The 60,948-nt window shown below is 42.1% G+C and overlaps 1 protein-coding gene across 1 annotated transcript; it reads left to right on the forward strand.

The window, feature by feature from the left end:
* The first annotated feature begins 23,335 nt into the window (after positions 1-23,335).
* On the forward strand, positions 23,336-59,948 carry LOC147627087 (mannosyl-oligosaccharide 1,2-alpha-mannosidase MNS1-like). Its single transcript, XM_086815652.1, has 14 exons — positions 23,336-24,247; positions 37,402-37,449; positions 37,667-37,885; positions 38,032-38,144; positions 38,735-38,800; positions 55,102-55,273; positions 55,369-55,458; positions 55,777-55,901; positions 56,286-56,351; positions 56,448-56,559; positions 56,711-56,809; positions 57,226-57,306; positions 57,431-57,601; positions 59,156-59,948. The coding sequence occupies exons 1-14, from the start codon at positions 24,095-24,097 to the stop codon at positions 59,483-59,485; spliced, it is 1,845 nt and encodes a 614-aa protein (XP_086671778.1). The 5' UTR covers positions 23,336-24,094; the 3' UTR covers positions 59,486-59,948.
* Positions 59,949-60,948: the final 1,000 nt, after the last annotated feature.

Here is a 60,948-nt window from a genome sequence, read left to right on the forward strand (position 1 = left end):
TTCAAGCTCAATTTGGTTTCTTGACACTTTTCCAAGCAGAGTGTTACATGTTGAAGATGCTTTAAACACTTCCCAAACACACTGAAATATCCACAAATACCCTCATGAATATTGTAAGATTTTCATAAAAATTTTCTTGAACCGTTCTGTGGAAAGTGACCAGAGCATTCTTTAATCTAAATGTCATAATATTGGAGGCAAACACCCCCCATTTTGTGATAAAAGCTATTTTTTCATTATCTTAAGGAGCTACTTTGCACATTCTTAGGATGTTGCTGAAGTCATCCAAATATGAATACATTTCATGGCCACCAACTACATCAAGGAGGGAACCTCTGAATGGTAGTGGAAAAAAATATGTAGTTGTGCTGCATTCAATTTTTTGTAATCTATGCATGATAATTCAACCAATTTTAGTGGTAATTTTTTGTATAAGAATATAATAACAAGGTTTGGATGTTGGATAGAGTTGGTACGTGACCACTAGTGACCAAGGAGGACATTTTCTCAATGATGTGATAGTTCATCTCATGGCCAACAAACACTTGGTCATACACAAAAAATCAATAGTATATTATATCCGTAGGGCAATGGGCATGTGAAATCCACCAAACAGGTGAGTTTCTCTAGTATGTGCTGCATAGATTCATTTAGGGAAAGCCACTCCTGCACTACCACTCTCATGCTTGGCACAAGGAACTCCATGGGCACAACTACTAACTCATCTACCATTTGAATGGTGTCTCTCCAATTCATCCTTTTATGTTATTTTGTATGTTCAAAGTGTAGATTGCATCTTTTAATCCCAATAATCTATCCAACTTTCATTGACAATCTTCTTTAATTATTTCAGCAACAACACTTGATTGGTGGATTTCACATGCCCATCATTGCCCTACGGATATACTATTGATTTTTTTGTGTATAACCAAGTGTTTGTTGGCCATGAGATGAATTAGCACATCATTGAGGAAAAGTCCTCCTTGCTCACTAGTGGTCATGTACCAGCTGTATCGAACATCCAAACCTTGTCATTATATTCTTATACAAAAAATTTACCACTAAAATTGGTTGAATTATCCTTGAGGGCCTTTGGCACTACCCACTTAGTGTAGTAGTGTGTTGTACCAAAATGTAGCAATTTCCAATCCCACTGATGAGCTACATAGTTGAGCTTGCTAATGAAATATAACATCCACTTCATGAATGCTTTTGAGTGGCAAAATTGGATTCTGTAGCCTTCTACCTACTGTAATCTTCTCAGTTGTCTCCCAGTATCCAAGCCTCTAACATACATCACACTACTTGGCAAAATCCCAAGCATCCTTCACAATAATTGGCCTGCTTCCTTAATTTTTTACATGTGCTCTCACCTCCAAAGTGGCCACCACAGGCTTGGTTACATTATCTTTTTTTCCCGTGATGTCACCTCCAAAGTGACCCCGCCACTTATCCCTTGATGAGATTCTATTAGAATACCTTGTAGCTCATGACTAGGCACACATCTCTAAAGTATTTGATCTACTCCCATTTTATACAAATAATTAGCCTACTAATGCAAAAGTTCCTTTTTTTAGTTCTAGTTATTGAGTTCTTATCACCCTTTCAAGAAAAATTCCCTTTGGTTGAAAGTTTAGCATATCATAATACCAATTATCATTGCTGGAAATAGTTATGTATCCATTGGTGGGTGATCCAACACTCTAGATTCTCCACTAACCAATAATATCTAGATACAAAGTCTACCACTACATGCTCACTTCTTGGGGTGTGCACTAATGTGAAATCAAACCCTTGCACACTCTTAATAACATCCACCTATCGAAACTTGCCCATCAAATTGTACATCAATGCTTGATGATCCACATGGAACACAAACTTATTTCCCACTGAGTAGTGTTTGAATTTGTTGACTGAGTATATCAATCCGAGGGCTTCCCTTAGTTGCACTTTGCCATCGAGAGCATTCTACTTACATAATAGATCAGATGATACTAGCCTTCCTTAGATTTTTGCCTCAACGCATTGTTTATCACCACATTCGATGCATCCACAAATACATGAAATGGATTGTTCTAATCCGAGTTAATCAGTATAGGTGCAACACTTAGCATTTTCTTAAGCCAACCAAATGTCATCATGTCACATTCTTTTGACCATTCATACATTGCATTCTTCTTTGTCAACACATCAAATATGCTACATGAGCAAAATATCTTAGAAATCTTGTGTGCCATTTTACTTTGCCTAATAATCTTTTCGATTCCTTCAAATTCTTTGGTGGTAGGATGGTGTGGATTATCTTCACATTTTGTGGATCTATGGCACCAGTCTTTATTTTTGCACAATGTGGCCCAACATTGTTCTTAAAGATGCTACAAAGGTGCACTTTTGCCAGATTTAGTTTGAGCCTAGTCTCTTTGCATCTCTACACATGCATAGCCACAAATAGTGGAGGTGTATCTCTCTTTGCCGGATTTAGTTTGAGCCTAGTCTCTCTGCATCTCTACATCGGCATTGCCTCAAATAGTGGAGGTGTATCTCTCTTTTACCACACACACTAAAATCGTTCACAAATACTTTCATGAAATCATCATATATTAAAGATTTCTTGGCTAAAATGTTAGATGTGCATACTTATGATCAAATGTCATTCCATTGGAGGTAAATATCCCCCATTTTGTGATGAATGCAATCTTCTCCTTATCTTTTAGTGCCATATGGTCTTCATTATAACCACTAAAACCTTTGAGGAATGAATACATTTCATGACCCCAAAACTCATATAGCAGTAAATCTATAAAGGGTATAGGAAACAAATCCGATATTGTTACAACATTCATTTTCCAACAATGATCTACACAAACTCTGATCTTCATATCCTTTTTTTAGCACTATCACTACTAGCAATATTCATGTGGATGTCTCTATCAAATAGATAAATCTGACTTTAAGCAATTTGTCAATTTCCTCCTTCACTTACTTGTTAAAGTTGGGGTTCATTATGTACCTATAGATTGGCACTACATCTTCCTTGAGGTTGATTTGATCCTGGTAGAAATCAAGGTCAATGCATTCCATGTTAATATAACTCCATGTAAAGACATCCATGTACTCATTCAGTAATGGTACATGTCAATATAACTCCATGTAAAGACATCCATGTACTCATTCAGTAATGGTATTAGATCTTCCCAAATTTTTTCCTCTAGTAGTTGTGCACTCATCCTAACATTTTGTTGATTATCATGCAGACCTAAATTTACCTCCACAAGCTTGTCTTCTTGCACTTTGATAGGCATGCTGCTCAACTTCTCTTAAAACTTCTCATTTTCCAACCACTTTTTCAACTTATCTATTAAAGGTTATTCTATTTTTTCTAGTTCCTCCATGTGGCCTAGCCTTCTTTTCAAACTTTTTCTATTCTTTTTTACTATTTTGAGGATTTTCCTAATTGTCCTCTATAGACTTCCTATGTCGTACAGTGTATTGAGCTACTATTTTTCCCACATCCACCATGAACAATGTAACCATATGAGGGTTTTCCCTTAGAATTATTTCTTCATTCCCTCAGTAAGTACTTTAAACCACAAGTGTAACTCGGAGTACCCTCATCCACTATATAGCCGTGTCATTCTCCACCAAATGAGCTGATCGAAAGAGACTTGCCACAATAGTAGCCCTTTTATACAACCTATGTGAGCTATAATACCAACTTTTGCATCAAATATGAAGGCATTCCTAGTCAACCAAATATGCCACAAACCTGTTCACTTGAAAAAATTAAACAAAACTGATTGTTTTAGGTTATCCAGCCCATTCAGAATCTTGCCAAAAATCCAGACTTTAACCTTTACGGGCCTATCTATTAACGGAATCCATACGCAAGAAAGGAAATATCACACCTCCTTTGCCACCGAACATGAAATGAAAAGATGTGGGCATGTAGTACAAAACACATAATTATCAGAAGCAATCCACCGCTTTTGCATGGCGGCCATGTGGCCATTTGTAAAGTAATTTTTAGTAATATATCTTGTATTACGAAAAAAAAAAGAATTCTTTCTTCATCCATCATCACCTACTCCATACATCAGGTTTAGTCCTTATGCATCACTTGTCTACTTGATGGGTGTGTCCCTTTGGGCTAAAATCCTTGTCTTCTTTTTACCCATTCTAATGGAGATTGTGTCCCTTTTCTAGTCTGGTTTGATCTTGTTGTGCCTAAAAGCATCATCATACAGGAGCACTGTATTGGCTCCATCTTTAACACCACAAGTGAGATGGGAAATTTGCATCCTGCCACCATCATCTTTGCATTCTTGATTATGCCAAGGGGTTTTATGATTCCTAATCCACCATTCTTATGTTGAATGGAATTGCTTGCCAACTCATTTGACATGGCTCTCTGGTTGTCTATTGAATGGAATGACTTGCCAACTCATTTAACCTAGATCTCTGGTTGTTTGCTCTAAGAAATAGTTACTCCTCCACCCACTAGGACTCCAAGAAAATCACCCAGCTCTCTGGTTGTCTATTCTAAGATAATAGTTACTCCTCATCCTCCACCCACTAGGGCTCGAGGAAAATCATGTCCTTATTAGAGCATAATTATCATTTATGGAACCATGTTGTCTACCTCTAGGACTTTTTTTGCTTCTATTTTTTGATACTCTGTTATCTATTTGCTCTACAAATCCCTCTTCTTTAGACTGACCTAGTAGCTTATAGAATCATGTTGTCTACCTCTAGGACTTTTTTTGCTTCTATTTTTTGATACTCTACTATTTGTCTGCTCTACAAATTCCTCTTCTTTAGACTGACCTAGTAACTTGGCTAAGAGCTACTTCTGGTATTTGGGAACTAAACTTATTAGTTGGCTCAATGTCATGTTCTTCAATTCATTCCATAGGTTACACTTTGCTTCAGTGCCTTGCTGGTGTCTTCACTACCCTTTATTTGTAATGGCAGTATGTTGTTTTGAATTTTATATAGTGGCTTACTTGGCACTATGCTGTTCTAATTTTTCTACACCATGGCTACATCTTTGTACAACAACTTTTGAGCTTTCGAGGGTGTCTTCTTCCCTTCTTAGTGGTGATGGTACTACTAGGACTTCAGAGGCGTCATGTACATTTAACTATCCGCATTACAACTTCGGTTGACTTGGACAAATATCTTTGACTTCTTTGGACGCTCCTTTATCTCTGCCTAGTAGCCTTTATCTAGGTCTATGTATAACTTCTCTTATCAGCCTTTTTCTCTCATACCTTGGGCTTCTTACACCATCCTTGTGGCCTCAACCCTTACTCTTTCTTGGTCTTCCCATGAGACCACTTTACTTTCTACTGAATTTTTTGGAACTAATAGTTTTGCCTTTTGTGACCTTGCCATTGCCATTACCTCTGGATTTTCTTCTTCTAACTAGATACTAGTTGTGTACCACATTTACATTTTATTGGTTAGTCTCTATAGATTCTCCCAAATGACCCTATAATTTTGCTACCCATAGAAGATCTGGTAGTTTTTTTGATGCCCTACACCTTTTGCAATAATATCTTTGAGGGGTTATACATTCCTCTTCCTCGGCTGTAGTACTACCTTTGTGACATATTCACTACAAGGGCTCTGTGCTCCATCCATTGTATATGTAGTTCTAGGTTAAGTGATTCCATGTGAACAAACAAATATGACATGTTGACTTAGAGGTGCACTCTTCCTTAAGGTGCGTTACTTGCCTGTATCTTTTGCAGTAGACTTCCTCTTCGAATTCAAACCCATTTGGACTTTTGGTGCTCTTCTTAATAGACTTAGTCACAAAGCTACATGAAAGGTCTCTCATCTCTCAAAGTAGCATCTTACTCTCTACACTCAGTGCATCCTTCTTACAATTCTTCTTCGCAAGGAATTTTGAGCCTGACTATTCTTCTAAGTTGTATGCATTTGATTCTTATATCTTACTGTTAACTTAATCCTTAGCTACTACGTTCTTCTTCTTTATGGACTTTGTTTTCTTGTATAGGTTCTTCTTGGCTCTCTTGGCTGCTTCTACTAGCTTATTAAATCCCAGGTCTTCCAAATTTACACTAGCAATGTATTGTCTTAACTTCAAATTTAGACCTTTTATGAACCACTAACCTAGTAGTACTTAGAGGGTCTATTGGCTTCATCTAGCCTCTTCCTTAGGGACTATAATTTTGTTGCATAAGCTTATCAACATCTATATCTTCTTGCTTTAGCTCCCTCATAATGTTTGCAAGATGGCCTGAGGTCTTAACCTTTTCGAACCTCTTCATAAATACGTCCCTCAGTTCCTCATATGTGTCAAAGTGTTTGTCATCAAACTATGTGAACATTCCATCAACACGTCACCAAAGGTGGTGTTGTTGGTCTCTCTTTATTTCTTCCATGTTGGACCATAGAGTGTAGAAAATTTCCATGCTTGCTTAAAATTTTTAGCATGGATGTCTTGATCCTCAGTCTTCTTACCTTTGTATGTTGGGAATTGTTTATGTCTAGATACTTTATCTTCTTACCTCCATATATTGGAAAATATTTATGGCTAAACTTGTTTGCCATTTTGATGCCTTGTTCAAGTTCCTCTTCTTGGAGTAGTTCTTGAAATCCCAAATACTCATGTTATAGCTCCTCTTCTCACTCTTGAGCTTCTTTTCATGATTCTACATTGGTTCTTACACTAATTGATGCTCGAGCTCCTCTAGTGCTTCTTCTCTATCTGCCAAGATTCTTCTAAAATCAATGACTTCAGCACTAACACTTCTTATTGCTATTGATTCTTCTCTATCTGTCAAGGTTCTTCTAAAACCTATGGCTTCAGCACTAACACTTCTTGCTATTGATTCTACTTTAACACCCTAGATGCTGATGGTAGTGGTTGTCTAGCAGGATCACCAAAAGTGTCAAGGGTTAAAACCCACGATAATAAGAAGATGGGCATCCACTCATTAAGAAGGATCCAAAAATGTGTGGATGCCCAATATGCAAGATTGCCAATTGGATGATGCGCTAAATACCATCTTCACGTTACATACATTGTATGCCTAAATAATAATGCAATAAGCCCAAATATATCATCTGAAATGACATGTAATCTAGCCTTGAAGGCTAAAATATTTTCCTCGTTAGGGCATGTGATCAACATGTCATCAAAGCATAAAACAATTGACCAATAAATAATTCCTACTCCTATTTTCATAGAGGCTACTCTATGAAAGGAGGATACTCTTTACATAGAGGGTACTCTCAGTTGGGCTATTACAAAAACCATTTGTAGCCAAGTATGCATTTATCTTCTCATACCATGCTCTACTAAATGTGCTTGCTTAGACTCCTATCCCTCTACCAAATGTGCATTCTTAGACTCCTATCCCTTCTTTTAAAAAAACCACAAGACTAAGATACATAAATCTCCTCATACAAATCACCATTCAAGAAGGTTATCTTGATATCCAACTAATGTTCATTCCATCCATGATGCACTGCCACCAATGTAAAAATACACTAAATGCTAGACATGGGGGCAATGGTCTCATCATATTCTATGTCCTTCTCTTGAACATAACCCTTTACAACAAGCCTTTCCTTATAGTGATCAACACTATCATTAGCTTTATGCTTAAGATTATAAACCAACTTCATACTAATGGCCTTCATACCATAAGGAAAATTTATGCTTAAGATTATAAACCAACTTCATACTAATGGCCTTTTTACCGTAAGGAAAATCTACCAAATACTAAACGTCATTTTTTAGGATTGAGTCGTACTCGTCCTACATGGCCGTAATCATTTTAATGTGCTTCCTCAAAGGAAATGGAATCCTCTTTATTGTATACACTGGCAAATGAGATGATAATTCATAAAAGAGTAAGATGAATGATGAGAACCTATATGTGACTTGTGCCAGGCAAAGGAGGCTAGTTGGTCACATTAGGTGCTAAGGCTTTGGATTATGTGTCCCATATCTCTTGGTTTAGGTGAATGACTTCTACATCCCTATCTTGCAATTTGTCTACTAGGTCTATTACCTTGTTGTTATAACACTCATTAAAGATGTAGTGTCTGTATTTGTAGATATGGTCATGAAGCCTCTTATTATTGAGACTAATCATAAATTGATCAATGAGTGATAGGTCACATCTAGCCTTTCGTGGTGGGGACAACATCTCATATAGAGATACTTAGTTCTAGGTAATGTAGTTTTGCATGGTATCTCCTTTCTCTTACTGGAGGATGGTATCTCCTTCCTCTTACTGGAGGATGTAGATTTGTGCCATAGGGCTCCATCTGGCTCCACTAGGTGAGAATCCCACAATAACAAAGGTGTGTCTCAAGATCTTATAACTAGCCTTTTCAAGTGGTTTTAATGCCCATCGAAACTTGCTTTACCTTCAAGGCAAACTCCAGTGAATAGTGTGTCTCAAGACCTCATAACTAGCTTTTCAAGTGGTTTTACTACCCATCAGCATGCTTTGCCTTCAAGGGAAAGTCCAATGAATAGGTCTTAGTGGGATCCTCAATCTTCCCATAGCTTTGTAAACTTGATCAAACTTCTCTAAGATTTCCAATTATATCAAATTTGGTCGTTGTCCTTGAGATGTGGGGATTGGATTTGTTTTGCTCAACTCAGAGCCTTTAGGAACTATGTTCGTGGTCCCTTTTCATTTCAAACTCTATCCTTAGCATGTTCTACATATTCAGCAATGGTGAGAACATAAGGTAATGGTTACATAAAACTCTCTATCTCAGGGTTTGAAGTTTCTTGCTCCATGGGGATCGGCTATGCACTTTTTCCAATGGCACTTTTCTAGCTTCAAGTTGTTATGTGATTGCTCTTGTGAAACCCCCACATGTTCCTTGTTCCTTGTGTCCAAATGGAGAGGATGGTTTTATGGTGAATAAGTTTCCATAGTATGCTCCTATAAAGGGTGGTACTCCTACTTGTATTGAGTGCTTTGTTGAATGCTTTTTCTTAATTGAAAAAGAGACATGTCTTAATCATAGTTATGGTTGTTGAACTGCTTGGGGGAAAACCCAACTCAAATCGACACACAAAGTTTGAAACATTGTGGCATCTAAGTTATGGTTGTTAGACTGCTTGGGGAAAACCCAGCTCAGATCAACACACAAAGTTTGAAACATTGAGTACCATACTATAAAGGGTGGTACTCCTACTTGTACTGAGTGCTTTGTTGAATGTTTTTTCTTAATTGAACAAGAGACATGTCTTAAGCATAGTTATGGTTGTTGGACTTCTTAGGAAAAACCCAGCTCAGATCAACACACAAAGTTTGAAACATTGTGGCATCCAATATTGTTTGAGCACTTCTTGTGTGGGAGAAAATCTTGAGGTACTTGGTCCAAGTCATTTATTAAAGCTTTGCCCAAAGATTATGAGGTTTTATGTCCTTTTCACAAATCTAATGGTGGTATTTATTGAGCTAGTTGGTGAATCTAGGGTTGCTCAGAGGACTGTGGTGGCGGCTCTTATCTCTAGGGGTTTTATTGTCCCTCCATTCATGTATATGTTTAATTGTCTCATTTTTGTCCCAAAGCTCTCGCTTGTTTGCTAATTGATATTTGAAGAGGTCTTGCTTTCTTAATAGAAGAGCACTTTGGCAAGTACTGGTCACATAATACACACTCTACAATCGTTGTAAAAGTTACCATTTACTTAAGTTCACACCTCAAAGGATCCACAAACGGCTACTACTTGCTAATCCATGATGTACATGAATCACGAGGGAATCACCAAGATGAAATAAAAAGCCACTAGTGGGCACTCGTATCTTATAACATCCTACCTAATCGAAATCGATAAAAACATATAACGAAATATCACCTTCCTTAGCATAGAATAGCCCAAGGGACTGAGTGCCCTATAAGTATTGGAATACTTGGTAGCATGGGAATTATTGAAAGCATACAACTGAATATCACCTTCCTTAGAATAGAATAGCCTAAGAGAGTGAGTGCCCTGTAAATAAGCTTTGGAGTACTCGCTTAATATCCTGGGCTAAACTTAATTTTTAACCTTATATTGTATAGATAGATGCTTGCACTGATAAAGTGATGCATCAAATGGCTGCATCCTAGAGATTGAGCCTAGCAACTATCTCTACTAGTGTAGCAACATGCTCATAGTATTTAAGAGCAAATGGCTACTGAGCCTAGCAACTATTTCTACTACTGTAGTAACATGCTTACAGTATTTAAGAGCAAACTATGTAGGCATTCTTTGTATATACTTTGACTACAATATCACAATACCATCATCTCACTCCATAAATTGTATGCCTAGATAAAAATCCAATGAGCCCAAATATGTCATCTCAAATGACACATGTGATTCAACCTTGAAGGCTGAAACTTCTCCTCATCATTAGGGCTATGAGCAGTATGTCAGCAACATATATATGATTACCAAAGAACAATTCTAACTCCTCTTTACATAGAGGGTTCTCTTAATTAGACTATTGTAAAAACTATTTACAACCAAGTATACATTTATCTTCTCATACCATACTCTAAGAGCTTGCTTAAGGCCATGTAAAGTTTTTTTTTCTCTTGCATACTTTACAATCATGTGTAGAAATTTATATGGTACTGAGGTATGGACATAGGCCAATAAATGAGCCGGGATACTTTTTTCCTCCTTAGGGGGTTTTTAACCCCATGTGTGTGTAAGTGACCTTATCATGTCACTTCACTTATACTCCACTCATTCTCATCAATCTACTTTGAGTGTTGTGCTTTCCTCTATCTGTCCTTGATTTTTACATCTGTGTGTGTCACTGCATTTGTCTCCTCTCTAACAATTGCTATGAGAGTGGATTGTCTTTGTCATCTCTCCTCAAGCTACTCTTTTAATTGTCTTAAATTAAACTACCCTCTTTGATGGAGAAGGTATACCCTATAGTGTGTTGTTAACTATGTTACCAAAAACTTTTACGCATTTCAGAGCTCGTTTATGTGTTGTTAACTATGTTACCAAAAACTTTTACGCATTTCAGAGCTCGTTTATGTGTTGTAAAGTTTTCACAGACATCCCGACGGAGCATCGATTCGATCTTTGACATCACATATTTTAACTCATCATCATCAATAGCTTCAACTGCATCGCCATCATTGTCATTGGTTTTTCTTGTAACATTTCTACATGCTACACTCTGTCATTTTTCATATACTTTGCAGGTTTCCTTTGTCATTAGTGATCTTGGAAGCCATCTTGGCTCATATTTAGGATATTTACATGTGCTTGATGAGGCCAACTACCCATTGTGGTCCTATATATGATGTGCCATGTATTGGTTGCCAAAGGGATTTGGAATGTCATTATTGGCATTGAGGCATGCCCTATCTTGTCAGTACATGATAGTATAGATGGTGATACTAGTTCAAATGTAACTATGGCGTTTACCTCTTTACCTCCCACATTGGAATAAGCTAGGTGGGATGGCAGGGATGCATAAGCGGCACTTTTTTGTGAAAAGGAACATTATTCCTCATATTCACTTATGTAAAACTACCACAAGTAGACTTGGGATGCACTTATCACGCTTTACCAGGTGCATAACGAGGCACGAGTGGCCTACTTGCACAAGAAGTTAGAGTTCGAGCATATGAACGAGGAAGATTTTAACGGATGTGTTCCTCACAAGGATTAAAGATCTCAGGAAGCAACTTGGATGTATTAATGAGGCTTATCTGGACAATTCTTATTAGTGTCTACTATTCTCACATCTTTACTAGATTCATACCAAGGTTTTGCATTAGCACTTTGACTCATGATGATGAAGGGTAACACCAATGCTCTTATGTTTGATGAGTTGATTGTAGTGCTCTTGCAAGAAGAACAATCTCGAAAAAACTAAACTAGTATATGTGTGGGTAATCACACATTCCCTACCAATCAAAAAGTAAAGGCAAAGCCTTTTCTTATAGTGGCTATAAGCCAAAGGTAGAATCAACCCAGTATTTTGGCAAGGATGCTAAGAAGGGGAGTGATAATCCTAAGAAGAAAGGAAAATGTAATTACTATAGAAGCCAGGCTGTTATATCAATACATGTAGAAAAAGAGTAGACAAGGAGAAGAAGGAAGAGTCAAGCATGGCTATGGGTTAATGCATCAACACCAAGTGCTAAAAAGAAGGAGTCAGTGAACTACACACAGGATGATTGGGCGTTCATTGTGCACTGTAGTTAGACCCTTCTATCCATGATATATGCATGTTAGTGATCAATGTGTCTAGTATTTTAATAGTGGTGCTAGCAAGCACCACTATGTCTGGTATTTTGATAGTGGTGATCAATGTGTCTAGTATTTTGATAGTGGTGCTAGCAAGCACATCACTTCTCAACATGATTTGTTTTCATCCCTTAAATCTACTCCTCAAGGAGGCACAGTCACGTGTGCAAACAATTCCTTATATCTAGTGAAAGAACTTATAAGGTTGCTCTCACTATTGTAAATTGTCGGACAATCACTCTCTCAGAAGAAAAATTAAAAAAAGAACTTGTTATCAGTCTATGTCTCATTGTTAAAAAAGGCCTAGTGGGTTAGATTTGTTAAGGTGTAGAGTTCATGATCAGAGTGATGGAGACATCATTGTGGTATATCCAATACTCTAAACCATGGGATTTATGAGTTAGACAAGTACGAGAGATTGGCATATAATGCTTGTTCAATTACTACCACACGTGCTATGAATGACATGGAGCAATGGCATTCCCGCTTTATACTTTAGTGATCCACAAAAGAATAAGATACAGGATATGAACTTACACATGTCTTGCTACGCAAAGGAGTAGTTAATTTGCTATCCTACAACGAATGCACCAGCCATTTTAGAAAAGGAGTAGCTAATTTGCTATCCTACAAACAAGTAGCTAATTTGTTATCCTGCAATATCTGCACCAACCATTTCTGCACACCAGCCATTTTGGCAAAGGAGTAGCTAATTTACTATCCTACAAACAAGTATAGCTAATTTGTTATCTTGCAATGTCTGCACCAACCATTTTGGCATACTCTTGGATGCTACCTATATCAACATCCACAATTGCCTCATCAATAATAGGCTGATCTATGGCTCAAATTTAAGATGATTTTCTTATTTAGCACATTCATTTTCTCCACATATGGTTGTCCAACATTTTACAAACGAAGTGTATCAAAGATGTCATGTAAGAATACATTTGTTGTTTTTTGCATAAAGCATGGACTGAACTAAGTTCTCAATAAAGATAACATCTCTAATCATTCACCAAAATCTACCTTGTGGCTGGATGGTAGAGTCTATATACTTTGATTTCTAAGATGTATCCCATAAAAATGCATTTTACAGCCTTACCATCTAGCTTATTGCATTATTGCTTGGGCATAAGAGCATAAGCAAGATAACCAAAAACACACTAAGGAGCCATAGGAGGGCTTCCTACCATTCTAAGCTTCATAAGTACGAGGCCTTGGTGGGGCATCTATTTAGTATATAAGTGGTATACATAATTGCATCCAACTAGAAAACATGAGGTAAGTTCTAGACTTTAACCATGCAACATGCCATTTCCATGAGAGATTTATTCTTCTGATCAACCACACCATTTTGCTGAGGTGTGTAAGGTACCATACATTGATGTTTTATGCCTCTCTCAACCATATATGCATGTAACTCATTTAACATATCCTCCTCTCCTTGATTTGTATTATGTAGAATGCCAACTTTACATGTAGACACATTTTCGGCCATAGAAACAAGGTGTCTAAAGTATGTGAAAACCTTTGACTTTGTCTTCAATGACGGATACACACCCAGGTGTGGGCATGGCATAGTAATGGCAAAGAATGGCATCAAGTTATTTCTAATGCTTGGAACAAACAAGAATTCTAAGAGAGTGATTGTCCCACCATTTGTAGTAAGCACAACCATAGCAACTCCTTTCACTAGATACGAGGACTTGTTTACACATGTGACTATGTCTCCTTAAGGAGTTGTTTGCACATGTCATTGTGCCTCCTTGAGGAGAAGACTCAAGGGAGGAAAACAAATCATGTTGAGAAGTAACTGCAATGCACAATGATGCTTAATCATCCTGTGCATAGTTTGCTGGCTTCTTCTTTTTTTAACACTTGGTGTTGATTCTCCAACCATATGCCTAACTCTTTCTTCTTCTCCTTCTCCAACCTTTTTCTACATTCATTGGTATAATGGCCTGGCTTTCGATAATAGCTGTATTTTCCTTATTTATTAGGCTTATTGGCTTCCTTCTCTACATCCTTGCAAGAAGACTGGATTGATTCTACCTTTGGCTTATAGCTACCCTAAGAAAAGGCTTTGCTTTTATCTTTTTGACTAGAAGTAAATGCAAGATCTCCCACAAACATACTAGTTTGGTTTTGCCAGGATTGTTCTTCTTGCAAGAGCACTACAAATCAAATATAAGGGCACTAGGGTTATCCTTCATCATCATGAGCCAAACTGTGAATGTAAAAGTAAAGATTTTTGAACAGTGGACACTAATGAACTCTCTGGACATGCCTCATCAATACATGTAAGTTGCATTCTCTAAGATCTTTAATCCTTATGGAGAAACTCATCAATTAACTCTCTCTTATTCATATGCTCGGACTCTAGTTGTTTGCGTAAGTAGCACACTCGTGCCTTATTACATACTTGGTAAAGTGTAACAAGTGCATCCCAAGTCTACTTGGTAGTTTTACATGAATGAATATGATGACTAATGCTCTTTTAAATGGAAAGTTCCACCAATGCATGTGCCTATGCATCCCTACCATCCCCCCACTTGGCGTGTTCCACTATGGGAGGTTCGAAGGTGGATCCCATAGTTACATCTAAACTAGTATCACCATCCAAATTTTTATGATGTATGTGTACGTACATGTGTGTGTGTGTGTGTGTGTGCGTGCGTGCATGTGTGTGTGTGTGAGAGAGAGAGAGAGAAAGATCTTAACAAAAACACTACAAGACACTGCTGCCATACACGCATTCAATACACGCGATAAGTTACGGGCGCATGTATGGTCGCACATGTATATGAGTAGTATCGGGCACATGTATATGAAAAGTATCGGGCACGTGTATATTGGCATCTAAATTCGCGTGTATTGAAGTTTCAGAAGCGCGTCTACCAGCGCGTGTATATTGGCATCTAAATTCGCGTGTATACTGGTTTCAGAAACGCGTGTATCAGCGCATGTATATACACGCAAATATACACGCATTATTGCACGCGAGATTTTTATTAAGAAAAACTCCATTCCTTTACAAAATTAAAAACTATTTTCTTGTAATCATCTCATAGTACATTACAGTATATATCATTACACAATCCCACTACATGCATTTACAACAATGAAATATATTCAAAAATAAATCATGAGATGATAATTAAAAGACAACATATACAATAGAAATGTCATCAGTTTAGAACGATACAGTGATGGATTGGTTCGATCTCATCTTCAATAAGATCCATCCTTGCCAAACGATCAACATCAATATCCATTTGATCAATTTGTAAGGCTATGATTAAATTTATTCCACTATCGATATTCTGTCCATTGATAATGGTATCGATGTCCTGATCATCCTCAATCATCAACATCACCATCATCCTCAATGGTAGGGTCATTCTCATGATCATGAGAAATGGCACGCTCATCCTCATTATCATGATCATCTCTTATTTCTTGATCATCGATCACAACATCTTCATTGGCATGTTCGACATCATCTTCATTGCGGCTTGTTACATCCTCCATATACTCCATATCAGTGAATGTATTATACATCACTTTGGAATGTGGTGCAACGTACCACCATTTAATGTCATGCACCATTGGCAAATAGATAACCTACTCAAATACACATACTGCAGTAATTAATTAGCATATCAAAAGTGAAGGGGTACACGAGCTTAGATATATATGTACATGAAACACATTAGTAAAAAAATACATACCTGCTCACATTGTTGTGGCAATACGAGCCTATCTTTCTTTGTTTGCCAAAACTTTGTAGAGTCAATAGTTACATAGCCACTTGCATGGCGTTTTTATCGTTGCATTAGGCCCTTTTTCCACCACATTCATTTGCCATTTGACATCCAAAACATACACAAAGAAGCGACAAAAGTCAAGCCTAAATATGTCTTGGATTGTGCCACAATAATCATCCATTTTTCCATTAGCTCCCTCAAAGCTACTAATGACATCGCAATCTTGTGTATTCCTCTTTTCATCAATTCTTTGTGTTCGAAAATGCTTGCCTTCACATCATATAGCATTGAACATAGTGCACTGGACCAAAATAGAAACAATATTTGTGTAAGCAATGTGAATAAATATTAAAAGCAAATCACTTATAACTAATGCAAAACATTAGTTATATGTACCTTTAACATGCATCCTCGTGCATACTCCCATTCTTCCGCCATGATATGCAGCCCCTCGCCGCTCTTTGCTCTCTCCATTTCCTCATGCAACCAATCAACATGGATATCATTCGGAAGTGTTGCTAGATGCTTAGGGTACGCCTTACGAGAGCCATGTTGCCTCCGAAAGAGAGCTCTTTTTGCTTGCCTTTTTGTCTTTGCATCCTCATATCTTGTAACCCATCTGCTCATCACATCACTATTAAGGATGCAAGTGAAATTGAGATCATCAATCAATGTTCTATCAATTACTTTACTCTGTTCTTTTCCTTGAGGCACAATAGAGATCATCCTCAAGTCCTCTTCATTGCTCCATAGTCGTGGGCAAAGAGCTATCCACCTGACCAAGAAATTCTTAAATATATACAAGAGACTCTTATATCAACCAACCCTCGGCCATGCTTCCTTCGGGCCTTGCACTTTGCCTCACAAAGTCTTTTAAGGTCTTCATGAAGCGCTCTAGGAAGAACATCCAACATGTATGCACAGTGCCACATAAAGCAATTTCGTCCACTAAATGCACAATGAGATGTAGTTGACTTGTGAGAATGGTTTGCGGAAAAGTCTCCTCTACCAACAAACCACCTCCACTGCCATAACACGCGCATCATCCAACGTGGCTGGATCAATTGCTTTGGAACTAACATATCTGAAAAATAAATGAATAGTACGTTATACCTCATGCACGTTCATTTTGCAAGGTATAATGAAGGGTGATCTGACATGGGTTTTACATACCTCACAAGCTCGCCCATCTTATAAATACATTTTTTCAAACTCTTATTTGCACAATGGTCGATGCTAGTAGGTAGTATGAACTGCGCACATAAGAGCAAATGTATGTATGATTTATGGCATTACATATTTAGGATGATCTGACAGGAGAAATCGATGATGATTATCGAATATGGTCTTACACAAACCGTCAGCATACTCATGTACTAACGAAGGGCCACAAATAGGACATGCATATTTACCCGATGTTTTCAAACCTGTTAAAATATAAATATAAGTTAGAATAATAATATAGCCAATAGTTATAATTAATATAGCCAATAGTATTAGAGTAGGCAGGTAATTAGAATTCTTACCGGAACAATCGCTGTATCCTGGAAAGTCATGCATTGTCCACATCAACACTGCTTTTAAGTCAAAGTGTCGAGAGGAGGGAGGCCTACTAATGTCCACCACCGCAACACCTCTCCATAGTTCCTCCAACTCATCAATCAACGGTTCGAAATAAACATCCATATGCTTGACTTTATGTTTCCCTGGAATTAGAAGGGATAACATAAGATGTCCCTTCTTGATCGCCATTGATGGTGGAAGGTTGTAATTCACCAACACAACTGGCCACAAGCAGGAGTGTCTGCGGGAATTCTCCACATGCCATCATCCGATCGATGTGAGGAATGCCATGACATGAGCTCTGCTATGGATTTGCACTTGAACATGTGTTTGATGCGAGGAATTATAGGAAAGTGTCGCAAGACTTTACGAGGTACATCAAAACTCTTCACTATTCTTTACCTTGCTTCACCACAAGTGGGACAATGTCGAGCCTCCTTATCCGTCCCACGAAAGAGAATGCAATCATTGACGCATGCCCTGTCCCAGACACACTCACGCACACTCTCCCAGGCACCGTCACGTCAAGGCTCACAGCCACCATCACATACTCCCTCACAGCCACAATCACGTAGACAATCCCCCAGTCGTGACTCCACCCACAGTACAGAGGAGAGCAAACGCCGCAGTAGGAAGAGTGGGAGTGGAGGATGCAGCGGGTGCTTTGGTGGGGGAGGTAGTAGGGCACGCGGTGAGAGAGGAGATAGAGGGAGAAGAGTTAGAGGAGACAGTGAGGATGAGGAGGAGGTGAGAGAGGTGGAGGGAGTGATCTGCTATGATGTGACGGATAGGGGCGGGATAGTGATGGATGCGAGGGGGAAAGAGGTAATGGAGTACATGCATGGGGTAGTATCAAACTTGTATAGAAATTGTTTTATTAGATTTAAAGATCAAAATAGTCGATTAGTTGGGGAGGTGATAGATGTAGTCGGTACCCCAATCCCCCACATGCAACATTCTCGGATGTATGGGGAAGGACGCGAATAAGGGAGATCTTAAGTAATAAAAGATCTCACCTTAAGAAACTCGCGTACGATGATGGGCTAAATGTAGCTGCGGGTGGCTATCCTGCCGAGAAACTTGCCACTGCGCACAAACGCGAGTGGAAAGAGGCAAAGAAACGAGCAGAGGGTAGCGTGAAGAGCAGGCAGCATGTGGAGGCACGATGGATCCAGATGGAGACCATTGGATCTTCGCATTTCGGATCTGGCGGCATCGAGTCATGGGAAGCAGAGTTCGTAAGTATCTTGCCACTTTATTTGATTGTTTACTTAATTCATTGATTCTATGATTGTTTTAATCTTACAAATTGTGTTGATTATAATGCAGCGTACGACGGGTTATGGGGGAGGAAGCCCACAGCCCACGATACTGGGTATGCTTGCCGGCATAGCAGGCGTGACACGTGGGCCCTCTTTAGAGCCGAGGGACGTATTACGGACGCGCAGCTTGAGATGGCCATGAGACCATACGGTCGACAGGTACTTGAAAACTCTAAACGAATGATTTTGGTTTATTGAATTACATATATATATACTTATATACTATATATTACTTGAACAGGCACAAGCTGCTGCTGCACCTGTTGATGATCCACCCGCCGCCACCACTGCAGAGGGTGGACGTGAGCACTACTCATCGGACATTCCGACCGATGTGAGCTCATCTGATCATGGAGGGAGCAGCGAGTCATCATCTGGGTCTAAGTAGTACTCAGACTTATAGTATCACATTCCATATTGAGGATGTGGTTGTAGATATATTTTTGTAACTGAACAGTACAGTTGTGTAATATAGTCCACTTGTTTCACTTTGACCACAATACAGTTGTCAAGCATGGCACTACTTGTTGTTACACCTCGACAACATACACCCGTTAAGCATGGTCTCAAGCTATACCAATAACACTAGGTAACTAGTATTTAATGTGGGATCACCCACACTAGCATCCAGGCGTCCACGTACAACTAAAGGGTGGACATTATGTAACATCCCTCCTGCTTGGATAAGCAACTGACCTCAATTGTGTGTTTGCTTATTACGAGCAAAGGAGATCACTGTCTGTCCATATACAATTTCTAGTATGTTCTTAAATTATGACAAAAAGACATTAGATCAAGGACTTTTATGTGTAATAAATTCTAGTGTCCCATACCAACAGAAATCATCCCACATAAATCTAGAGATAAGTATGCATCGAAATCGTTCACACATGATTAATCTTGTGTCCCATACCACAAGACTAATACATAGTGAAAAATTCATAAAGTATAGTTCAAGATGGAAGGGCCACTTCCTCCAAGAAGTTTTACTTTTGATGTATAAAAACTCTCCTTGAAATTTACAAAAAGTCTTAAATATAACTTATAACCAAATGAAATAAATATGTTACCTCAAGATTCGAAGTAATCATCATAGTAGAAGTCTTCATCATCATCTAATTTTAGTACTTTTTTTAAATTATAAATTAGTTTATAAGACGATAAATTTTTAAAATTTTTATAAAAGTAACCAACTTACTTAATTTTGGAGTGACTAAAGTTGCTTTTAAATGGTAGAGGGTAGATGATTCACGATGAAAGAGAGAATTGATTAGATAAATGTTGTTAATTTTAAATGTAGAAAAGAAAATTTGGTGAAATAATAATACTTAGCTCATCTGTTGCACGGTTGAGTAATAAAGTGTCGCCGATGTGCTTGAATTTGAGGAGTTGGCAAAGTATTCGAAGTAGAGTTCGCAGTAGAAGGAATAAATTTTTTAATGTTGTATAATCAACAAGAAGCCATGATCCCAAAAATCTTAAAAAGCTCAAGAATATTGTCCAAGAAACACATCCAATGTAGAAGTAGAGGATAACTCCTTAATGATGAAATATTCCCACATAATAACTCATTGAAGAAGTCTTGAAAAGAATTTAAAAATGTCGAAGAAGAAAAAACCCCGTTGTCCACTTGCTAAATTTGTGTGGTTATAAGGCTCCCTCTTTTTCTCCTTTTTGTAAACTATGAAGGCTTGAGGGGAAAATAGAGATGTAAGCCTTTAAAAGCTTATAATATTATGAAGCTTTTTGAAGGTTGTAAGCCTTTAATGGCTTAAAATAATTTGAGTCTTTGAAACTTCAAAACTTTTAAGCTTATCCTTTGAATAATACTAAAGAAAAATATCGCAGCTGGTATCCTAGCAGCCCACATGCACACAACACGAAATTCTGAAAGGAGGGACAAGAAATTGATAACTCTTTTTTTTTTAATGACTTGAAGCTTTTTAAAGCTTCAAAGCTTAGGCTTAAATGGCTAATTAAAAAAAAGTGTTCTTATCAGTTGTGGGAGAAGAAACCACACAGCACAGTGGAAGAAAAAAAGGAGGAAAGAAAAAAAAAGTAAGGCATTCTCTCTCTGCCGTCGCTAAGGGGTGGAGAGGAGAGAGGGAATCATTTAAAAAAAATTCATTTGGCTATTATCCCTTTGATTAAAGCTTTAATCCATGAATTTTCTTGCACTGTAAAACCCTTAAGCGCTTTTCACTCAATTTTATTTATGGAAAAACCTCCACCATCGATTATGGATTCTGAACATACTGTGTGCTTAGCAATTCTGAAATTAGGTCTTTAATCTCCTCAATTTGCTGATTCCATCCATACTGATGGATTATGGAGAGGATTAAGATTCATGAAGGTGGTTTTGGAAAGAAGAAGGGTGGTTTCTCTTCAAAGTTTGCATAAAGGTGGCTTAAAACCTTATCCCTTGATCCAGTGGCCTATAAATTTCCCATAAACCTTCCAATCTTTGTCCATGAGTTCTTGAGTCTTTGTCTTCTTTACCCTTTGGATCTTTGTGAGCTTCTTGCTTTTTCTTCAAGTGAAAGTATCCATAGCTCTGATACCACTATCACGGAACCTCATGTACTTCTTGAAGAAATAATTAAAAACTCATATATACATCAAAGATTAAAGTGTAGACTTGAATCAAATTGATATGATAGAGCATAGCATAGCATAAAACAGGAGAAAAATAGGGCAACATCACCATCAACACACTATTGGGTGAAATCTCCCCCCTCATGAGTGTAGCTTCACTTACAATAATAGCTAAGGCACCAGAGCTTGTTCACACACTAAGTGTAAATAACTAAAGCTCTTCTAACATATGTGCTAATAATATATCAACACCATGCACAAGCGTGCTTAAATAATTTGTACAATCTTTTGGCACGTGGCCATAAAAATCACTCATAAGATAACCTTGTGCACGCTTGCACATAAAATAACCTTGTGCACATTCGCACATTCCATTTATTAAGCTGCTTTTTGCACACAGCTAATTAAGCATATTTTCTACAATTATTATGCATCAAAAATATAATAAAATGTAACATAAAGTTAGCCATAGTAAGGTAGATTTGAAAGAAAAGAATGACCTACATGGATCAGAAATCATAAAAGCTTCAATGCTATGCACTAGTACCTAGCACAGAGTACGCTAGTATGCTAAATATCGTATGTTTAAAACAATAATTGATGGTCATATGTATGCAATGAAACCATGAGTAGTTACTTTTTTAATAATTTAGGAAGATGATAAAGGGTTGATTAATATAATAATTTGGTGTAATGTTGTGGTCGCACTCATTTGTTTATCATTAACACATTAATAAGCTATTTTGATACATATTAGTGAAGTATGTTGAATATGACCCATTGCACTTTACCCTTCTTTTTACCACCACATCCACATAAATGTTATCTTGGTCATTTTCATGAGGATATCTACCCATAAATATAGGCTTTCCAAATGCTTTGCATGTGTAGGCACATGTTATTTTCAAATATAAGTAGAAATTTCAACATCTCTTTTGAGCTAGCATAAACTTTGCCTCATGGTAAACATCAACTTGTTTGTTTTTATTTAAGCAAGTAGATCCTTGTGCCACGAGGTCATGATATTCCCACCTTAATATGCATCTTCTACATATATGGCTTCATAAGAGGCACCAATGTAGCTATGTTAACACGTCTTAATCTCAAGATTTGGATGATTTTCTTTTAATCTAGCCTCATCATATATTTGCATTGCTTGCTTGCATCTAACCTCTTAATTATGAACCAACTCTAGGCCACTTAATGCTCGAATGTGATTCATTTCCCATAAAATTTAGACAGTTAAAGATATGAATGTGGATTTATGCACAAGGGATAATATAAAGGACTTCGATACTTAAAACTTGGCTTAGATATAGTTGCACTTCTCTTACAAAAGGTCTATTCTAACCACACATTACCAATTGAAGGCATATTATAAAGGGCTTCAATACTTAAAACTTGGCTTAGATATGGTTGCACTTGTCTTACAAAAGGTCTATTCCAACCATGCATTGCCATAATCAAAGTCCATATTTACATGCATCTACCTACCCTGATAGGAAGCATGATAACGGGTGCATGCCCATGTGTAAAGAGCCTTTTTTTTATATGCTTTCATAAAAGGCGGGCTATGGCGACGTTTTGAGGGAAACTATTAAATAATTCGAGAAAAAATAGAAAATCTTTCAAAAAAATTTCTCACAACATGTTGTTTTCTCTTCTCTCTTTCCTCTCTTCTTCTCTCATCACTGGCCTTTGCTAATAATAATTATATAAAATGCTCTGTTTTTTCAAGAACGCGTGTTTTTTTCCCTAATAAACGCTTTTTTTTTGGATCTTTGACTTGAAAGTAGAAAGTACACATGTTATCACCCATACATACAAGTGCCGTGGCTGGCACGGGGGGATTCAAACCCATAACTTTTGGACCCTTGAACTCCATTCTAACAACTACTCTAAGTCTCTAACGCGCGACGCAATTAATAAAATGTGTTGGCTTAATTTTTGGAAAGCAATCTGTGCCGACACTTTCTTTAGGGACGCCTCTATAAAGTAACATCAAATTCTGAAGAAGTCAATAAGGGAAAGTTACAAGTCAATGTGGACTTGAAACTTAGAGGAAAGATTTCATAAGTTTGCACACAGGGTGAGAGGGTGAAGATTGTTCTGTGTTATCCACTGGCCAAGAGGGTGAAGATTGTTCTGTGTTATCCACTGGCCAGCTGCAATCCCAAACGCCAGTCGATGCTGGACGCCTAATGTTCCCAACAATTTTGGTAGAAATCTGTGGCATGGTCGCTGGTTTATCATTCTTGCTTGCTTGGTTTGTTGTTGAAGGTCGCAGCAAACCCCACTTCTTCTTCTCTGTTGATTATGCCTTAACCCGCCTTTGAGCCACCGGATCTGTATGTGGGTTCTTAATGCAGCCCTAAACTGCCTCCATTGCTCGGAAAACCCTACTAACTCTGGTTTTCCCTCCATGTCCAGGACTTCTGCCACTGAAAAGTTTTAGCAAATTAGGGTTTCCTTAATATCAAGGGCCTCTGTGCGAACGATTCAGGGTTTTCACCATATCCAGGGCTTCTGTACAGTTGTAATTGAGCAGTTTCTCCTCCACATCTAGAGATTCTGCAATGGCGAGACAAAGATCTTCCAGCGGCGTTCTGCGCTACCTGCACCCTTCGTATTACCTCAAGCGGCCGACTCGGCTTGCTTTCACTTTCATCCTTATTGTCTGTATGACATTTGCAGTGTGGGATCGGCAGACAATGGTGCGGGAGCATCAGGTATGCACTGATATGAATCTAAATTTTTAATTAAACTTTCATTACTCTACTGTGTTATAAAAAATAATCAGGCTTCACAAAATTTCGCAGCAATTTACTACTTGTAGGCGGACGCTGTTCAATACTTATATATGCAGCTTATCGTTGGGTTGAATGATTAATATGATTGAAGCTGCTAATTAGTGCTAGTCTTAATCATGTTCATCTGCTCCTGCCAGCATGTTGTTTGAAGGTGTGAATACAAGGTGGATGCTGCCCAAACATTCACCTTACCATTGGGCTCAATCATTGATGCCATATCATGATCATGGATGCTGACCAAACATGGGATGGTATGTTGAGGCACAGGGAGCCGTGCGCAGCAATTGGGTGCCCGAAGTCTCGTGTGGTTAAATGGGCCTGCCAAGTTGAGCGTTTAACCTGATTGCTAGTTGGCCATGTTGGGCTGACTGGCTGTCAGCCCTTGGCAACTGCCAACAAAAAGCCATGTGTTTCAGTATCCGGCTGAGGTGAAGTGGGTGTTCTATGGTTTAGAAAGTGAGTGATCATGCAGGTTGTTGGCCTCATGACTGGTGATGCATTTCAAAAGGGCCTTTCCTAGTAGAGTTTGGGTTGGTAGTGCAGACAGGCCAGGACCAGACAATCATTACGACATGAGACACATTCATGGTTTGATGCAAGGTTAAGCGGACCAAGCATAGGAGAAGATTGTCTTGTAGTTTTGAGTTCTCCAGAATTTTGGATGTCAAGGGGGACATTTGGGTAGGTACAGAAGGTTTTTTCCTTCCCTCTATTGTTCAGCAACATCACATGTTGAAGATGCTGTGTCTCATGGGGTCCAGGTACCCATACCGACTATATGGAGCAAAGTTCTGCCACTGCGGGAGCTCACATGGTTTGGGTATTAGGCTGCCTTAGATCTAAACTCGTTCATACGATGAGAATGTGCGTGTGGTAGAAAGTGAACTTGAAAAAGGGGCTTTGGAAATGTAGCTGTTGACTGCACTTACATATCCCTGTTTGGAAGCACGGTAATGTTGAATTTTGGCATTGAGGACACTTTGCATTTGAAGGTAGAAGAAAGTTGTCTTGGCTTGAATGCTTGACTATCTTAGGGAGCTTTTGGCCTTTCTACAAGATACTGGAAATTGTAAACTGTAATATCAGTCCTTACCTCTTCTTTCAGCTAGTAGCACATGTAACCATGTTGCTTTCATGGTTGGGCGTGTATGGACAATAGAGCAATTTATTAAATGCCATGAGCAAGTAATGTGGACCAATGTGTTTGGGCAATTGGGGAGATAAACAACAACATTGTCACACCTTTACACAATTGAAACTTAGTTTACATCCTTTTTTAGTATTCATTTTTTTCTTTGCAAAGTCATTGGAGCTTCATGTTGACTAGGGTGGTTGTCAGAGCCTTCAGAAATGTGTGAATAGAGTACGGGTTTTGAACGAAAGTTTCCATCCCCAAAGAGGGAGCATGGCACTCATCCAAAACTTTTTGTCTCATGTCAAACACCACACATGCATAAAGACCAGCGTTTTCAGATCTGGGGCTGCGTATTCATCTGGGGCTGTGTTTTTCATCAGAAAGCTGTGTTTTCTCAGCGGTGCTGTGTTTTCTTCAATCATGTTGTGTTTCTCTTCACAGAGCTGTGGTTTCAGCATCTGTGGTGCCATTATACCTCGGAGAACCATTTATTTTCTCCCCTTCTGGTTTTTTCCCACCCTTCCGCCTTGCATTCCTTCTTCTTCATCCTCATACTATCTTTGCTGAGTTTTAGACGAGGTCTAGTTGCTTCTAGCCCTATTTTAAGAGGAGGATTATGCGTTTACAGGATATGGCTTCTAGAGATCAATATTCTAACTTCTCTGGACTTCTTTTCTCTTCCCATGGAATCCTATCCCCTACTTCTCAAGCTACCACTTCATCGGTCCCCTCTCCCTCGGACCTCCACCCCCTTGATGGTTCCCCCATCCTTTCCTGCAACCACTTCTTTCTTGTTTCTCCCCTCCTAGAGAATTTCTCCCCTTGTTTCTCTCATGCTCGATCCTACACTCCTCCCCAAATCATTGATTCCATGAAGCTTACAGCCACCAATTATCATGCTTGGTCTTTTTATACCCAGTTGCTTCTTGAAGGTGCTGGTGTATGGACACCAGTTATGACACCTGCCTTGGTGGATCCAGCTTTACGGGGAGTTTTGGATGCTCTGCATGCCTCATCATCATTCATTGCTTGACTCCCGGCATACAGGCATAGTTTATTTCTACAAAGAGTAATGCCCGACAGATGTGGCTTGAGATTCAGAGGAGGTTTGGTGCTGTTTCTTCTGTGGAGATTGCTAAGTTGGAGGCGGATCTTGAGACATTCCCATCAGTGAATCTGACAATATCACTCATAAGATTGGGGACTTTACTCACATCAAGTGGCAACTTGAAGAATATGGGAGCGCAATCAACAACCTGATCCACAAGTTGCTTGGTAAATTGCCTCCCTCTTTTGATTCCTTCAAAGATCATATTTACTTTCGCCAACCTCTTCCAGCTTTTGAAGAATTTGTGAGTTATCTACATGACAAGTGTTTGATGAGAGGCAAAGGAAAGTCAAAATCTGCTTTTGTTACCCAAGATAAGGGCAAGAACAAAGGAGGATGAGAAGGCAACAACAGCAACAGCAACAACAACAAGAACAAAGCTTCCCAAGGTAAGGGCAAGAAGGATGCTACAGAGGCCAAAGGTAACAAAACCTTGGAGTGTTCTTTTTGTGGCAGATCAAGCCAAATGCAGAAATGGTGCTTTGCTCGATGTGACAAAGCTCGGGCAACCAAAGCCAAATACAAAGCCAAGGATAACTCTCAAGATTCTGACAAGGATTCTGATAAGAACAAGGCAAGGAAAAGGTGAAGGATGAGGGCAATGCCAAAGTGGCATACATGGCAGTTACAGATTCTCCCCCTACCTCTCCTCAGGATACTTTCCTCGTGATCAGGGATATAACTTCTTCTGCAAAGGTTAGTGACACATCCACAGAGGTTGAGTGGGTTAGTGATAGCGGTGCTTCCATCCATATGACCAAACACACATATTTTGCTGCTCTCTTCTTTGATTCGGATTGGAGATGACTCTTCCTTACCCGCTATTGGTATTGGTAATGTTTCTCTTAGTTCCTTTGCTACTCTTCATGAAGTTTTACATGTGCCTCGGCTTTCAAAGAACTTGCTTTCAATTCATATGGCTGCTCGCAGTTGCCAGTTTTAGGACTTGGATAGCCATGGTTGAGAATCAGTCTCACTCTACAGTTTCATTCTTGCGGACCGTGAGTTTGCACCCTTTGATGAGTTTCTTGCATCGAAAGGTATTCAACAACAGACAACAATTCCTTATACTCCTCAGAAGAATGGAGTAGTTGAGAGGAAAAATCGGACCGTGAAGGAGATGGCAAGATCTTTATTGCATCATCCTGGTCTTCTCCCCACGTTTTGGGGAGAGCTGTGGTACTTTTGTTTATCTTATAAACCACTCACTCACGAGGGTGGTTGACGGCTTGACATCGGAGGAGGCATTTTCTGGACATAAGCCATCTGTATCACATTTTCGTGTCTTTGGTTGTGTTGCTTTTGTTCATGTCCCAGATAAGAAGTGGACTACACTTGCTCCTAAGTCCAAGAGGATGATTTTCACTAGCTATAGCTCGAGATCCAAAGGATACCGGTTTTGGGATCCGGATGTGGAGGATATTATCATATCTCGAGATGCTCGGTTCAATGAGACATTATTTGGACTTGATTCTTCTTTCATGTCCTCTTCTTAGCAAATTTTGGACCCATTTCCAAACAATATTGGAGAGTTTTCTCATCTACCACAGCGAGCTTCTTCACCCGCAGTGGTTCCGGTGTCTTTAGCACTAATTCAGCCCGATGTACCCTCTGTTTTAGCCGCTGTATCTGCTGTGTCCAGCCCCTTACATAGAGCTGGATTGCCTCATGCATCTTCTCCATTGGTATCTGTAGCCTCTCCATTATCTTCTCCACATTTGGCTGCAGCTTCTCCATCCACTGCTATCTTGGATGCATCCATTTCCGCAATAGTACCTTCTTCTTGCAGATTTGAGAGGAAGTTCGGTCCACCTCTGTGGGTCGCTAAATTATTATAGGACTGTGGCCTTTCTGATAGCCAGTTGCATTCTCAGGCATCTGCTCCGTCTTCGGGACCTCAGAGATCTTCTCTGCTTGCTTCTTCTAGTCATACAGTGAATTATGCTCTTATGAGCACCTTATAGGATATTGATGAGCTCAAGACTCTCGAGGAGGCCCTTGCTTTGCCACAGTGGTGAGACAGGCTATGGACGCAGAGATGTCTTTTATCGAGCAGAACAAAACTTGGGAGTTAGTAACTTAGTTCCACACCCATTGGTGTCAAATGGATTTTTAAAGTCAAGTTTCACTATTATGGTACTTTGGATAAGTACAAAGCTCGCCTTGTTGCTCGTGGTTATGCTTGGAAAGCTGGCGAGGACTTTGATGAGACATTTGCACCTACAGCCAAGTACACCACCATTCGGATTGTTTTAGCCTTGGCTGCTCATTTTGGATGGCGTGTCCTTCAAATGGATGTTAAATCTCAAACAGGCACAGCGTGCATGGTATCAGAAGATTGATGCCTTCTTGATTTCACTGGGCTTTGAGAGAGCTTATCCAAATTCAAACCTTTATGTCTTTCTCTCTGATGGTGATATTTGTATCATTGAGCTATACGTGGATGATCTTCATCCTTACAAGGTTTGCTTCTCAGTCGATCACTCATGTTCAGTCTGAACTTTCACAACAGTTTGCGATGACTAATCTTGGATTTCTTCATTACTTTCTTGGTGTTGAAGTGTGGCAGCGTGATGATTCCATTTTTATTTCTCAAGAGAAGTATGTGCACAAATTACTCTCTCTTTATGGTTTGACCTTCAATCCCCAAAGCAACAACCATTCGAGTGGAGATGAAGTTGTCGGTAGAGCAATCACCAAACATAAATGGAGCAGGCTGATCTTTGAGCTGCCCTCACGCTTTACATACCACTCTATCTTTACTTGCATGACTCGTATTGCCGTGCACATCGGGCACCCATATTAACATGCAATTTGGGTGCTTCTTCTTTCTTGCCTTTGTTAGTACATTGAGGGATATGTGGTCTTTGCTACCACACTTAAAGCAGCTACCTTCTCTTATATATTGGGCCTAGCCTAGAGTCCCATCCGATTTGTACTTAGTCTTATAGACGTATTTGCCACCAATCACCTTAGGAACCAGCTCCCAAGTCTGATTCCCTTCAATAGAGTCGAGCTCTGCTTCCATGGCCTTCTTCCAAGTCGGTTTGGAGAGCGCCTCCTCAATATGAGTAGGTTCCGAGTCCTTCTGGATGCGTGACATCAGTGCATAATTGACGCAGAGGTTTTCCTGAGGTGATGTCGTGGTACACAACTGCTCCGATCGACGGGGACCCCTTGCTGTAGGTGAAGGCAACCTTGCCCTTGAGTCCCGCAATGTGGTACAACCAATTGGGAGTACAAGATCCCTCCTCAGAAGTCAGAACCCTGCTCTTTTGAGATGTAGCTTGCTTTGAAACATCCACTGAAATCTCCTCCTCTTGGTCATTGTTGGATGATTCCTTCACTTGAGGTGCTAGAGGACGTGCCGATTCAAGTTGAGGAAGAGGAACAAGAGGATCCAATGAGGAACCAAGGAGAGGTTGAGTCGAATCAGCCCCTGATGATGAAGAAACCCCCTTTGTGAGGGCAGAAGGACGAAAGGACCGAATGTGTGAGAGATCAGAGCAAATCAACATAGCATGAAATGGATGAATGAGTGTGTGTAGAATGGTGAATGAAATCCAATACGTGAGGTGACTTTGAGTAGTAGACCGAAGAAGCAGCAAAGACGATGTCGAAGTAGTTGAAGGCTCGCGCGAGTCTATGACTGCAGTGGCTCTCCGAGGTAGGAGTTGTAGAGGGCAACATAAATGCAGGGGTCAAGGGCTATTGATGGTGACACCCGAGCTGCGTGCAAGAGCAGCGAACAGAAGGCTGAAAGCTGCAAGAGACTATTGAAGATGATGAAGCAGCACCGTGCAGAGTAGGTATAGCAGAGGCAGTGCTGAAGAGAGATGATGATCTACAGGAGGTTGCCGGGCTGCTGCTGCTATAGGGGGTAGAGCTGACAACAAAATGGTGTGGGCAAAAACCCAGATGCTGTTGGAAGCGTTGATGAAGGTGTAGCTGTATGTAGCTGGGCTGTGCCGCTGTTGCTGTGTGCAGGGGGTGGAGCTGACGGCTGATGCTGCTGATAAACGATGATGATCAATATGTTGATGATTCAGGTGGCTCTGAAGTTGGTGTTTTTGATTATATTGTTGTACTTTTGCTGAATTATGAAGCGCTTGTTTATATATGTGGTTGGGTTGCTGGTCGGCCCAAATAAGGCTGTCGCCTAGTAGCACAAGACAAAAAAGTCAAATAAAATCCCCTTTTTGGGTTAGGTAAATACCATTTTGGGCATATTTTTACATACCCTCTACAGTGGAAGATGAAGTCTCATCAACACCACATCTCTGCTAACGATGATCTTCGAAGTTGCAAGATTGTAGAGCCGATAATCTTTGGATTCTGAGCTATAACCAACCAAAATATGGTGCTTGGACTTAGCGTCCAGCTTTCCCCTGTCACTATCAGGTACATGAACAAATGCTTCTGACCCAAAAACTTGAAAGTGTGAAACTGAGGGTTTTCTTCGTATGTAGGCCTTAAAGGGGGTTCGCTTGGAACAGCATTAGGAGACCAATTGAGAATGTAAACAGCAATAGCAAGTATCTCAATCACCGTTTGGTTTTTCTGCTCACTATTCTCTAAAGGAGTACCTGTGTGGCAAACTCCAGTTGAATGCCATGGAGGTTACAATACTTGGTAAACTGGCGAGAAGTGAACTTGCGTCCTTTGTTGTTTTGTAAAGTCAAGACAGTGTGTCCCGATTGTTTCTCCACTGAGGTTCTTCATGCTTGGAATTTGTGAAAAGTTTCGTCTTTGGATTTGAGAAAATAGGCCGAGGTATACCTGCTAAAATGATCAACCAAAAGAAAAACATAACTGGCGGAACCAAGAGATGAAGTGCACATCGGGCCGCACAAATCTGCATGAACCAATTCCAGAGGTGCCGTAGCTTGCCGTGTGGCCTTCTTTGGAAAGGCCTCTTGATGTTGTTTCCGTTTGAGATGAGTGACAAGGGCCCTCACGTGTGCCAACACTTGGCAACCCATCCACCAACTGCTCTCGAAAAGCCTTCCGCAACTGAACTGCAGGATGGGAACGTTTCCCATTCTTAAGCATGAATTATTATATGATAATCTTCGTTTGCTTTTTTACTGCTGAGGCCTCCAAATGAAGATGTCCAAATCTAGCATACCAAAGATCGCCAATGTGGGTACCTGTGTGAGAGTAAAGGGTTGTGAGTTTGTAGAGGCCATGGTCCTTTATGCCTTGCCATAGGATCTTGTCAGTGGGAGGGTCACGAATGACCAGAGAGTCTTGCATAAATTCCACCTTAGTGCCCATTTTGCAGATCACATTTACAGAAAGGAGATGGAATCCTAAATCTAGCACATATAGCACTCTTGAGGTGTACTTCCCTCCATTGCCATCCGGAATGAGGGGCATTGTCCCTTCGCCAAGAATCGGGATAGTAGAGTTATCTCCAATGGCAACTTTGCAGTGATGTTTCTGCAATGCATCAAGACAATCCTTACGATAAGTCGTGTTGTGTGGGACCGCTGTCCAAAATCAACTTAGGTGAGTTGGAACAAGAAGGGAAAGCCCTTGGATCATAACATGGTCGGCTAGATGTGAGTAGCATTTTGGGCTGGTCTGCATCATTTATGGATTTTATGTCCATAGATGCTGGCCGACAATGTTCGGCCAGCAAAAGTTGGTGTCCACATGCCTATATAAAGGCTCAGCCAAGAACCTTTTTGATCATCTAACACCTTCATGGTGTTAGGTCACAATAGCTTAGGTTTTCCACCTTTTTAGGGCATGCCTATGGTTGCCAAGGATACGTACCTTTTTGTACCTTATGAATATACTAAAAAAAATACAGCTCTCTTGCTCTCTTCTCTCTCTCTCTCTCTCTCTCTTCTTTGCCTGTATGTATTGCTTTCATCCCTTTCAAGCTCTTTATTGTGATTTTGTTCCTCGTTTTGCAATATGTCGGCCCGCGAACTAGAGCTGGAACCACTAGAAATGTGAGACTTGCTCTGAGGCTCTTGTTCTGGAACCACGCAGAGCTTTTGCGCATGTGACATCTCCATCTCTGTATGTATTGCTTTCATCCTCCTCAAGCTCTTCATTGTGATATCGGTCCTCGTTTTGCAATATGTCTGCTCGTGAACCGGAGCTAGAACCACTAGAAATGTCAGACTTGCTTTGAAGCTCTTGTTCTGCAACAACCACCCTGTGTCTCTTTGGATGCATCCTTTGTATCCTCAATGGCATCCACATCAAGAGGCTCCTTGAGCGGATTTCCTTCGTTCATTCTCTTCCATTCTTGAAGGGATTCCTTGATTAGAGAAGGGACCCGTCAAAGAGGCCAATCCCATGCCCTATGAGACCCGTGAAATGGGCCTTCACATGGGTTATGCTGCTATTTGTAATAAGCAGCCTGCAAAAATTGCATCTCGATTTGAAGGAGCTAGAATCCCCATATTGTGCCTGGTGGGTGACATGGGATCAGTCACATAGCATCCTTGGCACGAGGCATTTTGACAAAAATTAGGTGGCTTGGCATAAATATTCCAAATTTCATTCTTTGGTCCTTTAAAAAAAAAAAAAATTGGTCAAAATTGGTCAAAATTGGATAAAACAAACCTGAAAGACAGGATGCACAACGTTTGAGGGAGCTGGGGTGGGGTGATTTTGGGGCAGATGATATACAACCAGCTTGTAGAGTGCTCGCTTACAGGTGCAAGCACGTTTTTGTCTTGAATTTCAAAAAAATGTGCAGGCATGGGGGTTGTGCAAATCAGGCCAAATATGACTATGCAGTTGAAACCCCCTTTATATAGGATTCATGGTTGGCTCGTGTGAACCCAACCAGCACCTTTCAGGTTCAAAAACATCTTTTAAAACTTCATTAAACGTGTTCATAGTGTGCCTAACTTGTGTGCCCACTGCCAACCATTAGGCCATGTCTTGTGCACCTTTGAGCTCCTATTGAGTTGTCAAAACTGCCCAAATCGGACCATATTCTTCCCCTAATCTTGCCTAAGATGTGGTTGATGCTGAGATCTATGTCCATGTGACACTTGTAGATGTGATGCACGACTCCATGCTACATCAGCCTCTCCACATGCATTCCTTAGAATGGCACACCAAGCGTGATAGTTGGAGACATCCTGCTTGAGCCTTGGATGTCCTGTTGTCCAATTGCTATTAGAGCTTGTCGCTTAGTGGTAAACTTACATCCTTGGCAACCCAATCTGTAAGCAACAAGCTCTAATTGCAATTAGAACTTGTCTCTTAGTGGTAACCCAACTTTGCATTGGGGGACATTGGTCCCATAATTTGTTGCATTATTCGCACTCTCTTGGTCCCTATACTATACTTTCATACTACCCTTGTATAGGAGTTTCTGCTTATACTAGTACTTGCCGATGTTGCCTTACTAGTGAAAGTGTTTTATCATGTTCTTGAAGTTGATGTGGAACTGCTTCTTGCGCCCAGCCCGGTCTCCAAATCCACTCTAACTCTAACGAAGATCTATGCATCTGTTCCATCCAGTCCCCATTCCATTCCTGCCCTGTCCCTGAACACTGTCTTTGGTCTTCTTTCCTGAGAAATGAGTCTGGCACTCTCACTCCACCCCTTGGAGGATCAACCTCCCCTGGAACCGTTGACTGAAAGCCTTTCCTGGGTGCCCCAAGTGGCACCCGACTCACAGGATTGTCATCTGCTTGGGCTTTGTGGAACACCACCAACCTCCCTCCTGGGAGTTCTTCCGTCTCGTGTTCCTTGCCTTGGGCCTCATACTTGTGCACTTTCCTGTACCTTGGACCTGTACACCTTCATCTGGGACTGAATCAGTGTTTAGCCTTGTTGAGCCTGACGCTATGATACCAATGTTAAATTTGGAAGCTCTTAGAGTCTTCTTTCAGCCCTAAACACATCCTGGAACATGCTGATGCAAAAACGCAAACAGAATAGGGAGAGAGATAGCTGAGTATTCAGTATATCATATAGTACAAAAAGGTACATCAGATTTGCAGCCCTTGGCTGCCTTCAATGAAAAGGTATAACACCTAGTCTAGGCCTAATTCTAAGACCCAGCCCATTGCTGGACGGAATGAAGAAAACGATGAGCACTATTGCTATTTATAAGCCTTGTGGTGACTAAGTGAACTGGCCGACTGCTGGTCGGCCAGCTCCTAGACACAATAAATCACATGCCGCAGTCGACTGGTCCTTCTCCTCTACTGTGTACTGGCCGACAGCATCCATGTCCTCCACTGGTCAAACCCCCTTTGCCAAAACAGCAAACAATGCTCCAAATCTATGGTTCTAATTAGTCTTTATCTTGTTGCCTCTTTAGGACTAGCTTTGGAGTATGCCTGTGCATGTCTGACATGGGTTGAGGGGGTACATGGTAACTGGTTACGAAGGTTTGACCTAGACGCAACGCCTAACTTGCATGCAAACTAATGCTACATGCAAGACTTATGCAAATCTATTGTAGACCTGGAAGCAAAAAATCTTAATGCACATATATCTAGTGCGAATACTGCTAGAAGACTCAAACACAGGATTAACCCTAAGGAAATGAGCAAAAGATCTAGGAAACACATAGGGGAAGAGAGACACGAGATGTTTCCCTCATCTATTGTGTAATCTAAAACATGAATATGTACAATGGTTCTTGGATCTTAATGCAGATCATGCATGCCTATCTATTGATGTACCAAAAGATGTCATGCTGAATCCATAGCTTGGCCATGCTCTCCAGTTGCTTGTGTTCTTGCCTAGAGCTGCTTCGGGATGCCTCTATGTGAGGGTTCTTGCCAACACTTGAGAGATGCCCAAAATGATCTCTGACCTACCCTTCATAGTGGCAAGGGCTGGTCTGTTTGTTGGATTGGCTGGCTGGTCAACTATGCCAACTGTTCATGACTAAATACAATGTATTTATGAACTGTCCACAATTGATGAACCTGGCAGCTTTCTGTCCTTCGTGCCGCCGTGTAGAACATGTGTCCGTCTGTCCCAATTTCCAAAACAGGTGCAATCCCCCCATACTCTTCCTCAATTTTCCCGTAAGGCAGCTACAAGTAGGAAGCATGTCCACGTGGCACTCACATGGGTGATGCATGTGACATTGATATTGTACTGCCTAGCCCAACTAAAGCTAGGTACATATGAGGACACAAAAGAAATCTCCAATGAAGAGGCCACAAATTGAAATCAAGGGATTCTCATCCAATCCCATGGGACGGCCTACTTCAAAGGTTTTTTTTGCTTTGGAAACCATAATTATTCACTAGTAAAGCATTAAGTCCTTCAAGCTTGTCTTCCTTTAGGGGGTTGGTGTTCTTGGACTCCTCCTTTGAGTTGCCCTTTGAAGCTTCAGAGGTAGGGTCTTTTTTTTGGATTCATCAGAACATTTGGAGGATGATGCGTCTATATCTTCACCATTGTCTGCACATTGGCCTCAGTAAGTCCCCTTCTTGCTTAGAGTCTGAGCTAGAATCCTGATTGAAGTCCCTATGGTCTTTATTCTTCCCGCCTTTGGAACCTGCACAACTCTCCCCTCTCCCTGTCAGACCTTCTGAGCACAGGTATACACAAGAACAAAAGCAAGACAACCCAGGCTTTTTAACACTTGATGGTCAGAGTATTCCAACGGTACCAAAACACCTACCAAATTATTGATCTGACAGAGTGTGATTAGCATGTTAACAAAGAATTTTACTGCAGTTCATGGTTTGAGTTGGCCGCCGCCAGATTATTCTAGTTGGGCCAACTTTAATTGCACTATTTAGATGAAATATGATCTCTGGGGATGCTCTTTTTATGAATGGAAGTAGAGATATCACTGTGAATGGGGACCGGTCCTTTGTTGAGTAGGGAACATGCCTTGTTACAGAGCAAAGGGACCTGCTCATCAGGGGTTTGCATTCAGATGGGGTAGTACCAAAGCAAGTTTTCAAGCTATTTGAATCTGTCAAGGGAGAGGGAGATGTACAACCGACCATCAAAGGGGAATTAAGTGGATTTTGTAATCTGCAGCAGACAGAGGAGACAAGTTCCCAGCAGTCTATAAGAGAATAGAAACATGTAGAGGGCACTGAATCACAACACAGCTTATTGACTGTGCGCCCAAACAGTGGTCCAAAAGTTGAGGCAGGAGACAAGGTCCCTAGCAGTCTAAAGTTAAGAGAATAGAAACATGTGGAGGGCACAGAAACACAACACAGCTAGCTTATTGATTGTGTGCCCAAACAGTGGTCCAAAAGTTAATTTTCATCTAGGTCGTGGGGAGATTACTTGCTAGGGGTTTGGGCATGACCTTGTATGTGTTTTTAAGGAGGATAATGTAGTGTCAACTGACTTTGTCCACCCGTTTGCGTTTCTTCAGATTATGAGTGAAGAGGAGACCAATATTCAAGCCACTGGAAAGACTACAGCCCTTGTCTAGGAGGTTGGGCTTTTTAACTTAGTTTTGTCAAGTAACTAGGTTTCCACTGTTTGACCATCGATCTTGGGGCTCGTCTCTTGCTTCATATCATGTTAAGTATGTGTAATAAGACCAGAGCACGACTAAAAGTAAGGTAATTCTAGGGAGAAAGGATTGGTGGGGTACAACTCAGTCTTCAGAACAAGTGTCTTCGATTTTCATGTGGAATGGAGCCCCCCTGGAGGAAGTATACAGGTTTTGAAAGTGGGGGGAGATGGAGTAATTGAGGCCAAATGTTTACACATGCATGCTTGACTTTTCACTGCCAGCTTAACATGCTGCTTGGAGACAGAGCCCTTATTTATAGGACTTCACTGTAAAGTATCCAAATTCAATTTAATGATCTTTACTGCTTGACATTTTGACACGGGGATGTGCCTTTACAGGAGGAAATTTTGAAATTTAGAGAGACAAATGAAGAGCTATCTCGGCAGGCAAGTTCTGCACACTCACACTTCAGAACCAAGCCATGAAGTGTTTTTGAATGCTTTGTTAATTAGTCAGAAGTTGCAACTAAGCTTTCTAATCCGCAGCCTGTTAAGAATGGGTCAGCCTGTTTGCTTAACACATGTTTATGCATGTATGTGTCAAGTATATCAAATATCTTTATGAAGATTTTACCATTGACTCATGGGGTCCAGGTTTTTTCAGTTAGAGGGACTCAGAAAGCTTTTAGGTGACCAAGGGCAGCAACTCCTTATTGACAGGCAAGCCGGCAGTGAATCCTATCTATCGGCAAGTCACACACAAGGCGAGAATTTCGAAGATAATGATTCAGTTGCGAGGGAAAGAAGGGACAAAGTCAGGGCTGCCATGGTACATGCATGGAGTTCCTATGAAAAATATGCCTGGGGTATGGATGAACTTCTGGTATGGCATGCACTTTAAACTTGTGTAATCTTTTTTGGGCAGCGTCCGTAGTGTTTTGTCATTTGGAAGCTCCCTACTAGAGTTTTGTACTACTGACCAATTTTTTAGCTGAAGTACAACTAACATGGTTTTTCCCGTGCTTCCAGCCTCAATCACAAAGAGGATCAAATGACTTTGGAGGACTTGGAGCAACGATCGTGGACTCTTTAGATACGCTGTACATTATGGGTTTGAATGATCAGTTTCAGAAGGCCAAGGAGTAGGTTCATCTCTTTTTTGTTTTTTGTTTTTTGGAGTATTGCAATTGCTGGTTTTAAGCTTTCTAAGCAGACTTTTTTTAATGAGTAAGTGAATATGGCTTTGTTTAGGTTGAGAGCAGATAAAAACCAACTGAGGCCCCCCCACCCCTTCCCCCCCCCCCCCCCCCCCCCCCCCCGCGCCCCCCCGGCCCACCCCTTTCCCCTCTTAAAAGAAAAGAAAGAAAGAGTGGCCAGTTGGTCGTGGGAGTGAATATGACTTTGTTTTAAACAATTTTAGGTTGAGAGCAGATAAAAACCGAACTGAGGCTTAAATGGATTTAAGAACACCCACACACCTCCCCCCTCTCCCCAGCGCGGTTTTCTTCCCCGGCAGACCGGAAAATTAAAAAAAAATTAAAAGAAAGAAAGAAAAAGTGGCCAGTTGGACATGCAATCGTATGTCAAGTGGCCATGATCCCTCCCTTTCACTTGCACTGAGTAGCCACTGTCTTTATACAAGTAACATACTCTTATACTTCACAGCAAACTAAATTCACTGCAAGGGGTTGTTTCTAATGAAAGTCCTTTTTTTTGGTGCTATGTGATGCAGATGGGTCGAATCTAAAATGACATTTGACAAGTATTATGATGCCAGTGTGTTTGAGACAACTATCAGGTCAACAGTTCTCCTGTTTGTATGGATCCCTGAGTAACAAGGCATTGAGTACATAAGCCTATGAAAAAAGCTAAAAAGAAAATTCTATGCTAGTTCTCTTCTGAAAAGGTTTCTCTCTTTGAATGTTTGTTTTTAACGATATTTTATTCTCGATTTTCTTACTGTCTTAAAGCTGAACCCTCATCAAATATTGTTTCAAGCTGCGCTCAAGTGTCGGTAGCTTTAGATGGCTCTTGCTAAAAACAAGGTTGATGGAGATAAAGATTATGGTTTGCCAGCTTTAGATAACAAGTGCAACTAGAGACCCCTTATGAATTGATACTAAAGGGAAACTATCTTAACTATCTTGGGTGCATGTGTTGGGAGTGCCTCTAGGGAATTTTTAAGTACACTAGAGTATTATTATTTTTATCCTTCCATTAGTTACCAAAAATGCAGCCGAATCGGCTAAGTACATGCCCCAGTCTCAATCATGGGAGACAAGAAAAAACAATGGGACTGAGAGGGGCTTTTCCTTGCGGGCTGGCTGCTTTTGGAGGAAGGCTATCTCATAGTGAGGGACAGCCAAACAGGTGGCCTGTTGTAAAGTCCTTCCCTGAATCTTCCTAAACACAGCCAAAAACCAAGGTTAGTCCTCAACCAAATCATGCGGTAACATGCTAGCTCACCTCCCAACTGCGACTGGCATCCACCGATCTCCCCCGAGCGAAGACTAGGGCCTCCTGCACAATCCCATAGGCCCGTGTCTAACTCTGACGTCCATACCACTGAAGTCTGCCCATAGGCCTTCAACACACCAACCTATGTACTTGCCATGTGCGTGGCATGAGCATATCTGCTCTCCTGGTCCACCGTCAGTGGTGAATCCACACAACCACGTCTCATAATAACCCTAGCTCTCACTTCTATAGTGATAACTACACCATAAATAGCTAACTCACTATAAAAGGCCATTAAGCTTGTTTTATTAATCTAGGAACCCTAGCTTGGGATTGTGCAGGAAGCCCTACCCTTGGCTCGGGGGAGATCAGTGGATGTCGGTCGCGGTTGTGAGGTGATCTAGCTTGTTACTTCATTGGTTGACTAACGTTGGTTTTCAGCTGTGTTTAGGGAGGACTTTACACTTGTAATGTCAAGTAATCTCGCCATCTTTGACCCTAAGGAAAGATTGTTGCTCCAAATCTGCAGAAAAGGATCTCGGTGCTTCTGCATATGTTGAGAGCCACCTGGAAGCTTCTCCCATTGGACATGGTGAGTGTATGATGTCCATCCATATGCTCCTGATGGACTCAACAGGGGGGTTGGTATTGCCCTCCATGGCCTCGCGTGCAACGAACATGCCAAATGTGCCATGTTGCTTTACTGCTGATAATCTCCCACCTCTGTGTGGGTCTCCTCCCAACTAGGGATGCTGATAACGAGGCAGCTTTAGTATGGACAGGCTACCTCCATTTCAGTACTCCCTGGATGCACCCTCCCTCTCTCTCACACGGGCAGAGACTACCAGACTTATCAGGTAGGACTTGACTCAGCTGGACACTAGGAGGACATGGATACAGCCGACACACGAGCTTGGTACGAAGATGGCTTTCTATAGAGATCATCTTCTCCAGCTCACGGAGGATGGGTTTGTGATTAGACCCAGCTACATGGATACTGATCTTTCTCATGGAGTACGGTGTGCTATTGGTCAGATGCGCACATCCTCACACCAGCTAGAGATTGAGACTGGCAGATTCAGAGGAGTACCACCTGAGGCTAGGATTTGTCAGCTGTGCCAGATGGAGCCAGAGACAGAGTTACATTACATATGTTACTGTCCAGTATATTATGAGATACGAGGCCGTTTTCACTGCCTGTTCAGAGAGGGTTTCGGACCACTTTCTAGAGTCATGAGATACCAGGATTAGAGATGCCTCGGATTATACTTGCTGGAGTTGCGTAGACATAGAGAGGGTCTCTTGAGAGGGAGGGGATCAGAGAGGGAGAGACACCTACAGAGGCAGATTACAGACTTCTTTCGACCAGAGATTGAGCAGTCAGGCCAGCAGGCATTGTAGCCAGCCCCAGAGTATAGCCGCACCAGAGGTACACTGATTGATCGGGCTATAGAGCTGGGGCGGTCCAGGCGCCCTAAGATGAGAGGCCCATCTCGACACCGGTGGAGACTACAATAGAGGATCAGGACCATACTAGCACGGCATGGGAGACGTCCAGTCAGAGTACTCACCATGGAGGACATTGAGGATATCCGCCATCGACCAATGAGAGACATCTTTGGATAGTGATGTGTATGATGCTTACCTTTGTTGCTGGAGTTTTCTTCTCAGATGTTATCCATTAGGAGCTCCTAGTACCGTACTTTTCCTCATAGTTGTTTCAGTTTCAGTTAGTTGTTTAGTTGTTTTTAGCTTTCCTTACACAGACATTGTATCAGATCCACCAATTGTTGTAACCTTTTTGGTCTCATAGGTCATTTTGGCCTTTTGAAGACGTTAATATATCATTTCATTTCTCTCTCTCTCTCTTTAGATGTCTAGTTTTCCTGCACGCTTTGCTCTCGCCCATTACTTATGCCGCCGCCACAATACCTTGTACCCAGTCACTGCATCTGCTCCCGCCTGTCACTTCCGCCGCTGCTATACTCCCACTTCTGCATCTGCTCCCGCCTGTCACTTCCGCCGCTGCTATACTGTGTGCCGCAGCCCCGGACGCTTTCGTATCTGCACTTCCGCTGCTGCTATGCTGTGTGCCCCAACCCGTCACTCCCGCTTCCATGTTTGCTTTCGTTGCCGCTATACTGTGTGCCCCAACCCCGAACGCTTCCGCATTTGCACTTCCGCTGCCGCTATACTATGTGCCCCAACCCCGAACTAATGGTTGAACCATCAACGAGAAGCCACTCCCACCGTTCATTGTGCATCGGGCTGGGTCCCATCTTCACCCATGTCCTTGAGCCTAACTTGTGAAGGCAAGAAGTAGCCCAAGCCAAAAATGACCAAATTGAGTAGGTGGGATGGATTGCAAAGGGAATTGGAAAAATTGCTCAACAAGATTGATGCCCAGGTCAATGTAAGTTCAGAACCACATGGACGTGATGTGCTTACTAGAGACTACTTACGGTTGAAAGAAATCTTGACTATCCAGGATGATCACCACGAACAGGAGATGACAGAAATATGCGAGAAGATGGCTAAGATGAAATGACAAGAAGCTAGACAGTTAGATGGAATGGAGAAAGAGATTGCCAGGCTGAATGGAGAAATATAGGATTGCAAGAAGGAAGGAGAAATGAATCCCTCCATCCTCTTTGAAGTGCAGACCTCAAGGTGAAGCTTTAGGAGGACATTTAGGAGACCAAAAGGGAGATTGAACGAGGGTGGGCTGCAATAGTGAAGAAAGAAGTTGAGGAGTGGACAGAGGTCACCAAGAGACATAGGACTCATGATACGATTGAGGAGAATAAAAGAAGGGAGATTCGGTCATTACATGTGCGTGTGGTTGGGCTGCAAGAAGGGGAGTCTATGAAGGCAGATGCCACCATACTATGTCGGAAAATGGGGATAGAAGGCACACCATATATGGATGCACGGAGAGCAATAAGGACACCACACAAGCCCACCCACTACTCAAATTCAAGGACACCACTAGCTGGCAAGCATTCTTGGATCATAGAGCAGCCCTCGAAGGTGAGAAAATTTATCTTGGTGATGACCTCACTTCCACATAGAAGGAGCATAAGAAAATGAACACGCCGTAGGTGCATGAAGCTCGTAAGGTGGGAAAGTGGGCAGTTTAGAGAGATGGCAAGGTCATCATCACAGACAGACGTTCCAAATAGGGACACGGGGTCTATGGTACCACACATCTGAGGATGGCAGCCTGGAACTGCAATGGGACTTTGTGGTCAGACATTGGGGGTTCAGGGAGACGTTCACAAGACGAGACATCATCTTCTACACAGAGATGCACCAGAGCCAAGAGAGGGGACTACACATGTATTGGGATACTAGTGGGAGTCGGCTTACTAGGGGGAGATGCGAACAGGAGGGGTGAGGAGATGAGGAGTAGCGGTTTTATTCAGAACACACTTACAACCCATGATAGTCAAGAGGGATGAGGAGGCCCACTACATGTGGGTTCGGTTATAATTATAGCCTCGAGATGCATCTATGTGGCAATATGCTATTTCGTCTCGGATTCTTCACGATATGCCCCATAGGAGCTGAGGGAGTCTCCATACATAGCTCTCTTCGAGGATATCACTAGCTTCTTGGGACTAGGTGATATCCTCTTAAGTACTTGAGGACTTCAATGCTAGGACCAAGAGTGAGCAGATACAAATATATGGTTTTGAGGACTCTATTAGGTTGCAAGTGAGAGACCAAGATGGCATAGGGCTACTGTTGGAATATATCATCTCCAGAGAGTCTACATCACCTTTCTTCATGCTTGTACCGGTCATTTTATGAGACCCTGCATTGGCATATTTAGCAGATATTATTTGGGATTTTTAACCATTTTTAGGCATTTTTATGCATGATGGAGTTGATGGTTTATTGTCTTGTGGATGACTACCATGAGGGGTTATAAATGCACATTCTTATAAGGTGAATTTGGGCATGTTCCTGGATTCATCTAGGTATATATATATTATCTAGCATTTTATGCTACTAGACATCTGTCGGCCTGCTACAACTGGCCGACCAGCTATCTGGAGGGATATATAAGGGTTCTCACCCTTCCTCTCACTTTTCATCTCATGCTTGCATATTTGCTGGAGGTCATTGGTTGTAGCAACAGTCTCTTATGCTTGTGAGCACCTATGGACTTCCCTCGTGCTCATTTTCAGCAATAATCAACTGTTTCCAGCCTTCTACAGTTTGTGCTTTGGGCCTACAACCTGTGATGCTCTTTCTTTCATGGTATTAGAGCCAAATGCTGATCTACAGGTAAGAAACTGTTGCGTTTTTCTGATTGGAACAGAGGCTTCATCATTGTGCTCCATTTTCTGCATCTGTGCTGCTGAACTGCTGCGTTTTTGCTGTTGGAGACTGAAGCTCTCTTCTAGGTGCTGAGGACAGGTTCCTGAGAGATTTGCTTTCTCTATTTCTCTTTTCCAACCCTCCCTCCCTTTCTTCTTTCTCTCCTCTTGTTGTGCACAGCTTGAGGGGACGTTATTTGCTGCTGTTTTTTTTACAGCCCTCTTTCTTCAGAGAAGGTTTCTTGTCAGAGGACATGGCTTCAAGAGATTTCTCTAGTGCTGCTTCTTCTCATGTTGATACTCTAGCTCTTTCATTGGCTGGATCCCCTGCTCCTGCTCCCTAGGTGGTTCCTCTTCCCAATCTTTCTTCTTTGAGTTTCTCTCATCCAAGTCTTGCTCCCACCCCTATGCATATACCATCCAAAAATCCTCCCCAAGTCAATGACTCCATGAAGCTTATAGAAATCAACCATCATACATGGTCTTTCTACACTCAGTTATTGTCGGAAGGAGCTGGTGTTGGAATGGCTATCTCCACACCTCACTTGGTGGACCTTGCTTTGAGAAGCATATTGGATGCTCAGGCTCGTCTTATCATCATCCATTGCATGACTCCATCTATACATGCACAATTTGTCCCTACCCAGAGTAATGCTCATCAGATGTGGACAGAGATCCAGAGGAGGTATGGGAGAGTTTCGACAGTGAAGATTGCCAAATTGGAGTCCGATTTGGAGAAGCTTACAATCAATGAGTCAGTTAACTTGATTGAGAAGATTTGAGAGTTCACCCGTATCAAGCTACAAGTTGAGGAGTACGGGAGCACCATCAACAATCCCATCCATAAACTTCTTGGTAAATTGCTTGCTTTCTTTGATTCTTTTAAGGATAATATTTATTTCCGTGATCCTCTCCTCCCTTTTGAGGAAGTCATGAGTTATCTCCACAACAAGTCCATGCTTCACGGAGAAGGCAAGTCGGAGTTTGCTTTTGTTGCCTCTGACAAGGGCAAAGGCAAAGGCGGAAAGTGATCTCCAACAACAACAACAACAACAACAACAAAAACAAAGGCAAAGGCAAGATTCAAAGAAGTCCAAGGACAAAAGCAATGAATGTGATTACTATTGCAGGACAAGTCATACTGAGGCTCGCTGCTTTTCTCATCGTGATGACTCTCGAGTAGCCAAATCCAAGTATAAAGCCAAGGATGCTTCCAAAGCATTTAACAAGGACAACACCAAAGACAAGAGCAAGGACAAAGTTTTAGAGGAGGGATTTGCCAAAGTTGCATACATGGCAGTCACATATTCATATACTTCTTTAGAGGATTCACTCCTTGTGACCACAGCGATGACTTCTCCAGAAGAGGTCAGTGACACACCTGAAGCGGTGGAATGGGTTGGTGATAGTGGTGCTTGTGCCCACATGACCAATCAAGCCCATATCTTGGAGGACTACCAGACTCTCTCTTCTTCAGTTCGTATTGTTCTTCCTGTCTCACTGGTGTTGGTAATGTTTCTTTGGGTTCCTCTGCAACCTTACATGATGTTTTACATGTTCCACGGATTTCCAAAAATCTGTTTTTAGTATACAAAGCTTCTCAGAAGAGACTTGGTGTGTACTTTGATGATGAGGTCATTGAAGTGATCGACAGGAAGACTCTCTCGGTTGTTGCCAATGGAGTCAATGAAGGGAGTCTCTAGAAGATCACCAACTTTCCTTCCGAGATCCCTCGCACTGACTCACATATTCATCAGCTTTTCTCCCCCTTAATGGCTTTGGTTTATGAGGTAGATACTTCACTGTGGCATTTTCGCTTCAGTCATGTACCTATTGCTACCTTACAGAAGTTCCATTCTCAGTAGGTTGTTAGTGGACTACCTCAGCTTAGGTCTCTTTCACACATTCGCTCATCGTGCATGATGGGCAAGCATCATTGAGATGCGTTTCCAAATTGTTAGCATATCATCCCTGTCTACTACCCATTTTTATCACCTTTTCCTAGTCCTTTGGTTGTAGGGCTGGCCACCCATTTTTTCCCTATTTTTTATGGCTATTTATGCCACCGTTTTTAGGCCTTTTTAGGCCTTTTATGTTTTTTATGTAGAGGACAAGTGGGGAAGGGCTGGTCGGCCATCTTCCCAGGGCCTATATAAGACTCAGCCCATTCCACTCTCTACATCGACACATGTACTTGGAGTTGTACGTGTCCCTCACTTACGAGGCTTGGAGACCTCTTGCTTGGGACTGTTTTTATGCAGTGATTATCTTTTCTCCATCTCTCTCTCTCTCTCTCTCGTTCATCCACGCTTCCGTATTGTGCATCTCTTTCATGGTATTAGAGCTCCTGGTTTTCGGCTGATTGGAGGCTTGCGTTTTGCTTCCTCGAGCTGTTCTTCACCTGTGTTTTCAGCTTCAGTGCTGCGTTTTCTCCTACAGAGGCTGGTCTTCCTGCGTTTTCAGCTCGGTTGGCTGTGGGCTTGCGTTTTCTTGCCCTATTTCTGGTCGGCCAGGTTTTAGAGCACTTTGGAGGTTGGTTTTGTTTTGGACAGCATCATAGTAGGTGAAAACACTCTACAGAATCAGCGTTTTCAGATCTTGAGCAGATTTAGTGCAGTTATTGGTCACTCCTATCCCCCGTGGAGGTGGTTTTTTGCTGGTTTTGACAGGACAGCAGCCGTGGATTGCCTCTTGAGGTGCGGTAGACACTCAGAGGGGGTCTTGGTCAGGCATTACACTTGAGGTTTGATATTGGCACCAATTGATACTGTGGTGGGCACACTTTCTGCACTTGGTAGTTGCAGAATTGTTGAGCAGAGCAGAGGAGAGGGTCCAGAAACCTAATTTCTGGTTTGCGTCCCTATATACCCCAGACAAGTGGTTGAACCATTGACTTCAACCAAGTGCCACTCCCACCCAACTTCATCGCGCATCGGGCGCGCTCCCGTCTTCTTTGCTTTGCGCACTGGCACTCACTTTCACTCGGCAACCCAAGCACTTGATTCCGGCGGATGCTGAACTTTGTTGAAGACGAGCCGATTTTCTCGCTTTTGGAGGAGGAAGTTTTGGGGTCTTGCGGCAGTACTTTACTATGGGATTAGCTTTGTCATCTTTCTTGCCCCTGCGGGGTTGCAAGATTCTTGAGCGGGTTGGATGTTGTTTTGGAGACTGTGTGATTCCCAAGCTTTTTGCTGAGATTGTTGGCAAGTGTGAGGCTTGTTCCTTGTCAGTGGAACATTTGGTTGTTGCAGCTATGGCTACCGTACCACTCTCTAGTTGCTTCTTTGAGGAGACAGACAGGTTGGATGGTGGTAACTTTTAGTCGTGGAAGTTGCGGGTCACGTGTGTTCTCAAGGAGTATGGCTTGTTGAAGTATCTTGCGTACCAGAACTGGCATGTTCTGGACACTACCTCTGAGGAGGATGTTTGTCGATGGAAGAGGGCTCATGAGTAGATCTATGGCTTTCTTCTCCTGAATTGTCAGGACTCGGTTCTTCGACACTTCATATGTGCTCCTGATGATGACACTGCTTTTGATGTCTGGCAGTTGTTATGTGACTTGTATGGTGATGCTCGAGATCGGCAGCAACTTTGTGACATTCTTGGAGTGGAGGACAGTGGACCAGTGTTGGTCACAGCTTCTGAGGAGGATTCTCCTGTTGCTTCGTCTTCTCTGACTCCTATTCACACATTTGATAGCCAAGCTATGTCCCTGGATTCCTTGCCTATGCTGGAGTTTGCTTTTGCGGAAGCAACCACACCTGTGTCTCTTCCTTGTGTGGAGGGGACTCCTTTCGGTCTGCGTGATCCGTTAGGGTGGAACATGACATGACGTGGTCTTTCCAGTCAGTGCAAGATGTTGACTTATATGATCTTTCGGAGTTCTGCCGTCAGTTGCAGAGGGGCATGTGGTGTTCCCTCACCATCAGTTTTCAGAGGGCGACGTGGAGTTTCCAGATCTTGCGATGCTGACCTCAGTGGAGGATGCTAGATTACAGCATTTGGCAGCTCTTTTGTGTGAGTTGGAGCAAGAGGAGCCCGTCATCCTTTCTCAGATGGACATTGTTTGCAATTCTGTACGGGATTCTGAATTGGATTCAGGATTGCGGGAGTTGCCGTACCCCCGCTTGGATGGTTTATGGACATCATCCACATTTGCTTCTCAGAGACAGTTTACACAGGGAATGTTACATATGGATTATGCTTTGATGCCCGAGTTCCTAGTTGAGGATGCTTGTATGCAGTTGGTAGCTCTTGTTTTAGAGTTTTGGCAGCACGTGGACGGCATCAGTTCTTCCCCGGTCTCTGGAGTTTGGTATCCACAGTGTGATACTGCCTTGGTTTGCCAGGGATCTTCTCTCATTGGTGCAGTGGGGGATTCGTTTTCGAGTCTTTTCAGCCTTCTACAGTTGTATCTTTGTGATACTTTGTTTTCTGGCATTCTCTTTGGCGAGGGGGATGCAGTGGCTGGTTTCTCAGACTCAGTGAGGGCTTTCTTCGACACCGGTGGTCATCTTCCTCTTTCGGTTTTGAGGAGATTTGTTGGTGCATTAAGGTGCGGCCGTGGACTTCTTTTGTCCTTGATCGTGGCCGTGGGAGTAGCTTTACTTCAATGGTTGCTTGCAGACATCTTCGGCTTCTTGGAGTTTTGTTCAGCATCCAGTGCTGAGAGGGGGTGTTAGCATATCATCCCTGTCTACTACCCATTTTTATCACTTTTTCCTGGCCCTTTGGTGGTAGGGTTGGCCACCCATTTTTTCCCTATTTTTTATGGCTATTTCTGCCACCGTTTTTAGGCCTTTTTAGGACTTTTATGTTTTTTATGTAGAGGACAAGTGGGGAAGGGCTGGTCGGCCATCTTCCCAAGGCCTATATAAGACCAGGCCATTCCACTCTCTACATCGACACATGTACTTGGAGTTGTACGTGTCTTTCACTTACGAGGCTTGGAGACCTCTTTCTTGGGACTGTTTTTATGCAGTGATTACCTTTTCTCCATCTCTCTCTCTCTCTCTCTCTCTTGTTCATCCACGCTTCCGTATTGTGCATCTCTTTCATGGTATCAGAGCTCCAGGTTTCTGGCTGATTGGAGGCTTGCGTTTTGCTTCCGCGAGCTATTCTTCACCTGCGTTTTAAGCTTCAGTGCTGCGTTTTCTCCTACAGAGGCTGGTGTTCCCGCGTTTTCAGCTCGGTTGGCTGTGGGCTTGCGTTTTCTTGCCCTATTTCTGGTCGGCCAGGTTTTAGAGCACTTTGGAGGTTGGTTTTGCTTTGGACAGCATCATAGCAGGTGAAAACACTCTACAGAATCAGCGTTTTCAGATCTTGAGCAGATTTGGTGCAGTTACTGGTCACTCCTATCCTCGTGGAGGTGGTTTTTTTCTGGTTTTGACAGGACAGCAGCCGTGGACTTGGGGTCTTGGTCAGGCATTACACTTGAGTCTTGGGGGTTGATATTGGCACCAATTGATACTGTGTTGGGCACACTTTCTGCACTTGGTAGTTGCAGAATTGCTGAGCAGAGCAGAGGAGAGGGTCCAGAAACCTAATTTCTGGTTTGCGTCCCTATATACCGTCCCTATATACCCCGGACAAGTGGTTGAACCATTGACTTCAACCAAGTGCCACTCCCACCCAACTTCATCGCGCATCGGGCGCGCTCCCGTCTTCTTCGCTTTGCACACTGGCACTCACTTTCACTCGTCGACCCGAGCACTTGATTCCGGCGGATGCCGAACTTTGTTGAAGACGAGCCGATTTTCTCGCTTTTGGAGGAGGAAGTTTTGAGGTCTTGCGGGAGTACTTTACTGTGGGATTAGCTTTGTCATCTCTCTTTCCCTTGCGGGGTTGCAAGATTCTTGAGCGGGTTGGATGTTGTTTTGGAGAGTGTGTGATTCCCGAGCTTTTTGCTGAGATTGTTGGCAAGTGTGAGGCTTGCTCCTTCTCAGTGGAACATTTGGCTGTTGCAACTATGGCTACCGTACCACTCTCTAGTTGCTTCTTTGAGGAGACAGACAGGTTGGATGGTGGTAACTTTCAGTCGTGGAAATTGCGGGTCACATGTGTTCTCAAGGAGTATGGCTTGTTGAAGTATCTTGCGTACCAGAACCGGCATGTTCTGGACCCTACCTATGAGGAGGATGTTCGTCGATGGAAGAGGGCTCATAATTAGATCTATGGCTTTCTTCTCCTGAATTGTCAGAACTCGGTTCTTCGACACTTCATATGTGCTCCTGATGATGACATTGCTTTTGATGTCTGGCAGTTGTTATGTGACTTGTATGGTGATGCTCGAGATCGGCAGCAACTTTGTGACATTCTTGGAGTGGAGGACAGTGGACCAGTGTTGGTCACAGCTTTTGAGGAGGGTTCTCCTATTGCTTCGTCTCTGACTCCTATTCAGATATGTGATAGCCAAGCTATGTCCCTGGATTCCTTGCCTATGTTGGAGTTTGCTTTTGCGGAAGCAACCACACCTGTGTCTCTTCCTTGTGTGGAGGGGACTCCTTTCGGTCTGCGTGATCCGTTAGGGTGGAACATGACATGACATGGTCTTTCCAGTCAGTGCAAGATGTTGACTTATATGATCTTTCGGAGCCTTGCCGTCAGTTTGCAGAGGGGCATGTGGTGTTCCCTCACCATCAGTTTTCAGAGGGCGACGTGGAGTTTCCAGATCTTGCGATGCCGACCTCAGTGGAGGATGCTAGATTACATCATTTGGCAGCTCTTTTGTGTGAGTTGGAGCAGGAGGAGCCCGCCATCCTTTCTCAGATGGACATTGTTTGCATTTGTGTACGAGATTCTGATTTGGATTCAGGATTGTGGGAGTTGCCGTACCCCCGCTTGGATGGTTTATGGACAACATCCACATTTGCTTCTCAGAGACAATTTACACAGGGAATGTTGCATACGGATTATGCTTTGATGCCCGAGTTCCTAGTTGAGGATGCTTGTATGCAGTTGGCAGCTCTTGTTTTAGAGTTTTGGCAGCACGTGGACGGCATCAGTTCTTCCCCGGTCTCTGGAGTTTGGTATCCACAGTGTGATACTGCCTTGGTTTGCCAGGGATCTTCTCTCATTGGTGCAGTGGGGGATTCATTTTTGAGTCTTCAGCCTTCTACAGTTGTATCTCTATGATACTTTGTTTTCTGGCATTCTCTTTGGCGAGGGGGATGCAGTGGCTGGTTTCTCAGACTCAGTGAGGGCTTTCTTCATCGACACCGGGTGTTCATCTCATCGACTAGTGAAGGTAAAGAGTTCACTCAAGCATCTTGTTACAAGTGATGAGTGGGATGCTTGGAAGGCCCGTAATGAGCCAACAAAGGTAATTGAAAATAGGATCTTGTTAGATGCATTTTGGGCTAATGTGGAGAAGTATGTGAAGGTTTTGTGGCCAGTTATGGCCATGCTTGGCATGGTTGACGAAGATGAGCCATGCATGGGTGTTGTGTATGAAGGCATTGATCAGATGCTGGAGAAGATCATGGAGCTATTGAAAGAAGAGATAGAGGGGGATTCTCATTATGAGGAGATCGGAGCACTTGCGCAAGAAAGGTGGAAAATGCTGCATTCACCTCTTCATGCAATAGCTTTCCTTCTCAATCCAAGATGGTTTTCAAAGAAGCTGCATACTGACAAAGATGTGATGAGAGGGTGGAGGAAGACATTGGATAGGGTGGGCAAAGATCTTGTTGAGAAGTCGAAACACAAGGAGCAGTTGTCCGATTACATTGGATTGAACTGGGACTTTGGTGACGGTGCAAAAACTATGCAGACAATGTCTCCTATTGCATGGTGGGAGAATCATGGCACAAATGCTCCACATTTGCAAAGATTGGCCATTCGGGTGTTGTCTGAGGTGCGAAGTGCCTTCGCTTGTGAGCGCAAATGGTCTACTTATGGGTTTATTCATTCGATTAATCGCAATTGACTAGGTCATAAGAAAGTGGAGGACCCGGTGTATGTGCATACCAACCTCAGGTTAATATCTAGGAAGAGGCTTCCTATGTCTCAGGGCCTTGCCAACAATGGGATGTATTGGAGGAGGATGCTTTAGAAGCATGTATTGAGGATCTACTTGATGATGAAATTGTGGAATCTATGTGACTGTATCATGTCATTGATATGTCACCTATGTATTTGTCACTCATGTATTTGTCTCCCAATGTTTGATTCATGAGAAACTCGGAGCAAGTCTTTCTTTTAAATGTGGTTTTAATGTTTCGTTTATGTTTTGCACTATATATTGGCTTTGAAACTCAACCTACCCTCGGCGTTTCCATCAACATAGGTTTGCCGTTTCCTCGCGTTTCCTGTCTTGTGGCGTTTCCCTAACAGAAACGTTTCATGCAACCTAGGATTCTATAGCAAGCCAGCATATGCCCATGCAACTCCAGCAGACAGGAGAACAACAACGAGGCACTGCAGCAACCACGTTCGACTCTTGACTGGCTGTCCCCCTAAAAGACTGGTCATGGGAGATGTGGAGAACCAAGCGGCACTTCCACCCCTATAGCACCATCCCAACCACCATCCACAATTTTATGGTTTAACTGAAGGGTTGAGTGCTTGCACGAGAGGGAGAACCAGCTATGGATGTTTGAAGAGATAGGCAGCCATGGCTATGGAGTAGTACACAGGGATAGAGAGAGTTGCAGAGAGAACACAATGCTCAAGAGAGAGTTGAACACGTCTCAATGATGTGATAGTTGCTTGATTTCTTCAATGAAGTACATGCACCTTTGTAGGCTACAAAGATTGCCTCAGCGACATCAATGCTTATGTCAAAGCACAAATATTTAGTTATTATTTGATACCCCTCTAAGAGGCGGTTCACACAGCTAATGAGGTGATAGCTCAAGTGGTGAAGGTCATGGGTTCAAAACCCCCCCTTGGTGCTTCCTTGGTGGCATCGCCTACGGGTGGATAAATAAATAAGCACCTACGGTTGGCTGTCTACGGACAATGAAATTTGGTAACTATGGGAGGATCTTGGGCCAAAGGCCAGTTGAAAAAAAAAGAGGTGGTTCACACATAGACACACAACCTCACTGAGAAGAGTGGGTTCATACTTAGACATACACTTACACACTATGTTGACCAAGTACACACAACACGGCTTAGCATCCATTCACACACACTTAGATCAAGTACACACCGACCATAACAACCACAGAGATAAGGCATTGCTTCCAACCCCCCCCCCCCCCCCCCCCCCCCCCCTCCCCCCCCCCGGCGCGAATTATCTATCATGCTATTGCAAGGATAAATTAGGACCCATAGTCTTGTTTCACATGCCTGCAGTGGTGCACGTTGGGTAGAGCTAACAATTAGGAAGAAGGACCAACCAGATCACACATTAGGGTTTCCAAAAAATTTCCTTCTCATCCCTCTGGAAAAATTAGGGTTTCCAAGAAATTAGGGTTTCTAATCAATGCTTTAGCAACATTTGAATGCTAGTAAATTGTAATGCACTCTCAATTTTGAAAAATCGTGAAAAATTAGAACTTAATGCTTTGATTAAGTAGGATCTACATAAAAAATAGAAAAGCCCCAAAATTTACTTTCCTGATTTGATTTGATGTGTGGATTTGCTGATGTCTGATTTTTCTTTCTTTTCTTCTTTGAAGAGATAGGCAGCCATGCCTATGGAGTAGTAGACAGGGAGAAATGAAATGAAATGAAATGTTATATTAACGTCTTCAAAAGGCCATAATGACCTATGAGACCAAAAGTTACATCATGGTGGATCTGATACAATGTCTGGATAAAAAAACCCAGAAAATGAAAAATAAAGATGATACTACTGGCACCTAGAAAATGAAACTGGAACTAGAAGGTACACTATGGAGGTACCTCCATCTCATAATATGTGCCGCATCGGACACTGGCGGATCTCCTCAATATCCTCTGTGGTCAGCACCCTGACTGGGTGTCTCGCATGCCTCGCAAGAATAATCCGAATCTGCCGCTGCAACCTCCGTCTATGCTGGGATGCCCTCCTCCGTAGTCGTGGGCGTCTGGACCACCCAAGCTCAATCGCACGATCAATTAGTGTACCCCTGGTGTGGGCGGAGAGAGAGAGTTAGAGAGAGAACACAATGCTCAAGAGAGAGAGAGTTGAACACGCTCAATGATGTGATAGTTCCTTGATTTCGTTATAGGTTACAAAGGTTGCCTCAGTGACATCACTGCTTATGTCAAAGCACACAAATATCTAGATATTATTTGATGCCCCTCTAAGAGGTGGTTCACACAGAGAGAACACGCTACCTCACTCATAAGAGTGGGTTCACACACTGACATACACTTACACACTATGTTGACCAAGTACACACACAACACGGCTTAGCAACCATTCACACACACTTGGATCAAGTACACACTGACCATAACACCTCCTCCAATTGTCCCACATGAACTAAGGGGAGAGCCAGCCAGGATCCATCAGACACAAGCTCTGATACCATGATGGAATCAGTATCAACACCAGACCATGCAACCCATGTACGGCTCCTCCAATGAGATACAGAGACTCCCAGAAAGCGCACCAATGCGAGCACAGGGTGCTGCAGCGGTCGCAGCTGAGGCTCCCCCCAAAAAAAATCCGGTTGGGGGAATACTCAAGAGACCACACTACTCCAGACCTTATAGGCACAACCCCTACGCGAGAGCACTGTATGCGAGATAACCAACGCCTACCACAAGCCACATGGGGATCAAACCAACGCCTACCACAAGCCACATGGGGATCAGCCCTTGAACCATAGCTCACATGACAATGGCACCTTCAAAACCTTTCTCCATTCGAGGAGGGCCAGCAGAGGATCAACCGCCTGTGCTCTGATATCATGATGGAATCAGGGTCAATTCCAGACCATGCAACCCATGCTTGATTCCTCCAGCCAGATACAGACTCCCAGGATGCGCATCAACGTGAGCACAGGGTGCTGCAGCGGTTACAGATGGGGATCCCATCTCCCCAGCATGCTGCCCCCAAAAAGCACTTGCCGAAGAGACCACACCACTCCAGACCTTATAGGTGCAATCCCTACGTGAGGGCACCGCATGCAGGATAACCAGTGCCTACCACAAGCCACATGATGATCAGCCCTTGTGCCATTCTCGCGTAAACCACATCTCACGCGAGAATGGCACGACCAAGAGAAGCAAGCTGCATGCCATTAGACAACAAAAAGAGAAGCTGCTGTTCAGTATCATAGCCCTACAATGTTGTCACACCATATTTACCTTCGCTTATTGTTTTGATGTATCTTTGTCTGGAATTGCTGCTTAATTTTGCATTTTGCTTTTTTGATAGGGTGCTCGGGGGCCTCCTCAGTGCATATGATCTTTCTGAAGACAATATGTTTCTTGACAAAGCAAAGGACTTAGCGAATAGATTGTTACCTGCATGGAACACGCCAACAGGGATACCGTACACAACAATCAACTTAGCAACTGGGCATACAAGTAATCCAGGGTGGACTGGGGTATGGATTTCTCAAAAGTTATTACTATTATTTGAAGCATGAGGTTGAATGCTTTCTTGCGTAGTCACTCTTTTCTATTGGTTTTCTTTCTCCAGGGATCAAGTGTGCTGGCAGACTTGGGGACTGAACAAGTGGAACTGATTGGTCTTTCACAACGGACAGGGAACCCCACATACATGGAAAAGGTGTGTTGATCACTAGGATATTTCTGACCGTAAAGCTCTATAGGGAGTAATGTGACCCCCTGCCCCCCGCCCCCCGCCTGCCCCTGTGCCCACGTCCCCCGAGGTGTTAGGGTTAAAAATCACGACCTCATGGGTAAGGTGGGTCATGAGCTAACCTTTCAGGCAAGAGCCTGTTGGCTTTTATCACGTTCCATAAACAATGTTTGATAAACCTTGCATCTTTTTCGTATTGGAATTTGGGAGATGTACAAGATTGAGGGTGTGCTGGGTATGCATCGTCAAATATTTATTAGCTTTTTCATCTTTCTGGTGTGTTAGGCTGAAAAGGTAATTAGCAAGCTGAGGGAGGTTTTCCCATCTGATGGACTGCTACCCATGTTCATTAGCCCAGATAATGGAAGGCCCACCACTTCGAAGGTTACTTTTGGTGCTATGGGTGACAGGTAGATTTTAGTTTTCATGGTTCTTTTAGTGAAGTAGATGACATGAATGGTTTCTAAGGCACACACCCAAGATGGTGTGCGTGCATGCACATATGCACCCATGCACCTGGTATGCCTGTAAACAAATGTAGTCACATGCACACCCAAGGAAATCTGTAGAAAAGACACAGGTCAACAACATTTATGTTTTTAAATTTGGTTACGAGCAAATTTCACCGATAATACTGGTAAGGTTTCATTCTATACAATTTAAATTCAAGTATTGCTACATGCATATATGGATTCAAGCTATAAGCCAATATGATAACATCTAATGCATCAAAAAATGCTAACCTTAAGTGGGCACAAGCTAATTGTTAAGTTGTTTAAATATTGTTGTGGCAGTTTCTTTGAATACCTTCTGAAGGTTTGGATTCTAGGAAACAAGACCGAGACTGTGAAACATTACAGGTTCATACACTCAGAACTCCGGTTTGTTTCCAGCCAGGCCATAGTTCCAAGTTTACATATGATCTAAACATTTCACTGTGTCATTTATTTGTCTAGAGAGATGTGGGAGCAATCAATGGAAGGTCTTATGTCATTGACGAGAAGATCAAGCCCATCTAATTTTTTGTACATCGCAGAACGTGCAGGATCCAGCTCTTTAATAGACAAGGTGTGTTCTACAACAACGCAAATGGAAAGATTCTTATAGTGATTTTTGGCAGGTGTTTCAAGCCATATGGTCTTGTTGGGTGTGTAACTGAGAGGATTTTGCAAAGGTGTCACTATGCTGTACGCCATAACTGTGGTTGCCATTTCTGCAGATGGATGAGCTTGCTTGTTTTGCACCAGGGATGCTTGCACTTGGATCGATGGATGCTACTCCTGAGAAAGCATCCATGTACTTGGATGCTGCAAAAGAGGTTTATTGCCAATCTCTGAAATGTTTTATTAAGGTGTTTGGTAACTCCGAAGTGCTCTATAGGAATTTCAAAGTTGAGGCCTCACACATCTTGCCAAGCTTAGAAGCCTATTACTTGAAGTTTCTGATATGGAGTCTGCTACTTCTGATTACTTCTCAAGTTTTTGATGAACGTGCATGGTGGGTTTGGGCTATAAGTCAGTTTTTGTTATGAAAAGATGAAAGCCATGTAATGAGCCGTTTGCCTATGTTGGTAGATGCAGTATGAGAGGTGTGTGTTCTGATTAATTCTTGCGCCCATGTGTGGGAGGATTGATCACTGTATGCAGGTCGAGTGCTCTTAGGAGTTAGATTTTTTTATAGTACCAGGGTTTTAAACAAAAATCTTAAGATGTGGTTGTGGGCTTCCTGGTACAGCTTGCAAAAACATGTTATCATTTTTATCAGCGTACTCCAACCAAGCTTGCAGGAGAGAATTACTTATTCAGGGACGGACAGGTGTGTGAACATAATTTGGGAAGTCTCATATTCCCTCTATATTTTGGGATGATCATGGATTGATTTTTTTTACATTTACTGGATCACTTGCTTCACAAATATATGACTTGTCAAGATGGTGTAGGATATGGTGGTGGGCACATCGTGGAACATCTTAAGGCCAGAAACAGTGGAGTCCTTGATGTATCTGTGGCGCATAACTGGAGATAAAGTTTATCGAGACTGGGGGTGGGACATCTTTCAAGCTTTTGAGAGACAGTCACGCATCGATTCTGGATATGTGGGTCTGAGGGATGTAAGTTTTTAGGCTATGTACATGTATGCCGCATGCATAATGGATAGCTTCATTGCATGTGACAAACGGACTCTCAAGTATAACTGTGAAATTTTATATAGTAGTGTTCAACTTTATCATGCCAAGTCAATGTACAGATATTGCTAAGCTTCTGTTGTAACTTATGATTTCCTCACACCACCACACACACGTCTCTTATATGCTTACTTTCAGAAGTAGACTTCTCTCCATTCTTAAGTGTGCCACTGCAATTTTATACTGCCATGCATAATTCATGTTTGGTCTCACAGGCCACAAATGTCTGTGCGCGCGCGCGCGTGTGTGTGAGTGAGTGAGAGAGAGAGAGAGAGAGATAGATCTATTAAGCGTCAACTAAAGACCCAATGGGCCTATGAGACCAAAGTGATACAATAACGTCCATGGCATATCTTATCATGGAATGGAAAATAAAATAGAAACAAAAACATAGCTGTCTCAGTGGGGTGATACAAAACTGTCCATGGAAACTCATCATGGAATACTAGGAACATAAAAACATGAGAGGAGCATCAGCCCCCAGTAGATGGTATACCACACTTCAAAATATCAAGCACGGGGCCAATGAGTATGGCCGAGAGGTCTCTCTCTGCTACGTCACGTGGAAAGGTAGCTTGATGGTGGTGGAGCATGTCCTGGATCTGGAGCTGATGAGGGGATCATAGCCGGCATCGGGGAGCCCGGGGGCGTTGGGCACGCTGGAATGCGGAGGCCCGGTCCGAGGTATCTCCTCTCGGACCAAAATGATGTAAACATAGTGTCCATGAAATCTTCTCATGGATGAAAAAAGAAAAAGCAACAGTGAACTGAAAATTGAAAGCTAAGATCTCAAACTCTCAGATTATACAAGATGAGAGAGAGAGAGAGAGAGAGAGAGAGAGAGAAAGAAAGAAAGAAAAAAAGATTGTATTAACGTCTACTAAAGGCCAAATTGGCCTATGAGACAAAACAGGTGTACAAAATGTATCCATGTCCTCTGAATGTCATGGATGAGAGAGAGCGAGAGAGAGAGAGAGAGAGAGAGAGAGAGAGAGAGAGAGAGAGATTAATGTCTTCAAAAGACCCAAAGAGTAGGTGAGACCAAAAAAAGTGTTACACTAATTCCACGGAATGACTGAGTCAAGGAAATGAAAAAAACAAACAACAAAACACCCCATTTAGGGGAACTGGAGGTGTCTATTACATCCTATATAATATATTGTAAATGAAACAACCAAAAAACAATACATAGATCTGTATCCTGGATGGGTCTGTTCAAAAGCAATGCCTAAAGCCCCTGGGGGGTCTGGTGTCTCTGAAATAGGTCTGAAATCTGCAGCTGTTGTCCACTGTTCTGCTTCGTGAATCTCACTTGTGGGCAATGTGCCAAAGTCTGCTATAAAGTAGTCTGGCGATGGGCGCAAGTTGTCTCAGCACATGAATATGATGTGAGAGATTGAAGCTGTGAATGAGCCTGGCGAGAGAGAGAGAGAGAGAGAGAGAGAGAGAGAGAGAGGTTTTAATTTGTCATATTGACAGGTGAACTCTGGTGTAAAAGATGACAAAATGCAGTCATTCTTTTTGGCAGAAACCTTGAAATACCTTTACCTTTTGTTCTCACCATCTGATCTGATTCCACTTGATCAATGGGTTTTCAACACCGAAGCTCATCCCATTCGAGTCATAAGCAGGCTTGGAGATGGCATAGATGCTGCTGAGCAAGGAAACTCACAGAGAGGGTCCCCAGCTCATAGAAAAGCTGCAGAATCCAGGCATGAAAGGAGTGCTAACCTTGATCGAGTGAAGAACATTCTAGAAAAGACAAGACACAACAGGCTATATGGAAGGCGAGAAGGAAGACAATATTAATAAAGAAGAAAGGGAGCTATCAGTAGCTTGAGAGTATTTGGCTGGCATCAAGAAATACTGTGGTGGTTTGGACAAACCTACCCAGTGTTCTGGTTAACATGAGAATCTAGCCTTGAGAATTTTTTTACATGAGAATGTACCCAGTGTTCTGGTTAACATGAGAATCTACCCTTGATAAATTTTTTTAATTTAGGGTCAGGAACTTTGGCAATATAGTAATGTCCAATGAGCCAACCTTCTTAAAACTTTATTATGTTTGGAACAATTTCAATGCTGGATTCTATATTGAGTGTGTGTGTTTGTGCATTGGTGCACACACAGGGCCTTTCTTTTGTGTTTGTTTCATGTGAAGGCTCCAATGAAACAGCACTAAAGAGTGCTTGTGTATTACTTTGAAGAATATTATGGATCCAAATATATGCATCCCAGTAAATCTTTGGACATACTTTTGAATCAATCACATGTAACAGGATATCAAAGTCCCTAATGGTAAGGGGTGCAAGTCATGCATAGAGTGTGGGAACTTTTTTAAGTGGATATAAGTGGTGAATTTTGCATGGGAGCATTGAAAAGCAGAAGGCAGCTGTAATGTGAATCAAACCCACCGATACAGATTGTGGGGTTATCTATAAGAAAGAATGTGCAACAACATTGGTCGGAATGAGAAAGAAGGCCCAAAGAGTTGACATCAAGTGAAATACGTTGAGCCCTAGTATCCAATGACATTACTTTGATTCACATTCATCCACCCTTCATAAAGTGAATACAACTTGGCTTTAAACTCAACCACCCTTAACAACCACCTTAAGATGTTACACTTTTAGCCTCAAATATCCCTTTTGAAAAGTAAAGGGTTTCTCAAATCTTCCCCCCCCCCCCCCCCCCCCCCCCCCCCCCCCCCCCCCACCCACACACACACACACATTGGTGCTGTGATATGGACCGGTCGTAAGTTGGCTTGGCTGAGGCACAAAAACCACTTGCCATCTGTGCGATGCCGCATCTTCATCTCTTTCCCTCTTCTCTTTTCCTCTCCATAAAAAGCATGCTTGTGATGAACCTTCAATAAAACACATTTAAATAAACTTTTTTGGGTAAAGAATCATGAGTATGTGATGCCTCGAAATGGTGAGTCATGGACAAGATTTCAACAAGCTAGTTACACTATGAAAATGCATGGACATGGGGTATCACTATCTATATTTTTGATCTCTTGGACCATAACAGGTTCACACTTCTAGTTTGAACGTCAAATAAAGTTTTTAATGTTATTACTTTTTTGAAATACCTCCCTCCTTAAAACTTGTCATTAACTCTGCGCCTTTTTTCGCATTAGTCCACTCTTGCAAACTCTTGATACTCACTTATAGACTTTAGTTTAGGTTCAAGGTCATCCTGAAGTAGTCTTCAAATTAGTTGCTTGTTTGTCTTATCTTAATGTTTATTGAGGCCACACAAAGATC

The sequence above is a fragment of the Cibotium barometz genome, chromosome 21 (assembly GCF_041138505.1).
Source record: "Cibotium barometz isolate CiBa-2024 chromosome 21, ASM4113850v1, whole genome shotgun sequence".
Lineage (NCBI taxonomy): Eukaryota > Viridiplantae > Streptophyta > Polypodiopsida > Cyatheales > Cibotiaceae > Cibotium > Cibotium barometz.

What these genes read in the sequence shown, in the direction of transcription:
- LOC147627087 (XM_086815652.1), top strand. Translation starts at nt 24,095, where the DNA reads ATGGCGAGACAAAGATCTTCCAGCGGCGTTCTGCGCTACCTGCACCCT. An exon ending in GGGGTATGGATGAACTTCTG is followed by an intron (nt 37,886 to 38,031) that starts GTATGGCATGCA and finishes CCGTGCTTCCAG; the next exon opens with CCTCAATCACAAAGAGGATC. An exon ending in CCAGCTCTTTAATAGACAAG is followed by an intron (nt 56,560 to 56,710) that starts GTGTGTTCTACA and finishes CCATTTCTGCAG; the next exon opens with ATGGATGAGCTTGCTTGTTT.